Source organism: Diadema antillarum, unplaced genomic scaffold (genome assembly GCF_040938485.1).
Source record: "Diadema antillarum isolate AM-2024a unplaced genomic scaffold, OU_Dant_1.0 seq00001754_RagTag, whole genome shotgun sequence".
Classification (NCBI taxonomy): Eukaryota; Metazoa; Echinodermata; class Echinoidea; order Diadematoida; family Diadematidae; genus Diadema; species Diadema antillarum.
In genome coordinates, this window is record NW_027272436.1 from 20810 (window position 1) to 90000 (window position 69191).

At 39.2% G+C, this 69191-nt stretch overlaps 1 protein-coding gene across 1 annotated transcript; it reads left to right on the forward strand.

The window, feature by feature from the left end:
• Positions 1-54559: 54559 nt before the first annotated feature.
• Positions 54560-60422, forward strand: LOC139712078 (uncharacterized). The gene has a single exon (XM_071623913.1). The coding sequence runs from the start codon at positions 54620-54622 to the stop codon at positions 59147-59149; it is 4530 nt and encodes a 1509-aa protein (XP_071480014.1). The 5' UTR covers positions 54560-54619; the 3' UTR covers positions 59150-60422.
• Positions 60423-69191: the final 8769 nt, after the last annotated feature.

Genomic DNA, 69191 nt, shown 5'->3' on the forward strand with positions numbered 1-69191 from the left:
TGAATTCCTCTTAGAATTGTATGCGCTGGAACATTTAATAAAGTGGTTTCTATAATATGTAAGTATCTTACGGAAATTAAAAGCTGAATCCTCACCTCAACCAATACTATATCATCCCTTTAAAGGGCCCCTGAAATCCAAATGCATGTTGATTTGTGTTGATTTATGATACCCTCAACATTACTTTTGCAGTGAAACGACTATCTAGAAACATTCCATATATTTTTAACGAGTTTTTATTTTTTATTTTTCTTCAGATTACTTGGGAATGCCCACAAAAAATCCTTCCAAACCAATATTCCTCAGATGACCTCATCTGTCAATCATTGCTAAAGTACTGAAATGTTTAACAAGACGTTGGAATGCACCTTCCCCTCGACTCAGCATAACTTGCATGTTCCCTTGCTATGTCTTTTGTTAGTCACATTAGGCGTTTTCACATCAGCCCGATGTTTCGAAATAGCGTGCTATTTTCTGACTTGGGAAATTAACCCGATCACGAAATAGTGCGCTATTTGCTAATGTGAATACAAATTAGCGCGTTAATTTTATCTCTCTGATCGAGAAAATTTCTCGAGTCCAACTCGGGAAATTTCCGAAATAGCGGGATCATTTGCGAAATAGCGGGATCATTTGCGAACTAGCGCGCTATTTGATAATGTGAAATCGCCTCAAGAAATTAGCGCGATGCATCCCATCATGCCTAGCGTGTGTGATTAAGGCAACCTGCACACAAATCGCGCGTAATTCTTTGAAGGGGCACAAATCTACCAATGCTATCTGGGCATTCTCACCTATTGAATTAGCTCAAAAAAATTTGGGCTTAATTCTCTTCGGGCTGATGTGAATAGGAAATGAAATAGCATGCTAATTTACGATCGAAAAAAATATCTCGAGCTTGGATTGTTATCGGGCTGATGTGAAAACGCCTATTAATATCACAGAAACATGCAAGTTATGCTGAGTCGAGGGGAAGGTGCATTCCAATGTCTTTTGTTAAACATTTAGTACTTTAGCAATGATTGACAGATGAGGTCATCTGAGCAATATCGGTTTGGAAGGATTTTTTGTGGGCGTTCCCAAGTATTCTGGAGAAAAATAGAAGAAAAAATCGTTAAAGTAAATGGAATATTTCTAGATATTCGTTTCACTGCAAAAGTGATGTTGAGGGTATTATAAATCAACACAAATCAACATGCATGTTGGATTTCAGGGACCCTTTAAGGTTTCCAAACAACTTTCAAGGAGTTTTGGGCAATTGATAAATGAAAAGCTGTTTTGATTATAGGGTTAAAAACATGTTTCTGGAAATGCCAAAAAAGATGTGATCACAAATGCCTTTGAGCCAGAAACACGTTTCTGTAGAGTTGATAAACATAGTCGTTTTGAAATGCGTTTATAGCTCGGACCTGCCCACGCCAACCACTACCAACTTACACTGTAGTTGGTAGTGGTTGGTGTGGGACTACACATTGCTGCTCTTACTGGTTAAACTGCGCAGTGGAGCTGCGTGGTGACAAGCCCTTCCAATCGACTCACAACAGAGTTGATACACGCAGCAACTTGAGAAACACAGTCTGAAAGGCATTTGCAAACACGTTCTGATTGTGGGAATTGAAATGCGTTTCAAACATGGGAAATTTGATATACGCAGCCAAAGTCAGATTTTGGGCCTAACCTTGTTTTACCATCTGCCTAATGTTTTATGTGGTTTTACCCTTTTTTGGAGGTGCTTAATCTGAATCTGGTGTATGATGCAACTCTTGCATCCTGTATAGGATTTTGAGGTACGATATTCAAGATGGCCTTCAAGATGGCCACCAATATGGCTGCCAAAATCTGAAATTCCTATGCCTATGCTTGTATTTCTGAATTATTGTTGAAAAATTGAAAAGTAAAAACATGGTTTTAACCTGTTTCGCGGGTGCTGAATCCGAATCGGGATGATGCAACTCTTGTGTCCTTGAGGATTTTGAGATATTTACTATTCAAGATAGAAAAAAATGAAATTCCCATATATTTCCTTCAAAATGATAAAAAAAAAAAAGAGGATTTGATGGGTTTTAGCCTTTTGCGAGGGTGCTGAATCTGAATCAGAATCCAGTTGATGCTACTGTACTCTTGCACCCATTGAGTGTTTTGAGATGTCCAAAATGGCTGCCAATAATTAAAATTTCATTATAGGTATTTCCTTGTTAACTGTGAAAAATTAGAAATGAATTGATTTTTTTACCCTCTTTTGAGAGTGCTGAATCGGAATCTGGTTGAATCAACTCTTCCATCTGTGAGGGTTTTGAGATATCGAAGAAAGCCACCAAAAATTGAAATTTCAATATTTAATTATTTCCGTATAATTGGTGAATAAATTAAGAATAAATTGATAGATTTACCCTGCAATTTACATGTATTTTTGAGAATACTGAATTTTAATTTAGTTGATGTAATTCTTGCATCTTTAAGGGTTTTTAAATATATTGAAGAGTATTTAAGATCATTTTTGGTGGCCATCTTGAATAGCTCCTAAAAGAAAAACACACGCAAATCAAAATTTCAAAGATACAGCACTTGTACCACAAAAATTTGGTTCTTTTGACTGGGAAGGATCAGGCAAAGGATATGTTGCTGTTTTTCAATAAATCTCTATGTTAAGCACACATTACATGTACTTGTACATAGTGATACGGGCACATGCTTTATCAACAAGTGTGTGCTGGCTGCTTCATTAAAAATCAAAGCCCACCTCAGCACTGTCTAATGGGATATCCACTCATCCTTTACTCTGAATCACAATGCTAAGCGTGAGTATCGTGTGACACTGAATGTTGCTGGTAAAACGAAGACTGTAGCCATCTCAAAGCTGATAATCTTTAAAGAGGTAGAAACTGCAGTGTAGTGCTTCCTTTTTCTTTCAAATTTCACAGTTTCGAACACACAAAGTTTCTTTAATAAAATTGTCTAAACTTATTTACCGCATGTTTTTGTAACAAAGGATGTGGAAAAGAGAATTGTTTTTAAATTATGACCAATATTATCATTTGTAGCTGCTAAAAATGTTTATTTGCATGTTATTATTTGATCCACAACATGAAATACAGTGTAATATCACTCACAATAATATATGTTGTCCCACAAACTTGTATTGGTGTAAGTGTTTGTAGTTTGTAGAGCATCTATACACGTATGCAGCTGTATGGTGGGTCCATGAAATCCCCCACTCCATGTTTACTGCACTATCAATCACTTGAGTACATTTGGGATACTGTTTGTGCATTACCGAATGCCGTCCCAGAGGGAGTGCTTCCTGTTTATGCCTTACCTACATTGTGATGGTTTGAAGACATGTGGTAGAACCCACACATTTTGTGGCTCATCACTTTGATTAGCCAATTCACACACAAGATTTATTGCTTTTTTTGATAGCATTGCCAAAATTGATTTTTATTTGCCACTATTCACACATGCCCCCCCCCCCCCAAAAAAAAAAAAAAAATTGTTGTTGTTTTCATGTGAAGCACTTTAGATCTCTGAATTGCATATGCTTTAACAATGACTGCAACATGACCCCAGGCACCTGAGTATAAAGCGGACCTACTGTAGTGTGGCGAGATGCATCATGGGATTAAACAACAAAAGTCAAGATGGACTTTTCATCATTTCGATGGACTGAGTTTTGCAGTGGGGGGGTGGGGTGTTTTGTGTGTGTCCACACTTGAGAATGAAAGTTTTTTTTTTTTTCGCTGCATTGCAAAATTTCTAGATGAAATATGATAATTTTGGGCTTGTGTGAACAGGCCTCTTGTTTCTTTTCCTCACTTGGTTGTCAAGAGAAATGGTATTTGATGTGGAGTAAATTACACATAACATGTTGTTTGATAGAATGATATTAACATATTCTCTATTAGCTCACAGAATCTGTGCATTCTTCAGTCGCAAATGTTATCTCTAAGGCCCAGTAAAAAATCATGGTTTTAGATATCTGGTGACTTTAGTTAAAGTTTCCTAGTACACACTGTAGCTTTTACAAATATTTAACCAGGAAAAACTGCACACCAAATGTGATTTTTCAAACTTTCCCTGAAGTTTGCCATTGTGATTTGCAGTGAGAATACTGAGATACAGTACCTCACGCCAGAAAGCTTTAGATATGTGTCACCACTTGCCAGCTCCCACTCTGTGGATTAGCGGGGAAAATTGTTTTATTGGAAGTAAATGGGCCACTGAAATATAGGGTACAGTACATTCAGGTAGGGTTTTTATATATATATATTGTTTTCATGCACTATATATTGGTTTCATTGTGCGAGAAACGCTGTAATATGGGCATGGATATCACCCAAACAAGTGGCTTTGGGTGTGCTCATTAAAAAAAAAAACCAAAAAAAAAGGTTAAACTCTCAAGTTAAACTGCTTGAAGCACACATTTTATAATAGCAAACTGTCCACAGCACTTTTGGATTTACAGTGCAGCAAATTCAGTTGTGAAGGCAGCAGGATCATATGTGGTATTGATAGAAAAAAAAACTGAAAATAAAATTAGGGTCTGGGGGTTTGCATCAATACAACATTTTTTTTTTCCTTCTTCTTTGGGTAGGGAGAGCGGATTATTAGACCCCGTTTACAGTGCGGGGCTGGGCTGCACGCGGCCGAGCCCACCTTCATTTCAGTGTAAATGTGCAAAAGGCCAAATATGGGCCCAAAATTGGCCGCGCATTTGGCCATGCTCTGGAGGTGGTCTCGGCCGCGGCCAAGCCCGGCCTTTTCTCAGTGTAAACGCAAACTGGGCCAAATGCGCGGCCAATTTTAGTCTGGCTTCCAGACCCTTTGCCCGTACTATTTCGCTATTCAGGATATCAACCCCCTCAATGTCAAAAACTAGTATAGTTTAAGGTGGTTTTGTCCTGCAAAGGATTTTTATTTCGGCCAAGGCCTTTGCCCGAACCCACAGAATCCAGTTGGCAAAAGGTCTGAAAACCAGACTATACCAAATTGCGTTTGTTTACAAGCAGAGCGCCACTACGACAAAATATTGAAAGGTTTGAATTAAAAGCCTGGGCCGAGCCCGGCAGTGTAAACGGACAAAATTGCGGGGCTCGGCCGCGGCTCGGCCTAGCCCCGCACTGTAAACGGGTCTTAGAATTACATTCTGTCACATGCAAAATGTGAACTGTTAGTTTCCAGCTGGCTGGCCGGGCTATTGTTGAATGAGCACATGGTTGCATGAAGGCTGCCAAGCCAGGGGGAAAAGATTACGCAAGTTTTAACTTTGTTTTGTGTTGCAAACGTGATTAGGTGCGGTGTAACTTCACAAATTTTAATTTATGATGAGCATAGGCCTTCTAACATTGCTACATGTAGATGGTGCCTGAGGCTTGCATGAAAATTGCTTGACTTCAAGGTAGCATGCGTATTCCAAACAGCTACATTGCATGAAAGAAGTCAACAACCTGAAAAGTCAATTTCCAGGTTGGTGGGCTGCATATAGCAAAACCTTTCATGTCGTCTAAATATATTTCGTATTCTGGTACATGATAAAAATGGTTTTTTACTGTAGTTATTTTGTGACACCAGCAGTCATCTGTACTGCTCCGCCAACATCGAGACAGGTGTTGTTGTCACATAAATTGAAAAGTAACATCAGCGATGAGAACAAGAAATCCTTCCAATTGACACCAGATGGGCCGAAGGATGCTGGGAAGTGTTGCACCAGGCTCTGACCAATATTTGGACATTATTTATAACTTCCTGTTTTCCCTCCGAGCAAAGTTGTATAGGATCATGGCCTCCTAGTCTAACCTCTCAGACCCTCTCGTCGTCCAACATACCGATACAGCATATTCCATCTCAAACACTGCAGGTTCAAATTATAATAATGAAATGCCTGTTTGGTGGTAGGTCTCTGAGGCATGATATGAAATTAGGTCCTACTGCAGATGCAAGAGTGGTTAGACAATAAACATGAAGTAGGCCTACATGTATTTGATAATTCTCCCCTCCCTTTTGTAACACTATAACAGGGCTGCACAAAACTGACACATACACAAGCAAAACACAGACTGGCAGTTTGTGTTCAATATCACCCCCTCTTGGGACAGAACACCCCTTGGTGCCTGGGAGTTTTGAAAGAGAGTGGAACAGAGACATCGTGTCACACTTGAGAAGGGGAGGAGGAGAGATGGTCCCCAATACATTGTTAGTGTACATGTCCAACAATGTGCTTGCAATATTCAAACCATGCCTGCTGCCTTTGCATGGAAGTTGTAGATTTTTAAACTGTTGCACATGAAACACATGCACGACCACAGTGTATGTGTAATGATGCCTGATCCACTCCAAAGGGTGCATCATGAAGTCAGGGTGTTACATACATTGTGCAATGTAACTGTTTTTTACCCCTTTTTACCACTTGCCTGGTCGGGCAAGCAGATTTTCAAATTGTTAGAGAACACATGCCTGAACATGAATTTTACTTGCCCAAAAAGAAAGTCCAAATATTTAAGAAAGTGATGCAGAAAATTAAATATAAGTCAAGAACTTGATATACTGTACACGCCATATATTTCGCTAGTCTAAATTTTCGCGAATCGGGAATTCCAGACGATTTTGCGAGTGGTTAAATTTGCGTTCATGGTGGAGTCCTGTACTTAACGGAGAAGTGTTCACGCGTACATCACATTCACATCGGGATCAGAGTCAATATTTTCGTGTGTCTTTAATTTTGCGAATAGCACCCGACTCGCGAAATTCGTGAAAATAAAAACCTCGCAAAATATTCGGCTTTTACAGTACACTCATTCATCATTCATTTGAATAAACAGCACACATTGATTCACATATATTGGAGTAACAAACTTGGTTTGATCACGTGTTGGTGTTGCATTGCATTGGGACTTGTTTACGTTAATGTTGAAAAGTTGCTGAAATGGAATAATAGTGTGTTGCATCACTAAACAGTCAATATTTTTTTTTTTTTTTTTTTTGGTGGGGGGGTGGGCTTCTGTATGGTTGACTTTGTGGGTTTGAAAGGGGGAAAAGTGGAAAAAAAAAAGTGGCTTCAAAACTTCTTCCTTGCCCAAGTTTGGCAAGCATTTTTTCTCATTGTTCCAAAATACATGCCCAACTATGATTTGCACTTGCCCTGGGCAATCGGGCAAGTGCTTGTGTAGCACCATGGAAGTGTAGACTTTCTTCATGCATTTTTGTGCAATTGTTAGCTTGGGCAATATCTTTGAAAAACATCTACCGCTAATCCTGAAGTTTTATTCAGGCCCTGTAGCGGGCAGGTGCTATTTGGCATGACTACATCAGTTTGTGAGAGGTTCCAGTGATGTGAAAATCAAGCACTCTTAATACAGAAAAGTTAGTTTGTATATTCCTTCCAGTGACCAGTATCACAACATTATCAAACTTTGATATTACTACAAAACCATTACATACCTACAGCTGTATGTATGTATGTACACAAGTTTGTTCACAATCCCATTGTAATTGATTTTCAACACAATAGTGGAAACAAGCAGCTTGCAACAATGTTTAGACTAGTTATACAGTCTAGAAGTTGTAGACTAGGGTTCTGCAGAGGAGCATGAGTTCACACTGGAGATGAGAGGAAGGTGTCCATGTGTCTGTTGCCTGATGTGTGTGAATCCATTCATCACTGTCCCTAACTTGCCCTCCTCCCCTTCTCAAGGGGCCTTGCTAATGACCTTCGGCACTTATAACCCCTACCATCCCCACACCCCCACCCGCCCCCCCCCCTCCCCCCCCCCCCCCCCCCCCCCCCCCCCCCCCCCCCCCCCCTGTTTAGCCATATACTATCCAGATTATTTCCTCCCATTTCATATCCCCTCTTTACATTTGATATAAAATGCTCTTTAGAAGCAGCTGACCTTCTGGTATGCAGACCTACTTGTTCCTCCCGCATTACAGTTTGAAGCAGGTGCCTTAAAAACCAGTGTTTTATTTTTGTGCTGTAGATTGTGATATGCTTGCCTCATTCCCTTTGCAACGATTTACTGGTATGTTTCACAGGCCTAATACTATAGAAACCCATTACGTAGATATTTTTATAATGTGTGCTTTGTTGTATTAATGCCTCTGCCAAGGAGGCTTCAATCTGCGTATGTTTTTGTCGGTGTTGGTTTGTTTGTTTGTCTGTCCGTTAGCGAAATAACTTAAAAAGTTGTGAATGGATTTGTATGAAACTTATAGGAAAAGTTGATAAGGATGCAAATAACAGATGATTAAAGTTTGGAAGTGATCCATACAGCCATCTGGATCCAGGATACTTTTCATATTTTTTGGAAGGATTATCAGTGGCATATAGGACCAACAATTGAGGGAGTTCAAGCTGTGCATATTTGATTTGAGGTGTGCATGCACGTACTGAGTGCACGCTTGAGGCGCAGTGTGCAGCAAGCGTCTGATGAGGTACATTTAGACTCTACATCTGATCAGAGAGTACAATAGAAATACTTCTTCATTGGGAAGTAAGGGCGATTTTCAACATGTGTGCTTCATGGGTGGGAATACTGTATACGCTATAATTTTCGCGTACATAAATTTTCACGAATTCCCGCTGTCACACATTTTCGCGAGTGGTTAAATTCGCGATTGGGGGACCAGAGAAAATATGAAGTAGCAAAGAAAGTGTGAATTTTCAACTTACAGTACTAGCAAATAAGAATGATACTAGTTCCTACACTGCATGAAAAAAAACTTACCAAACTCTGCGAACTAGTAAGTTAGAATTCAACATTTTTGAAGTGGTTAAGTCCATTGCGCTAGATTTCTGACGAGTGGTCCCCTTGCGATAATGGATTGGCTCTATACAGTATTCGTAAGTAGACGTGGACGTGCTATATGTATGGAAACAAGATTAGCCAGTATGGTCTGTTCGGTAAGCCGTGACATGGTATACTAGTACTGAAACATTTGTATCATCAAGGCAAGGGATTCATTGTGGAAGGTAATACTTTTGCGTGTTGTTAATTTCGCGAATAGCTCCCGACTCGCGAAATTTGCAAAAATAAACCCCCCGCGAAATATATAGCGTATACAGTAAGCTACTACACCTTAGCAGAGGTCTGGTGCTCTCAGAGTGCTTAGCTAGTTTTTTCTTTAATATTATTTTTATTACTTTTGTTATCATCAGTGATATTTGATATCAAGAGACTTAGTATACAAATTATTTCTTGACTGTCTAGTGAATATGTTTCTCTTCCTTTACAGCATGCATTGATGTATCAGAGATAATATGCTTTGCAGTCTTACAAATTTCATATAACTCATTTACCAGGTTTCTTTCTGTCAGAATTGTTACTTTGAATATAATTTATGGTCATTTCAGTACTTGTATTAAACTGTATTGGAATAGGACTTCTGACAAGTGAAATTTATTTCTTACATGTAATTCATCTTCTGTTTTGTATGGAATGGAACAACCATGCACATACTTTGATTTGCTGAAAACTTTTTTTTTTCAGATAAGAAGTTTTATTGAATGTTTCGAATTTGCTTAAGGGTATCTTCTGTAACAGAATCATGCTCATACCACTCTCTGTTGTAGATAATTTGCTAGAAAGTGGCATGTTGGGGGGGGGGGAGACTGAGCAAGTATGCTCTGTTCATACAGTGCCATCAATAAACCATTCTATTTCTTAGCAGCAGTTACAATACAGACAGCGATCTACATAAGATATGCTTCTATTAGTGCTAGCTACATAGGGAAATGATGTAGTCAGCAAAGAATCAGGTCTATGAAAGGCAATACTAAACCTTCCTGACCAGATGCAAGTAGTAGTCAGACTTCTTGTAAGATTAGGGACTGAGAACACAGACTAATGTCTCTTGTGTTGTGATAGTGTAATTTGCTTGATCTGCAGGTGACACAGGAGAACTACAGTTGTATGTACAATGTTTATGTACATGTACCAGCAGGAGTGTGAACTTGCATCTGCTTTTACCTTTTGAATACATTTTGTATGTTAGATGCATCCCCCCTTGAAATGACTTCAAGTGCCGTAGAAAAAGCTGGTTGACAGTTGCACATAAATGTAAGTTATTAGATACAGAATTGGTCTCGAAAGGACTGGGGATTGTCTCATACACATGTATTATAGCCTACTGTAGGCCTATATGCCATGTATTTAGAGAGTCTAATGTTTCGCTAATCGGGACTTCCAACAAGTTTGTGAGTGGTAAATTTGTGATTGTCGAGAAGAGTAATGAATGGAGAAATACATGTATTTTCCTCAAGGGATATCAGGATCCAAGTTAATATTTTTGCCTGTTGTTGAATTTGTGAGCATTTATAGCATCTGACGCACAAAATTTGTGAAAATAAAAAACCTGCGAAATGTATGACATATTATATACAGGAGCAGAGGCTGCATTAAAAATTTACTGTGAATGGAGTGAGTTATTAAATGGTAAAACAAGTTGGAATGTCAAAACTTTGGAGAGGATGCATAAAATCATCAATTAGATGTATGTATGAGTAGTTATTATTCATTTTCATCATTGTAGATACCAATGATTTGATAACGTGAAGAATATTATTGTGCGCTCAGTTTCATTGCAATGTACATGCTGTTTTCTACCTTTTAGAATGGGATGGAAAGGTCCACAATGTTCTTGTACTGCTTGTTCAAATGTTGTCTACTATGGTAGTACAGTAGTTCACACCGATAAGTTCAGATAGAATCCATGCTTTTTGCATGGTTTCTATCAATGTGAATACAGTGTTTCCCTCGGGAAGAGATCATCTTGATAGGTATGTGTTCACACTGGCACTCAGTGTAAATACCACTGATTTACATCTGGGTCAGATCCAAACAGCAGCCATGCATCAACAAACAATTCCAGCTGACCTTGGTTGAGGACAAGTCTGGTCTCCATCTCCAGACACAACACTTTTACTCAAATTGTGGGACAGTGTATGGGCATATCAATCTTGTAATGTACAATATTCTCATAAATTCTTTAACACAGTAGCAACAGTTACAGGCCACTTTTTAGTTTCAGCATGTAATTCCATTCACAAAATATGAAGTAGTCTTATGATAACAAACCCACCTTGCCAAAACCCTAGATGTAAAAAAAGAAAGAAAAAAGAAATGCATACAGAATACACACGTAGACTAGGCAATGGGTGGATTTGTGAGCCTTAGCCAACAATATTTGGATTACATAATCTGATATTAGGCAGGATTTTGGGGAATTAAGGTGTCTCCTATCAATGTTTCCTTCACTCTCTGTCAAATCATGTTAGCAACCACAGAAAGCAGAAAGAGAAAGGGAAAAAAGAAAAGAAAAGAAAGAAAGGAGCAATGTCTACCTCTCTGCACAATGCTAGGGATAATAAAAACTACTGTCAGTCTGTCATGTGATTCAGCATGCCGTACACCGGGGTACCATTGTAACCCGGGGGTTCAACGTTGTGTAGCACCATTTCGTGTCCATTATCATAGAGTTGTGCAATGTTGTCATGGTGACTGTTTTCTCATCATCAGCGCCGGCATAAATCGGCCGGCATGGTTATAATGATCCAAATGCCGATATTCCTTCCATGTCAACTTTTAGACAGGGAAGATTACAACAGAGCATGTAAATGAAAAAAAAAAATACATATATATTAGCATTCATATATTGTTGCATGATCACAAACAAGAAATCATTTTTATGCAAAATAGTACAAAAATTGTTTTTTACACATTTTTGGTAACCCAGGGTACAACGCTTACAAAGAAATAAATAATTCAACAAAATAGTGAATTTTCAATTGGTACCCCAGGGTACCAAATATTGCATCATGTACTGGTTTGTGTGTGATTGCAGTTGTACATGAATGTGTGAATTTATAAGCGATTAAGGTATTTCTCTTTAATGCTGATATTTGGTGCAACATGAAGTGGAGACATAATAGATTCCTTCAAAAATAAACATTTTGAATGACTTCATCATAGATGAGCATAAGAGAGAATGGTATGACTTTCAAGTAAACATACTTGTATATAAAACTCTGGGATTCCAGAATTTTCTTATTTTGCGTCTTTTCCCATCAAGCTATACCAGTTTTGCTTGCATGATTTTGACCCCTTTATTAAGTAATTACAAGGGGTAGGCCTATTATCTCATTTCGATGAAATAGTTTAGTTCACAGTGAATACCAGTAAAGGAGTGCTATGGAGAAAAAAAAAAAAAAGGCAGGGATTCAGATTCAGATTGAGGAACCATCCGAGTAATGTTTAATGATCTGCTGGTGTTTCAGTTGATTGTAATATTGTCTTAAAGGGAAGCAGTCCTGAGATTTTCACTGTACTGATAATTAAGAAGAGTAAAAAATATAAACTTTCACCAATTTATACGCTTGGACATCAAAAATTGTCTCCGTACACGATTTTTGAAAAATAATTCCTGCAAGCGATCGTGAAAGAGCCGGCAAAAAGATGCTACGTAGTGCATGCCCTACTCACCAAGTTGACAGCCGTGCCTCTAAAAACCAATTTAAGTGTTCAAATGATTAGTTGCAATTTTATCATATAATGTGAAAGTTTGTGGTTTTATAATTTTAAACAAAATATTTCAAGCTTAGATATATATAAATTACGAAAAATTAATATTGTAAACATAAATTCATAAGTATTTTTAAACCAAATATACCATGAACTTGACATCAAATAGGCACGGTCGTTTTCTAGCTTCCGTCCGTGTTGCATACTTCTTAGCGTAGAAACCACTCTCGCGCGCAAATCCTTACCATACCAATGTATGCACACACAGTACACTCGACTCCGTCCAGTCGATTTTGGCATTCAAACCGAAGATAACCTGTGCATGAGAGAGTCGAATTCTTCAAAGAAAATATTGTTTGTATCTCAATATTTCTGTAAGTAGTCAGATAATCGCCTTTCCTCGAAAAAAAAAAATATGACGTGAGCCGGGAAGGGTAAACACAGGGGGTCGTAGGGATATGATTTCGCTCCACTTTGCCGTGCATGTCCAGTCGGCACTGGCAGCAGCTAGCTCAGTGGCACTGTACTGCAGTCCAACCCCGGCTGCAGGCCCACGGTAAATTAAACATAGCTAGCGTTAGCCACTTTCCTTACCTCTCTACGCTTTTTTCCCTCGGTTCTCTTCGAAGTCGATGCTCGAGGTGTTTCTGTTTTATAACTCATGTGAGCAAATAGTCAGGATTGCATCTGGTTTCAGGAGTTTTCTCGGTTTATAACCGAGGGCCACAGCCTGCCGGTCCACGTAAAAACATCGCTTCACAAATTGTCCACGCACAGGTAGGTCACAACACGATTTCGAGATTTTGTAGGCCCTAAGTTTCTTATGTTCGGCATCGTTGTACCGATATTTCCCAGCCATACAGCTCACCTTTCACGATACTTTTGTTGGTCTGGGACGGAAAAAAAGATTTTCCTGGGAAATTTTCTGCACGATTCGAGCAAAACTACTGATCGATGTAAGATAGCCTGACCAGACGACGCTGAATGCGGTCGCCCCTGTAGTGTACTAGCAGGCCTGTGTAGAATCGTTTCTACCTACAAATATGTACACTGTGTACGTACTATAGAACATGCATGAGCGGCGACAGGTAGGGCTGCAGCTGCGCTTGAGACTGGAAAAGTGCGAAGGGCAAACCGCGTACGGGGTGCGTACGCGTATCTACCGTAGATCTATCATCTAGTTGTACCGTCCACACGTGCGAATATAATACACAATACATACACACACACACACAACGTAGAAACAATGTCAAATACGAGTCGGAGTAGCCACCGACGTCTTCATGCATCCGGGTAAACTAGGGAGCGTACGGATAACGAGCAGAACACGGCTGGGAAGAGTTGTGCATCGACGACGTATGACTCTCCGCCAAGACTTGCTCATTAGCATATTCACCATGCAGAGTCACACTTTTTCAACCAAAATGTACGAGCTTATTTGGTGATTTTAAAGTTTGTTTTTGGTGAAAGTAGTTCATTGGAGGTACCAACAACAACATATTTTTTTAAATTTCGTGAGGACTGTGTCCCTTTAAATGTCCAGTTTTACCCAAGTAGTACTTTTCTGTAGCTTTGAACTCAGTGCAGTGAGTTAGCTCAGTCGGTAGCACGTCTGCCTCAAGATCCAAAGGACCTCGGTTCAATTCCCACATTCCACTGAGCAATGTTGTGTGTAATCAAACTGTCCCCTCTAGTATTAAGAGGCAAAAACACTCTGTCCCTTGGATAGGACGTGAAATGGAGGTCTTGTGTGTGAGATAGTCACAACTCATGCACGCAAAGGATCCTGCTTCATTTATTTATCGCAACGAGAGCAGGGTGTTTAACCTGGTGAAGTGGTCCCACCTAACATCCAACTGGACCTCATGGAAGACCAGCTATTGCAGCTGAATATGGGCTATCCAATCATCTTCTCAGATGGAAATGAAACAAACGAACAACTGGCAATTATTGTGTTTGCTAAATTCCCCTCAAAGTCTTTAAGGATGGTAACAGAGGAATTAAAAAAAGAAAAGAATAAAAGGTGGGGGAATCTCAAAATGCTCCATTTGCCCCGGAGTGGGTTTTGCAGTTCACACAAGTAGAGTGCATATTAATTCCCAGGTATTAGATTAATTGATCCTAGTCTGTACAAGAGTGACTCTTTAATACGGCTCCCACAGTTGTTGAGGTTGCCATTTCCTTCTGGGTAAAGCGTAGCAATGCATAATTCATACTCCTAAAAGGTCAAAGACATGTAAATGAAAGTGATGTGTTTTGGTTTGAAACCTTACCTCCTATTAAGTTCAGAGCCGACTGTTCTTGGCTATTGAGATTTCTTTTCACCCTGATACTTACACGCTGTGCGTCATCACGTTACCCTTATTAAGTCAGAGATCATAAAAGGAAGAGAAATGCATGAGAATCCGATTTTGGAAACATAACTTTTACAGTTTTCTGGCTTTCAGACACTTCATTTTATTGAAGTAAGGTGAGTTATATATAGCTTTATAGCTTATTATCTGAAAAAATGTTTCTTATCTGCCAAAATATCCCAAATAATCCGACATTTTATGGCTTTCATAATGATGCACCATATATAGGATGAATATTTTCAATGTTATGATCATATACAAATGATGCACAGGATAGAGTGTGTTAGTGTAGGCGTGGTGCACTCGAGGGTATTTACAATTGTGAAACATGCACGAGGCGAAGCCGAGTGCATGTTGCACTACATTGTAAATACCCGAGAGTGAGCTACGCCTCCACTAACGCCACGAAATAATCCTGTGCGTCATTTGATTTATAAAATGGGTCGAAAATTCGAAAACTAACATCATTTTTCAGCGTTTTTCATGTACCTTTGTGGGTCAAGACGTCCGAAGATGTTCGTCCCAAACATTTACGCACGTCGCACTCGCGGAAGTCCCGCACATACAGTATAAGTATAATGGGGGGTTGGGTTTCCGGACACTTAAGTTCCCTCATGAAAACTTACTTATTTTACATAGAATATGCACCCTTTACCTTAAAGACTTGATATAGACTCCTCATATAGGCCTACTAGACAACATACTCTGAAAACGGCGTGAGAACTAACCTGCTAAATTGTTGGATTTGCTCTTCAAAGTGACTCCATGTACGCGTCCGGTCCCATAACGCTTGGTCTACTGTACTGTACAAAGTGCTAGTGTACGTATAGTAGAGTATACGTACGTACGCCACACATGTTATGCACAAGGGAAGACAGGCCGGCCGGCCGGCAGCCCGAACTAGAAGTTGTTTACAGGATTGACAGCGCGTATGCATGCAATTCATCAAAGGAGCCGCCGCGCGCACAGACGATCGGCAATCTACCATAGGATTACAGGCAGTGCAATTGTACTGAAGTAAAGGAAGGAGGTGTGTCTCATTTCAGCGCTTCCTATTGGCTACATTCTCGAACCCATTTTATAACATGTTTTATTTGTTGTGGAATATCCATTAATTTTTGCATTTGAGAACTATGAAGATACTTGTATTCTAAATGTAATCATAAATTCTAATATGATTCTATTATTGTTATTTTTTTTCATTGTTGATTTTTGTAATTTGGTAGTAGTTACAGTCTGTATGCAGGTTAGAACATATTAAAGATATGTTCAGGTGCAGTGGCCCCCGCTTAAACTGGAGGGGCCAGAAGACAAACATTTCTCCCATTCAAGCTGGGCTTCTGTTTAACTCTTTATGTGCCACGTTTGTATGTCTGACTCAGTCGACGGCGTGCCAACTTCGCATATTCTGCTCAAACGCACAATCCCGCCCAAACCGATTGATAAATCGCCAAATGCCGCAGTACAATGAAAGCGTTTCTCCCGCTTTCGTTCCTCTCACATATAGCTTGCATTTATGTAGTGATTGACTAACAAGCGGTGTTTCCTACTGGATTTAGGTGTAAATTCTAAGTTTTTGTCACTGTTTTGTGTGCGATAGTCATGCCTTTGGAGTAATGTAGCTGTGCGAGTCATTTGAAAGAAAAACAATCATAGATTTGTCATGTATACACGTTACATTATACTATAGCAAAGTTGGGCATTATCTCTACAATATTACTCAATACATATGTATGTCCAGCTGAACAAAAATCTATATAAGTAACATAGATTTGAAATACAGAATGTTTTCTCAAAGCATGACATCGTTGGTGTCTCAGAATAATGTGGCATACAGGGGGTTTCCACAGTGGCACATAAAGAGTTAAGCAGTGGCTGGTATTGGACTCATGTAAATCACCCTACATGAGGCCCAGTGTGTGGGCATTACACAAAACCAAGCACAGTTATTTCACCCATTGATATCCACGGTAACAATTACACACATGCACTATGACACCCGAGACAAAACAGTCTATAAAAAATGACACAGCAGTCTCAAAGTTTGGGCAATTTCATAACTGAAATGTAGCTTATCAATATGTTCTGCAATGTTAACAATCATCCTCAGAGTTTGCAATAAATATCAAGTTACAATGCTTATGACCCTGCCAATGCCAATGAAATATATGCAGTGCTGCTATAAACTTGAACATGTTTTTGATACATTATTTGAGGGAACAAAATGTATACTAGATACAACCCAGCTTTGAACATTTTTTTTTTTCATATTCTTTTTCTGATCACTCGTCTTCCACACAAACACAGCCACACACATACAAAATGAGATGCACTGATATTGAAGTGGGTGTATGAGTAGAAGCTGACCCCAGTCCTCTTGATGTGGCCATCAGCACAATGCCACCCTACTGTGTAGTCCCACAAACTACACCCTCCAGCCCAACACCAACTGTTCAGGTTGTGCACAATAGGCAGGATTTATCTGGGATCAGTAAGCTGATAACTGTTGCCTTAAAAAATCCCTGTGATTACTTAGGTGGACTGAGTTATCATTTTTCAATATCAATGAGGGAAAATAGTTCCTAAGTGTTTTGGCTAGAATATGACACGATAAAGATGTCTATGGTTCCAATTAAGCAATGATAATGATAATACTGTATGTACAAATTTGCTACATTGAATTTTATGGCACACAAGCAGTGTTCCCACTGGAGTGTCTTCCCAATTATCTTGTGAGCACTACATTATATGGCTGAAGCACATCTACATTGTATTTGAAAAATGTTAAATGTGTAAACATCAATCAAGTGATTTCATTTAATCACTGTTGTAGCAAGCAAGCAAAAGAGAACACTGCTCAAGTTTCATGTTTATCCCATTCCGGTTCAAGCGAATAAGCAAGCACAGTGACAGTGAAAGTTTCATTTAGTACTGGATAAATAGTCTGAAAGCTGTGGACTTCTAAAATTTCATGTATTTTTCCATGAAAGAGTAATTTTGTCAACAATTACTTACACAAAAATGATCTAAGGTGATGTTGCTATTCCCTCAAAATCTTCCTCCAACCTTGAAATGAATCAAATTGGCATATGGATATAAAATGTGATACAGTTTATTCTTGAGTTGTAATGATATAGCAGAAATGACGTTCTTTTGTTGTTGTTGTTGTTTTTTTTTTTTTTTGGGGGGGGGGGTGATGTAGGCACTAAATCATTGAAAGAGAATAATTTCCATGATATTTTTATGAGGGTGAATTTTTGAAACAATGACAAAGCAATTACAAATGCATGCAACCTTACTTCCGAGTTTTGAATCGCACCTCCAGGAATAGGTAAATTGAAGACCTCTGTATAAGTTGAGAAGCTCTGTACAAAGAGGGGGGGGGGGATTACCCATGAAAATATAATTATACCAGCATATAGTTATCTTTGATAATCAGCCTATTTTGTGTTCCCCAAAATGCCCCAGCCTGTAAGGTGCATTTGATGTACTTCATGATTTCATCGGCTGAATATCAACTAAGCCTTACAGCAATCAAAGCCAATGTTGGCAAGGACATTTTATGGAGGAAACCCTTCAGAATAGCAGTTGACCTTGCATTAGTATCAATTTCCTGAACAAAAATAATCATTGAATCTAAAGCAGTACAGGTACTCAGACATATTTTTGTACTATGAAAGTCATAACACTCGCGTGAAAGGCAGTAAAGGATATCAATGCCAACAAAGAATTTTTGGAAGTAATTGAAACTCCATTGTCTGCATGAAATGACCAAAAGAAGAAAATGGGGGGAAAATAATTCTCCTTATGCACTATGTGAATGAGACAATGAGAAGTGTCACAGGATTTGAATTGACATTTCATTTTCTTCTCAAATGTACCAAAAAATTATTGTCACTCTGTCGGGCATGCAAATGCACAGTGTATTAGAGCTTTGTGTGCAGATTTCAGGAGTCCTTTATTGGTTTACTGTGGAAATGCATTTTGGCATAGATGGTGCTTCAGTTTTTTTTTTTCAATCATATCTATAATTTTAAAGTTTGATGGATGAATGTCAACTTTATGTCATGATTAAAATTGATCTAGGAATTGGTTACAAAATGAAGTGTACATTCAAGTTTGATTAACCACAGCAGTTAAAATGGACAATGAATTAAAGAATGGTAGAAGTACAGCTAGTGGGAGTTGAAACCACTGTGAAGTATATGTTCGGGCCACATTGGATACATCTTTATATCTTTTTCTTCAAACTCTGGATTCATTTGAAGCAAGAGAATCTACTGGAAATTTGTTTGATCAGAACACAGAAAGATGATATTTCTACTATTTTGACTAACAGCTTTTGTATCTTTCTTCAGCTTTTACATTCTCAAGTTACAGGTGATATAAAAATTTCAGCAAGAATTCCAAGCAAGTAGATTCTTTCAATTCACCCTTGTGATGGTTTATTTTGGATGCCTCTGTATAGAACCTAAAGCATGAAGTGATTACATCTGTGCAGCATTGCGAATGTATATAAACTTGTTAGAATGCTGCTTTGTTGTTGTTGTTGTTTTGCCATAGCATTAAAGCTTTTGCAATAGTATGCAAGTCTATAGCACAAACACCCTGGAGAGTGTCAGCATCCAGACCTAAACAAGAGTTTCATCAATCACCCCCCCCCCCCCCCCCCCCAAGAGGAGCCTGTGGTGGGAAGAAGCATGCTGTATACCTGGAAGTTGAGCAAGAAAAAAACAAACAGTTAGCCTATTATGGCTCTGTCATGCAATCGAGCACTTTCTATTTTCTTTAACACATGTTCACACATTGTCTCAATTGAAAAGTCTCAATTGAAAATCAATTAAAGCTAATATGTGGCTTATAGAATACTGTTTAATCTTCTCAATAGCATGAAAAAAACAGCGTATTTTTATGCAGATGATTTACCTGTTTGTACAGCAAGCCATACTGACCAGACTTCTTCCTTTTCATAATAGCACACTCTATGCTTCATCTGTGAAACAATTCTCACAATTGTCTCTGAAATGCAAGGAGATATATACAAGTGTAAATGCAAATACCTGTTATATACGATGGCTTGTATATATATATTTCATATTGTCTCATCACCAGAGGAGGACGCTAGATCAGGATCTAAATGGCTTGTGTATATATATTTGCTTTTTTATTTACATGTCAAACAGAAGTTGAAACTTGCAACATCACAGTCGGCAGTTTATTGTGGTATCACAGACGGAGAGCCTTAAATCCTGAGACTTACATAGTGGTTAATTGCCTCCAGCCGCTTAACTGACAATTTGACTTTTAGTGAGCACTAGTCGTACATGTAGATGAGAATTATACAGTTTGCAGGTGGTACCCCCTCAAGGTACATTGTAAATGAAATTTCCAACTCGTCAGGCAAGCATGAAATCCTCAAAGATAGACTCGTTTCAGCCATTCCACGGTGATCGGAGAAAAGAAAGGGTGCTCGTCTGGGACGAGTGGAAAATGGCAAAAGACCCCCGGAGAGCAGGATGATTTAAGGAACATTCCCCCCAAAAGTTCTAATCAATAGAAGCTGATGCATTTCAAGCAGTAGAACCAGTGTACAGAGATTTTAGTTGTCTTCCTCCTTTACCCGTAAGCATGGACTGGTTAACTGAACCAAAAAAAAAAAAGAAGGTAGAAAACGGTTCATAATCGGAAAGAAAAAAGTTAAATTTGGCATTTCTCTAGCATGAGTTGTATCCCTATGTGGCCTTCCATAAAAAAGTAAAGAAGTTCTCATTCTCGTCCTCTTTCTGAAGCCTTTGGGCAGTCTTGAGAATGACTTGTATTATATCAGAATTATAGTTTTTGAGAGAAGCATTTCCATTTTCCCCCCATGTGAAAGTGGGAGGTTGTGGTTGTGGGATGAGGATAGAAAGAAAGTATATCATCAGCAGTCAATATGGGCATTTCCACAGTAAAAGGGCACATTTCAGGGATGTTGGCTTGATCATCTGTTTCCAATATGCATTACCCTCAATTCAATACAGTCTTTTTAGAACAGTTTAATGAGAGATAACTTTACCCCAAGATTGCTTCAAAGAAGCCATGTATAAGAATTTTTGCCCAAATGAAAAATTTAGGGCAAACGTACGTAACGCTGGACAGAAAGCTGTACATGTACTGACATATGAAGGTCACATAATCAATGTTCATCGAGAATTTGTTGTTTTTTCTACTGAATGGCTTAATATTGATTACAAAAGATAATAACAGCCCTCAAAATCTGATGGACACCGTGTTTTATACCATTTCTAGACCATTTATACACTTAGTGGTAAACGTCTACTGTAACATGGACAGGCAAAACTGTCACATCTTTGTCCATGTTACCTATGACCTGAAGCTGCAGAGTTTAAAACACTATTCTTTCTAGAAGAACACCCCCCCCCCCCCCAAGAAAAACAATTTATGGATGTACAGTACCAACATATCTGCAGACCTTTTTTTACAATCTACCCCAATAGCCTATAGCTGCTGCCTCTCACGGTCAAGAAAGGAAGAACTAATGCATGGTGAGGGGACATGTACAGTGAGATATATCATGTGATATCTTTGGCAAAGACTTCAGTTCGTTAAATGATATCCATTGCACAGTAAAAGAGATTTAACACTTAAGGCCTATTCACACACAAGAGTAATCAATTTGATCACATTGCAAAAATATGTTTACATTCTCCACTGTTGTTCACACATGGCACACAAAAAAGTAATGATAATTTGTCGGGAAAAAAAGAAACAAAAAGCAACAAAACAATGCAAGATAGACTAAGTTGTGTGTGTGTGTCCAGACAGTGGATGATCTTTTCTCCCATTGTGTCACAATTTTGTTGTTGTTGAAAACCATGTATTTCGGTTGTGTGTAAACAAGACTTTTGATGCTTTCAGCAGTGAGAAACTGAACTAGCAAGTGTCACCAAATGTGTTAGTTTTCACGATGAATAAATTTATTTCATGAACAAGCAACAGTCTCTTGCCTATCTTGCTGCCTTGAGCAGAAAGAGAGCAGCATTTGAAGACTTGGCCAGTACAAAAGTAACTTTCACCATAATTATACTAATTGCTTTTAAAAAAAAAATGGCCTTACATGTAGGCCTATTTGATGTGCTTTTTATCATAATCATAAGTTTAAACAATTTGTTTTAAATACTTTCATTTTCTGCCAAGCCAAAAGTAAACACCAAAAAAAAAAAAAAAAAAAAAAAGATGGAAAGGGGGGGGGGGGGGGGGGGGGGGGGTCCCTGAATGCAGTGAATTTCAAAGAACTTGCTGTTATTTGCAGTTGTTATGTGACAAAAACTTTTCAAGGTTAGCTGTCTTGGGTGTTGACAAATTGTGTGGAGAGATGAAATGTGAAGTTGCCTTCAGAAATAATTCCAGTGCGTATCTCTCTCAGTTTAGAAATCTATATGCTTGTCAGTGTCCGGTGATTTGATGGGCTGAATAGCTATCATTGAGTGGATGTTGTGAACACAAATATGCCCAGAATTTTAGTTGACTCATTCAGATTAAGTATTTAGTTTGAATTTTACAAGATTGTGGAAAAGGAATGTGATGTGAATCTCCCTACATGAGACATGATAAGCATTATACGCTCAAAGTAACGCAAGTGGGTCTGTCGTTGGATCCCAAGGAAAACTCAACTGCAGTAATCTAGGCAGCTACAGATGACAGAATCATTTCGGAAGCAGTCTGTAATTCATTCATCGGGGGATTACATTGCCAACTTCGCTAAAGCACTGCCTAATAATATTATAAGGAATACAAATGATGAACAAGGCAGTGTACCTCATATTCTGTTCAAATCTCTAAGGGGTTCGGTGTCTTTTTGATGAGATATGCATAATGCAGCCCATGTTGAGCCCCGACAGTTTTTGAGTCGGGGGAGGGTATTTTATTCTGCGTGTATTAGTGTGGCAGTCCGTGCAGAGAGGGACCCAGTTCATTGGCCTTGCATTATATGCTGTAAGATATGCAGCAGAAGATGGATTAGGCTTCACTGCCTGTCACTGCCGCATCAATCTTGCTTGATACACGGCGTCGTCTCCCAGTCGGCAGTTCCCTGGTGAGAGAGGGGCTGTCACACAGTGACTGATAACACGCAGCTTCTGCTGGCAAGATGCTGTTTTTTTTATTATCCTCAGAGCTTTCCATGGCATCCCCACCCTCCTCCCCTCCCCCATCCCTCAGTGACTCTCACCCTCCCCACAACCCCCCAACCCCCCACCCCAAGCAAACAACAACCTCCCCACATGACAATGATTTTTACCCTGCGATTATTTCAGCTACAAAAGACTAGCTTATGAAAAGGGGGCTGTTGGAAAATTGATTGATGGTATGGACTGTTTCAGCCTCATGGAGATATTTGAAATCAAGTCCCAACCTGCTGCAATTACATCGGATAGGGTCTCTCTTCTGCTTCCTTCCACTTGTAAGAGCTGCCCCACCCCCCCCCCCCCCCCCCCCCCGATTTTAACATCCATATGGATATAAATGGTCTGCTTTGTACAACATCTAGCATAAATTTGCAGTTTCTAGTAAATTCAGATTGACCAACTGTAATCAGCCATTTGTGTTTTGGGTATAGCTGGACTTGACGTTTTGGCACTGCGAAGCACAAAATAATTGGTGTGCTCTTACCCTACTAACTCCTGCCAGCCAAGTCAGGCTGTAATTTGCCCTTCTTATCATAAATAAAGTTTTGCTTTCTAACATTATGTGTGATTCCAAAAGGTTGCCTAACCCAGGAGATATTTTTTGTTGTTGATTTCTTAATAACCTGTAAGATATGCTACAATGTATTCAGGAGAGGATATAAAGTTCTCTAAATCTGTTGCCCCCTGGCAGATAAACAAGTGGTTTGAGAATTATCATATCGCTCCAGCTCTTGGAGGTTCACGTGTGTCATGCTTGTGATCTGAAAAGAAAACTTGGGGCTGGTTTTCTTGAACCAGAAAGCATTTTTGCTATCTATAGCATATGATGACCTGTCTGAAAATGAAGGGTTAGTCTAGTTGGATTTTCAAAAGATGAATGTTAGAGGCATAGCCAGTAAAAGCTCGAGAGTGAACTCTTTAGAGTAATTCCAGATTCGAGTATGCTAAATCAGAAAAAGAAAAATTCTTAAGCAAAATTCTTAGTGCAAGACTATCTAAATTGCCTAACCCAAATTTGCTCTCATAGTATAACTTTTTAAAGTCTTTTTGCCTTTTAAGGTCTCATGAATTTTCAACAGACATGGGAAATTAACACTGATTTCACTGATTCAGTGAGGCAGAAAAGAGATTAGCATATCATGATCGCACATCATATTACAATATGATTATATGAAAATCATTTGCCAAATAAACCAAAAAGGAATTGCCTTGCAAGCAGCACGGTAGTATATCATCTACATGTGATGTAGGCCTATGTTTTCATTATTTCTGCTATAAAGGGAACAAAGTAATAATGGTGTGTTCAGCGGCACACACACACATACACACACAATTGAAGTGTTGCTTTAATCTACTTCTCAGAATGAAATTACACGTTCTATTACTAGTATTGACTGCATTGCATATAGAAATGTCTTCAAAATGCCCCTAGATTTCTTTTTTATACCCCCACCCACATATAGTGTGTAGGGGGGGGGGGGGTATATAGGAATCACTCTGAGGTCGGGTGGCCGGTCGGTCGGCCGGTCGGTCGGTCGGTCGGTCGGGCGGTCGGGCGGGCGGTCGGGCGGTCGGGCGGTCGGGCGGTCGGGCGGTCGGGCGGTCGGTCCGTTGCAAAATCTTGTGGATCGAACTCCTCTCTCATTTTTCGAGCAATTGACCCCAAATTTGGCATGTGTGACCACTATCAAAGGTAGATGTGCAAGACACCTTTTTCGTTAGTATTGCGTAATGCGTTGCCATGGCAACGGCATATTTTTATAAAAACTTGTGGATCGAACTACTCTCTCATTTTTTGATCAATTTACCCCAAATTTAGCATGTGTGACCACTATCAAAGGAAGATGTGCTAGACATCTTTTTCGTTAGTATTGCACAATGAGTTGCCGTGGCAACGGCAAATTTTTTAAAAATCTTGAAATATGTTGTGGATCGAACTCCTCTCTCATTTTTGAGCAATTGACCCCAAATTTGGCATGCATGACCTCTATCAAAGGTTGATGTGCAAGACACCTTTTTCGTTAATATCGCATAATACGTTGCCATGGCAACGGCAAATTTCATAAAAACTTGTGGATCGAACAACTTTCTAATTTTTTTGAGCAATTAACTTCAAATTTGGCATGTGTGACTGCTACCACAGGCCGATGTGCAAGACACCTTTTTCACGAGTATTTCATACTGTGTTGCCATGGCAACGGCAGATTTTCATAAAAATCTTACAAAATGTAGTGGATCGAACTACTCTCAGTTTTGTAACAATTCAGTTTGAATTTGGGATATGTGATCAATGTAATATATATAGTTGTGCCAAAACATCTTTGGTGTGTGCATTCAAAAATCTGTTACCATGGCAACGGCAGTTTTTTTTTTACCAATCATACAAAAATGTGTGGATTAATCTAACTCCTTCAGTTTTTAAGCATTTGGCTCAAAAATTGGCACATGTGACCACTATGGTACGTAGATGTGCGTACTTACTCTTTCGTCATTGTTGATCAATGCGTTGCCATGGTAACAGCATAGTTTGAATGAAAATCATGCGAAAATATTTTGGATTCAGATAACTCCCTCAGTCTTAGAGCATTTGGCTTGAAATTTGGCACATGTGACCACTATAGTATATGGATGTGTAAACTTAATCTTTCGTCAATGATACACAATGCGTTGCCATGGTAACAGTTTTTTTTTTACCAAAAAGGATACAGAAATATTGTGGATTCGGCTAACTCCCTTAGTCTGTGAGCATTTAGCTTGAAATTTGGTACACATAACCACTGTGGTACAAAGATGTGTAAACTTAATCTGTCGTCAGTGGTGATCAGTGTGTTGCCCATGGTAACGGCATATTTTGAATGAAAATCATAGAAAAATATTGTTGATTCAGTTAACTCCCTCAGTCTGTGAGCATTTGGCTTGAAATTTGGCCACATGTGACCACTATAGCGTATAGATGTGTAAACTTGATCTTTCGTCAGTGGTGAACAATGCGTTGCCATGGTAACAGCACTTTTCACTAAAATGCATACAAAAATATTGTGGATTCAGGCAACTACTCAGTCTTTGAGCATTTAGCTTGAAATTTGGCACATGTGACCACTATAGTACGTAGATGTGCATACATAATCTTTCACCATTGTTGATCTGTGTGTTGCCATGGTAACAGCATATTTTGAATGAAAATCATGCAAGAATATTGTAGATTCAATTAACTCCCTCAGTCTTTGAGCATTTGGCTTGAAATTTGGCACATGTGACCACTATAGCATATAGATGTGCAAACGTAATCCGTCATTAGTGTTGAACAATGCATTGCCATGGTTACAGCATTTTTGTCACCAAAAAGCATATCAAGATACATGTATTGTGGATTCAGCTAGCTCACTCAGAGTCTTTGAGCATTTAGCTTGAAATTTGGCACACCTGACCACTATGGTACGTAGATGTGCAAACTTAACCATTTGTTATTGTTGATCAATGAGTTTCCATGGTAACAGCATATTTTGAATGAAAATCATGCAAAAATATTGTGGATTCAGGTAACTCCCTCAGTCTTTGAGCATTTGGCTTGAAATTTGGCACATGCAACCACTATAGTACAGGAGATATGCAAACTTCATATTTCATCATTGTTGAACAATGTGTTGCCATGGTAACAGTGCATTTTGAATGAAAAATCATACAAACATTTCCATTCTCCTAACTCTCTCTGTTTTAGAGCATTTTGGCTTCAAATTTGGCACATGTTACCTCTACATTACCTAGATGTGCAAAAAAATTTTTGTCAGTGTTGAAAATGTGTTGCCATGGTAACAGTATATTTTGAATGAAAATGATACACTGATATTGTGAATTCAACTAAGGCCCTTAGCCTTTTATCATTTGGCTTGAAATTTGGCACATGTGATGGCTATTGTGCAAACTTCATTTTTTCTTAATGTGCAACATTGTGTTGCCATGATAACACAGTTTTTGATGAAAACCATACAAATTATCAGTCTATATCTTGCTCACTCAGTTTTTGAGCACTTGACTTGAGATGTTGGACATGTGACTAACAGTGAGCAATACATTTATTCACTTTTGAACAGTGCATTGCCATGGTAACTTTTTTTTTCCATTAAAAAGTAAAAAAAGAAATTAGTCCTGGTTGAGCTAATTCTCTCAGTTGTGGGAGGGGGTATATTAATCACAATGAGTGATAGTTCTAGTTTAATTCTGCCAATTTCTCATAAAGTACCATATTTGTGGTGGCGATCAGACAATGGTTTTGGTGCATTATATTGTCATACTAAAAATCAGTACATTTCTAGTTTCATATCATCAGCACAAGAAGAGACATCATTCATTTATCGAAGAAACTAAATGCAAAACTCACAAAACCTGCATCTGATTTGCATACCGGTTTTAATGTTTTTTCACCCCAAAAGATTAGATAATCAATTTTCCTCTATCTGCCTCTGATTTGCATACCCGTTTTCATGTTCTTTTACCCAAAAAGATAATCAATTTTTCTCTGTCTGTGAAAATGTTAATGAAGATTACATTGTGTGCCAAAATTGCCTGTCTGAGGCAAAACAACAACAACAATACAAAAACACTCAAAACTTGCTTGAAATTAGACTTCAAGTGCAGATGCTATATTCATGAATGTTATGAGTAGGCGTTTTCACATCAGCCCGCGAAATAGCGCGCTATTTTGTGACTTGGGAAATTAACCCGATCACGAAATAGCGCGCTATTTGATAATGTGAACACAAATTAACATGCTCATTTTATCGCTCTGATCGAGAAAATTTCTCGAGTCCAACTCGGGAAATTTCCGAAATAGCGGGATAATTTGCGAACTAGCACGCTATTTGATAATGTGAAATCACCTCAAGAAATTAGCGTGATGCATCCCATCATGCCTAGCGTGTGTGACCCGCTAAAGAGCGCACTCTACTGGTATACCCGACATTTTTTGTGCATGCTCAGCTGTCGAATTAGCTCGAAAAAATTACCGGCTAATTCTCTTCGGGCTGATGTGAATAGGAAATGAAAAAGTGCGCTAATTTGCGATCGCAAAAAATATCTCGAGCTTGGATTTTTATCGGGCTGATGTGAAAACGCCTAATGATTTAGAACCTCAGAAATGTTCTCAATCCATCAAGCTGTGAATTCCATTCCATGCATTGCAAGTTTTAAATCAATTGATAGACCGGTTCTGGAATGTATTCAGATTTTATGCATGCTTTTTTCACAAAAGTTGCCCGTAACAACCACAAACTTTGCCAGAGGCTTGCTTAATGTGGCAGCAACTAGGCAAATTCCTGCCTAGGGAATTCAACGAAAGGGAGCTGATGAACAAAATGCCTCATTACTAGGCTGTTGGAAAGAAACGTCCATAAATTGTAATAAATCACAGAAACGGTCTATTCAGCTCGATTCTGCAGATTTACTAGAAAATAGTTACATTTAGACCGCGTCCACAAAATTGTCATTTTGTTGACGAAATTGGTGTTCTTACTTGTCTATTTTAAAAAAAAACCCAATATCATCACAAATGAGACCATGCAACAATTGGCGCCCTGTACGTAACTAGGACCTTATCCTTGAAGTATTCTTGAGTATCACCGTCTGAACATCACTTATGTGTCTTTACCCATTGCCAGAGTCTTGTGACTTGGCAGCCATTTTGTATATGCATATTAGCAGGTCAAGCTCAATAGAATTTTGCTCAGTTAACAGATCTTTCGATTCAACGTATTGAAGAAGGGGGATACTCAAATTAAGCCTTGCAGCTTTTACTATTGAAAAGGAGGCTGCTAGAACCGTGGGGAAATCCTTTTTCCAGAAATCCCACTAGACTAGGAGAAGAGAGTGATGAAGATATTTTAAGTAAAACTGATATGATATGCATATTATGATAGGATATGGAACAAGGTGCACAAGTGGTTAAAAGACATTATTTACCGGATGAAACAAAAATCAAGCTTTAGTACTTTAAAATAATTGTAAAATGTGAGTTTGGGATAGAAACAACCAGTGTAAAAATGTTATTCAGTATAATCAATGTTAGGTATTGCTAAATATACAAAATGTGAATGACAGTTCAATTGTTTCTAGAGTAAACCATCTGCAGTTATGGTTTATCGAGAAAAATAGTGATATCTCCTTATATTTTAGGCTTTATTGCAAAATTTTTGTATGATAGGATATTTTGTGATACATTGGACCTTCACATATGCATGAAATGTGATAACTCATAACATTTTTTTTTTAAATCACTGCTTCCAATGGGTAACAATACCTTTAAATGAAAGTCTCCTTGTCTGCTACTATAAAACTAGAAATCTCTATATATGCACACAGTGCTTAACACACCTCTTTCCAATTGATTATTTCTCGCCTTTTTTCCATCATTGATGGATGACATACATTTGATGAATTCACCATGTAACATAATTCATGTAGCACATGCCATACGACACTGTGTCAACAGTCAATGTAGTAACTAATGCTCTTTTGACTGACAATAGATATTATGTGTGTGTGTATTCATGAATATGGTCCAATGATCTGTGAAAGTGGATTTTTCACAACATTCATTTTAAGTACACAATTTGAATAACATCGAGACCGCATGGTAATTGTGTCTCCTGGTGGCTTGAAAGATTGATTTTCCACTTTCCAACTCTTCAATCTGAGATATTCTGGAATGACAACAAATTTTACAAATTACTGTGACAATGCAAATCGAGAAATCATATTAAAGCAACACTGTGCTAATTTAGCAGGGTACTATACTAGTATGTACTCTGGAAAAAAAAAAAACAACCCTCAAACCCAATGTATGTCGTGTTCAGTATTCTCTTCATAGTTGGTTAGTGTTGGACAGAGCATTTGTGAAGCGGTGAACCTAATTTAAATATCAGAGAGCATGTTTCATTTACTTGTATGTCCAGATACATCGTACTATATACTCATAGAGGGCCTACACTTTTAGTTTTGCATGGGTTTGACTTTTGCGAATTTTGCGAATCACTGATGGACCACGAATTTAACAACACGCAAAAATGTTGCAATGCATTAGGGTGATAGTGCCCTTACAATGAGCCATGATGTCAATTCACGCAAACAATATCTTGTGAAAATGTCTGTGACCTCCTCATTCGTGAAAATATCTGTATGGGAAAATAAAAGCTTAAATACAGTACACTAATGACAGGGGCCACGGAACATTTTTGCAGGACCTGGTGGAGATTCAGGGTCAATGCCAAAATGGAACCCCCCCCCCCCCACTTTCCCGCGCAAGTTTGAAATTATCTCATTCTAGCTGTGTGCCTACTGTTGAAGATGTATTTAGTCCCCCCTTGAAATTAAGCAGTCTCCCGCCCAACTTTAGTTTTATCATGTTAACGTTAAAAAATGAGGTTAAGATAGAACCAGAATGTATTTATAACCCATAAACAACGTGTACATTTGCCAGGATCCTGGACCCCGGCCACAGTGGGCACCACGCTTTGCGCTCGTAATGTGCGTATGTGTGCAGAATATTAATGTATGCGCACTTATATGCAGTCAGATTCTCCATTTTGTTAAAGGTTCAGGCATGAGAATCTCCAGTTTAAGAGATGCGTTTGAGTGAACGTTCTATTACCTCATAGCAATTCTTCGGAATTGATACACCCATTTACACGATTTTTGTCTGGCAGCTATCACGTTCGTCTGGAAAATTTCTGCCCTTTAAACTGAAACAGCGACCCTAATTTCAATGAAATAGACTGTAAAACCAGAAATTTTTGGGTGTAGTTTAATTTCACAAGAGCCAAAATATGTGAAAATAAAATGCTCAACAAAAGTTCTTGTCAATAGTGTGCATTGAATGCCAGTGGCAATTTGCGGAAATTACATTCCGCGAAAAAGGCTGTCAGCTCCAATTCGCACAAATTTCATGCTGTAAATATTTCCGGTTTTACAGTAATGTGCAAGGAATGGTTTGTTCAGCCTGTACGACAACAAACAAAGCAAAGTGTCAAATACAATAAGTTGTACTATAAAATGAGGAATGTTCGTGTGCATTTTAAGCGAGAGCCAAGATTCAGGAAATTAAAATGCATGCAGAAGTTCTTGTCTACACTATATTCATTGAATATTAGAGGCATCTTGCGAAAATTTCATTCCAAGAAAAAGGCCGTCCCCGCCAATTCGTGAAAATTTCATGCCGCGAAAATATTGTGTTTTACAGTAATGGGATATCCTGTTACAATGTGGAGACTACTGTATATAGGCCCTATATCCATGGTATGATAGTGGTAAGTGCACACCAGCCACATGATGTTGCAAGGCTAATTACCCATTTTTCCCCTGTAAAATCAATCACATATGAATGTCATTTTACATTTTTTATGTCAAACTGGTGTGATGGTGACCTCAACCTACAAATCAAGCTTGCAAGATTTCTCAGTTAGCATTCCACCTATATCCAAATTACATGATATCTTTCCTGCTATTTACCATTCTGTTTCTGATTCTGTTTACATATTGGTGGGGATGTTGACCAGAAATGCATGGGGATTGTTTATTTGTCTGAGACCTGATATTGTTTCTTATTATGTCAGTGAATTATGACTCTTGGCATCCAGAGCTGATTTCTGTTCTGCCTCCCCCCCCCCCCCCCCCCCCTTCAAGTAATAGAACACTGCCTACGGATAGTCTTTGTACCATCTGTCGCTGGATTGGCGGTGCTGCTTTCGTTGGTTGGTTGGCCATGCCGCCATCCCCAGCTATGGATTGACCTCTCTATGCAGCCTCCTTTGCCCCACAAAGCTCTCTCTCTCTCTGCAGCCAACGACACCTGTGCCTCACTCTAGTGACAACAAACTGTCTCCCGTACATCATGACATGTGTGTATGATCTGTCTGCTGTACAGACCAAGTAAAATGCACAGATGTGTACATACACACACACATACACACACAAACAGTTTTTTCACAACAGAGGGAGGGTCTCGCAGGTGAATAGCATTTTTCTCCAATGAGATGGCAACTCCATGGTCCTGAATGCAGAAATGCATCGGCGAGACAAAGTGGGCGTTTGAGCCGTCATCCAAACGATTAGACCAGGGGCCCTACGTTTGCAATGAAGCAATGTGACTTGCTTTAGGCTCATCGGCCATTTGAACTTGAGTAACCTGTCCACGCACAGTATTATGGCATGCCTACAATATGCAAAATGGCACCTGTGGGACAGACAAAATGAAAGCGCTTGACTGTAAGATGCTGCAGCTGTTCCTCTCTATTTTTTGTTTTCTCCTAAACTACAGTGTGAATAAATGATAACTGTGTAATTTTACCTTTTGAGCTTTCTTTCGCATAACAAGTTATTTCAAATTCAGCATAGGACCTTGCAGTGGCAGCAGAATATCAATTGTGAATTTCCTCATGAAAAGTCTATAAAAGTGAGCATGGATTTATTGTAAACTGTTTGTTACTAGGTGTGTAATTGACATGTCAATGCGGTCTAGATGTTGAATGCAGTTGTTGCAGTAACCTCTGTTCTGGGCGTCCAATTTTGGTAGAAACGTTTCAGAAAGAAGGCAGGCATAATTGATTATTATCTGAAGGGAAGATCGATGAGAAACATGGAGTTGTAAAGAATGACTTCACACTGGCAACCCAGGGACCAGAAATATCCTTGTACAATATAATCCACTTTTCTTCTTGTGACCTGTTGTATGCTTCATGCATGACTTATTTATGTAGGTTGAAGCTACAGAAACCCCCTTTTTATCGCCTTCATGACTTGGTAATCAGTGGCCGTGTTTATGTTTCCCCTTTTCAGGCCAGAATCAGCGTTTTGAAACGTGATTAGTGCAAAACGCTATTGCGTTCATGCTCACTTCGATAGAAATGCTGATTCAAAACGCCGATCCAAAACGCACAAAAAGGTGCGTTTACGATCGGCGTTTCTGACTAATCACGTTTGACGGGGAAGCATAAACGCAACAGCATTTCTAAACGCGTTTAGAGTGATGTCATCTAAACACCTTTCCGGTTCACGTGAAAAAGCGCGCCCGGCCAGCCAGCTACCCTGGCCTGTGCAGTTTTCCCATGTACTGTGCATACGCATGTCTTTCCCAGCTGCTTTCCCAGGCCAGGCCACCGATCGCAGCGCGCGCCCCAATTTGACCTGCCTCTGCTGAGGTCAGCGAAGCAATTGCAAACGCTCTTTCCAAAGCTTGAAGAAAGTGAGCATAAACAGTGCTCCCGTGAACGGCGTTTTGAATCAGCGTTTTGAATCAGCGTTTCAAAATGCTGATTCTGCCCTCGCAAATTGAGCATTTATAAACACACCCAGTGTTACATGCCAATAAAATGTAAGTGGCTTCTCCAATTCCAAATTTGCCTCACACCAAGTCAAACAAAAATGTAAATGATGTACTTTTCTGCATCATCTATACACTTTGAGAATTACAGCTCCATTCTGCCTCCTTGGTGCCTACCATCAAAATGCATTTTTAAGGACCTATGCAATGCAAATCCTGTTGACTTGTGTTGGTTTATGATACCCTGATATCACTTTGTATGTGGTAAAAAGAATATACAGATACAATTCTTGGTATCGCCAATACCTAGGTGCCGTGCGCAGAGCAGCGTTTTAGATGCACTAGGTGATGGGATAGCTCACGGGACAAACTTGCCCCGATTTTGGCTGCACATGCACTCAGATCATGCTCTGTCTTTATTCAGAGGTATTTTTTGTTGAAGATTTCTTCGCTTTCCATCATGTGACCAGCACATTGAAGCCTTGCAGTAGTGAACTATGACTGTAGTGACCGCAAATCAGTAAAACTTAGAAACTTTCAACTCTTTTAAGCTGAATTATAGCCAAGAAAAAAAGGGGTAACAACGGAAAAGCAGACAAATAACTCCATTGAAATCGTATGGGAACTGCGACTCACGTGAGACAACCGGAAGCGAACAAGGGCACCGAGGAATCCCACAGTGCATCTGTGACAGAGCTCTTCAGCGTGAATTTCTGCGCATTGGCGATACCGAGAATTGTATACTATATCCGTATATTTTACAATGATTTTTTTCTACAATTTTTCTGTAGATCACCTGGATACGTCCACAAAAACAAAAACAAAACTGAAAGAACTTTCAAACCAAGATTCTGTCGATGACATCATCTGTCAATCTCTACTTCATTACTAATTTGATTAACAAAGACATTGGAGTCCACCTTCCCCTGAATTGAGCATAACATGCATGTTTCCAGACGTTGTCTTTTGTTAATCATCATAGTAATATGGAAACATGCAGGTTATTATCACTTTGGGGGGAATTACGGGCATTCCAATATCTATTGTGAATCATACTTGTAATGTAGTAGTGATTGACAGATGATGTCATCGACAGAATCTTTGTTTGAGAAGATTTTTTTTTTTCTTTGCGGGTGTTTCCAAGTACCGGTAATCTACAGAAAAATTGTAGGAAAAGATAGACATATATTGGACATATTCATATATGATGGACATATATAAGCGATGATCATGATATTATAGATGGATACAAGTCAACATGGATAATTTACATTTCATAGGTCCTTTAAGTGGAGGAGTACAAATGTTGCTTCTATTTTCTGTGAGTGTGCACATGATAGGATATGTATGCTGTGAGGTAATTGCAATGAGTCAGTGATTTGAAAATGGTTGTACTAATATTTGTACTCACAGGAGAACGCCTCATTAAAAGCACTGAAATGTTGAGGTGTATAGTGATGTGTCACACATGGACTCCAAGTCCATTTTATCCTTTGTACTCTCCTTTTGTTGTTGTTATTTTTTCTGTAGTACTTGGCAACTATCCAGGGAAATTAACCAGGAAGTGATACTTGGACAGATGTGTGAGGCATGTTGTTCATGTTCCATCAGTCTTGTGATGGACATGAGAGATAGAGAAAGAAAGAAAAAACCCGTCAGAGAGAGGGGGGGGGGGGAGGGGGGACTGAGGGAGAGAGAAAGTTAGTTGGCAGTACCACTCAATCTCACTCCTATGAGGGGTTTGATCTCCACCGCCTCTTACATGACCTCAATCCACATTTAGGCACTAGCAGCGAGAAACTCATTTGCATGTCTCTGGGTGAAAGGCTGTGCCCTGATCTGAATTGCCCTTGTTCACCGAGGATAGGATGAATGTTGCAGAGATCTTCGGTAGGAGATAAACATGGTAGTTTGACTTAAAACAAAAGTTGGAGAACTCGTTGCTGTTTCTCCGCATACGCAAGCAACAAGAAGCAAGAAAACTATCAACCGTGTTGTTTAGATGGCTGTTGTGTTCTAGTAATGCCAGAGCCTTCTGTGTGCGAGATAAAATGCCCCCTAGAGGTCCCTGGATGTTGCTGGAAGCTAATGAATTTGTACCCATCATTCTCTCATGATAGCTGTGTGGCTAAGCCACACCTCGTTGCCCCACCCAGCAGGCCCCCATCCTCCCCCCCCCCCCCAAATCTGGCAAGTACCAGCACCTGTTTCACTAACAGACACTTGCTCATGTTCATTGACAACTATAAAAGTGATACATGATACGCAACCAGACTCCATGGTACCTGTGGGCTGCTGCACAGCGCATTTCTCATAAGTCGTAGGAAACAATCATGAGCTGATTCTGTCCCAAGATTTGATATACGAGATCAAGAAGTTAAACAGACTGTAAAATACAGGATGCTCTGGGTTTTTTTGTTTTGTTTTTGTTTGCGTCGATATGTGATAGCGTGGAAACTTGCTCATTTTATGTGGACATTGCTCCCCTATTCTGCAGAGTTTGCAATAGAAGAAATGATAAGGTAGCATGAAGATTAACATGAGCCATTTGTATACAAAGAATTGTATCCATCACACACTGCAAATTTTGTAAACTTGCCTATTGATTATCAGCGTTCAGAATGAATGGGAAATTGTCTCATCAACAGTTTAGAATTAAGATATCCCTTTTGCGCTTGCATTCACATCAATCTATTTTGATGATGTTGTAGAGTATTATACATTTTGAGGCATTTATGTTTTGGGGTTACCTGTTCATCTGTTTTCTTTAACGTTATTGGACAAAAAGTGTTCGATGGATATAAATGACAGTTTGCCCAGGTGTGCTATATGAGATGAAGATGGGCTAGCCAGATTTTACTCCAGTATTTTTGTCCCATATTTTACATGTCAAAGATTCCCCAATAAGGCCCCCAAAATTAAATTTTCCATCATAACTTAAGATACAAACGTCCAGATATAATATGATTTGTCAAGAAGGATAGAAATGAATAATCCTTTGGAAGCAAGAAATACAAGAGATGAAATGTCAATGGTGAAGGTCAAAGTTCAGTGTGCTTTGGATAAGAAATGTCTATTTCCCACTATAACCATTTCTAGGAATGTGTCTATTAGTCAATTAATTAATCAGTTAGCGGGAAAAGAATTGATAGATCATCAGTTGCATGAAACAGTAGGGTGATGCAGCTAGAAATTATTTAAATTGTACAATCAACTGCTCTTGTTTTTATACTGGGTCTTACAGTACTTGAATCTTGGAAGATCCCAACCCTGGACCTCTCTCTCCAATCAAAGTACACAACAAGGTGTGGTTTGTGCTGGTATGATCTTAATGACACCTTCAGACTGTCCTAGAGAATATACCCAGACCAAAGTTTGGTCCTCTAAAGAGCCAGGATTTTACCTCTGGCTGCATCCAGGGACCACCATGCCAAGAGAGGTGCACAAGGCAGGCGCACTTCACAGACAGCTCTCATGCTGTAGTAGGTGTATATTTGCACCAGGAGTCGTCTGCTGTTTTGCTATTGGCATGAGAAAAGCCAATTCCTTCAGATTTCAATCCTCCAGCTTTCAGCAAGAAAACATTGCCAAAAACTATGTGGCATCTAAAATCTGTAGAACACGCAGGACCAATTAGACATTGTACTGTATATAGGGCCTCCACCATATATTTAGTGAGTCCTATTTTTCACAAATCAGAATTTTCCAACAATTTAGTGAGTGGTTAAATTTGCAATTGTGGAGTACAGTATTGAACAGAGAAGTGCATGCGTGCACATCACAGTCATTCTCGTGCTTTTAAATTCACAAATAGCATCCGACTCACAAAATTTGCAAAAATAAAAACCTCGTGAAATATTTCGCCATATACAAGTCATTTGCAAGGGAAGTCCCAAAAGCTTACCCCTGCAGCTAATATCAGTAGTTTCAGCCATTTGTAATTTCTTGTCATAATTGGCTGTTTACTTGATGGCCTCTCTCTGGCTAGATCATGCTTGCTATTTTTCAGGAAATCAGCAAAGTTATATTGGAATGTTCAAAAAGAAATGATCCAAGGAATTATCGAAACATGATCTACATCTGTTATTATCTCATAACATACTTCCTTATTGTCATAATTGCAACGATGTTATAATTCTAAGAAAAAAAAATGGAGTTTGAGTAGCATTTCTTTTTTTTGTGTGTGTAGATATGTTGTTTGTTGAGATAGCAGATGTATGAAACATCAAAACATTGACATGGTAAAATAATAAACCTATTTTGCAACATATTATGTATGGATATACAATGTACTTGCCCTTATTCTACACTGTATGATATGACCTAGTTTTGAATGGTGGAGTGCAAAATTTCACTTTAGTACTGTAGTCTCGAGGGCATTAGTGCCATTCAAGGTGTTTTAATACTGGATACTTTCATAGGGATGTTTCATTATACATGGTTTTTTTTTAATTCCAGTTTGAAGCATTGAAGTTCATAACAAGCAAAGTAGAACTTGATCACTATCTTGAGTCTGTTTGTTAATCGATGACATGAATGTAAAACAAAGTCCCATTGGCAGGAAATAAGCACTATTAGCACTAGCACTATTTTATGAGGAGTGCAGCCCTGTAGAAGACAGTGCAGTTTACACTTTACACATTGTACTAGTATGCTAATGATGAAAAAAAAAGTAATTGATCGCAGATATGTATGATGACATTCATGGTATATACAGTGCCATGAATGTCATCGAGGTATAGCATATTTTCCTCCATTGACATTTTGTTTGTAACATCATCAATATAGCATTGGTTTTTTTTTTTGTCACATAGCGATATGTCGACCAATCACTAAACTGGACTTCATTAATTAGGAATGTATTGAGTAATATACAATTGTACATGTGCAATTGCATTTTAGTTTTTCCTCCATTTTCAACATTTCTTTTTAGTAAGTATCATGCATCTTGGCTTCACATTTTTGTGATTATCTCTAATTTGGATATGATTGTGTAGAATATGTATATTACCTATTTTGCGCGATATGTGTATTAATACAATTGGGTCTGATCCAAAAATAGTGTTCACTTGGACTAAATTTTCATATTGACACTTGTATTTCATGTTATATATCATATTAAAGCTGAGAATCTGCAGTTTTCAGAAAAGTACATGTCTAATATATTTGATGTCAGACTTTTCCGTAAATTACCGGTAAAACAGGAAAAGCGCCCTCTTTGCGCGACGGGACGGACATTACTTTTTCAAGTAATTTGCACAAAAATTACAAAAGTAGGGGAAACATCGATTCTTTTCATAGAGTACCCTTCCTAGGAGCAATTCATATCTGGTATTCATTTTTGTCATTATAGTTAAATTTTGGGTCAAAATCTTCATTTTTTCTTGAAAAAACATGTTTTTCAGTACTTTGACACCAAATTATCATTTTTTCTGTATGATAGACTTGAGTTTGGTCAATCATATTCCACAATGTATCAATGAATTAGTGGGGCTCTATATCCATGACACTAAATCAAATAATTCTCTATTCATAAGAAAATTATCATTGTCCAACATAATGTCCGTCCCGTCGCGCGACGGGACGGACTTTACTAAATGGTAGGCGCGACGGGACGGACTGCATATGTAAACAATGGTAGGTGCGACGGGACGGACTGCACATGTTAACAATGGTAGGTGTGATGGGACAAAATTATTATACCACAATGGGCTAGAAAAAGAGTGTCCCTAACTTGAACAGAATAAAAAGACTTATCTTAGTAAAATCTTAGTACTCTACACTAAAATGTTATAAAAACTGTGTTAACCACAGGTTTGAACACATTTTGATGCAGATTAGTCAGTGTTGAAAATTTCCCATTTGTTTTGTACATTGTGCATATCATTAATTTTGTTTTGCATATCATTTATTGCGCTATGGGATGGAATTCAACACCTTTCGAGGAAATTACTGAAAAACTATAATACATTAGATCTGTATGATAGCTTTTTCATTGAAGGAATGTAGGGAATATTAGTAGAAAACAATGTCACATTGCATGGCAAGTCTGGGTCATCAACGTTGATACAATTTTTTTTTTTTATTTTGTTCAAAAAGCAGTGTGTTTTTTTAATTCCGTCCCGTCACGGCAGTAAAATTTTTGATTCCAGCCTTTGCATTGGTGATCAGATCTTGATGGAAAGATTCAATCTTTGAGCAAATGAAATGTCATTGCAACATTTTCATTCATGAGAAGTAATTTTCCCCGAGAAAGAAAATCAAGGATTACTGTACCAAAAGTATAAGAATTCTTGTAAAATGAGAGTTTTTCACCTTATGATAATATTTTTGGTCAAATTTTTCAGCATTCATTAATAGTTTGAATCTTGGTGTGCTTAATCTACATTAAGATGTAATAAAACTGTGTTTTCCAAAGTTTAAATACATTTTGATGAAAATTAGCAGATTCTCTAGAATTTCCCATTCGTTTTGTACATAGTTCACTTTTGTCCGTCCCGTCACGCGACGGGACGGACTTCAACAGCTTTGGAGAAAATTACCTAAAAAATAAAATCTATTAGATCTAGATGTTTCTCTATTTGTGCAAGTGATGTTTGGAACATTGACAAACAAACACTACACGACATGGTCTATATTGCTCATTAACTTTGAATTAATTCTCCTTTGAATCTTCTTCACAAAAACCAGTGATTTTTTCAGTCCGTCCCGTCGCGCTAATAATATATGTTGTTACCATGGAAACAAAACAGATGCCGATCTTGTCCATAGTGCAGTGTGATGTCTTCATGTAAGCTTAACACATTTGCAGTAATAAATGGCTGCTAACACTTAACCTTTTTTTGTTTTAAATAAAAAACCCATTCAAATTCCGTCCCGTCGCGCACTCTTGATTTTTGGATCAGACCCTATATTCTCTGTTGAAAGTGAGTTGAAATGACATGAAATAAATCAAAGAAAAAGGATATTAGATTTTCTTAACATGAACACCATAGAAGTATTGATGAGATACCTTACTACATGCTTGCAAAAGCAGTCTATATCTTAACAACTAGCTGCTTTTGAGAAAGAGAAGGGGGAAAAAAGAGACTACATGCACATTTTCTCTCCATTAACTGTTTGACTACAAGTACCTGAATCTATCTGCCAGTGCGTCATTACAGTTATAGTTTTTCCTGGATGCAAACGTCACCACCCAATAGTCCCGATAATTTGGTAATTTATCTGTGGAGATGATCTCTCCCCTCTCCCTCTTCTGCTGCAAGAGCGCCAGGCCTGCACTTATCGTCGGCCCACTGATCTTGAATGTCAGCTTTGGCGGTGTCATCGTGTCTTTCACAGATAAGCCGGAATGCGAGGAAAATAGATTCTGACACGGCGCGGAGTTGAACGGCAGCAAGCAATCGTCATATGCGGCCTGTCTCGTGCAGTTAGCCAGCACACCTTCGGACGGTTCAATTTCTGTGTGGGCAAAATTAGGGGAGGCGTCGGTCCAACTGTTCGATGCTAATGGTCTGTGATGGGATAGCGTTAAGTCCTCTTTATGGGAACAGTCTGTACACCCAAAGCAGCGCAACATGATCCAGTAAAAGAGCTTGATTTATGGATTGATGTGCAAATAGGAGTGTGTGTCCGTTCACTTCAATTTAAATGAAACGCAGGAATGAGAATTACATGTGGCAATGTGTGACTGTTGGCGTATTTGCCGAACATGTCATTCCAACTCATTTTCATTGAAATTGTCCTCTATGGAGTTTGCATTGGTGATTACCTTTAATAGTGTTTAGCAGAACGTGAGATAAAGCTTGGTTTCTTGGATGTCATCGTTAATGCCATGAATGAACAATGTGTATGAAGCAGCTGGTTGTCATGGCTAGTGGATAATGAAGTCCTTTCATATTTGATGAAGTCTTCTTGTCTACTTATTTATGTCTGCTGAGCCTTGTACAGAATGAGATACCTCGTCATTTCCTTCTTTCTTAGTGTTTCATGTTCTAAGTTTTTGAAAGGAATATTCTCGGAAAGTGCTTGGAAAGTTACAATTTCACAGCTCTAGAAACTCTTCTTCATGTAGCATCTTAAGATATCATAATGTTGACTATCGCTTGTCAATTACGTAAGAAGCCCCTTCCACAGTAAACCTCATACCTACACCCCTCATAAGATAGAAATATACTTCAACATCACTTGTCATCGCTTTCAGATACAACTTTTATTTTTCTATTTCCATTAAGTTTATTTTTGTATGTCCCAGACAGCATGAAAATGCCAGTATTATTCAAGTTTAATGCCAGCATTATTGTTGGCAATCATAGCTGCAGATTGGAAAAACAAATATAACCATAAAAACCAACAAGGAAGGCGATGTGACGATGTTTTGAGACAGTAATGTACTGCAGTCATCTGTACAAAGCTGCACATGACTGAAATTTATGACTTTGCATGGCTGCTTGCACACTGCCCTCTTTAGCAAACTTTCCTATATTGTCGCAGTCTGGTCTGCCTTTTTATTCAGCTTCTCTAGAACCAGTCATTGCCTATGTTTTATAAAAACATGGACCTGAATATCTGCATAAGTTCTGATTGACTTGGGGATCCCAAATGGATTTTAGAAATTGACACAAAGTTGGGTTGCAGTGGGAGTGGTGTGTGAAGCCATCGAATCCATGGTTTCAGTAAAGTACCATCATGGTACAGTGTATATTAGTGGATGAAACCAAGGAGTTTATGGAAAGACTGTCGTGGGTCTGAATCTTGCCCAGTGCCTTCATCCCTGGACAAGATGTTATTTTTGCCCACAATGTCCCTCTAGGTGTATAAGTGGGTAGCTGGCAATGCTGGGTTGATGATATTGTCACATGAGTACAACGATATAAAGAAAGAATAAAGAAAATTCAACATATTTTCACTTTTCTCGCATATCAAAAGAACACTTGACTTCTCTCTTTCAGAAGGCAGGGGAAATAATATTACCCTTAACATATGTCAGTAACAAGTCGAAGAAATGTGCACTTTATTCAAAAAGTAAAGTTTTGTGAAATTCTCTCTTTATTTTCTTTACATGGTTGTACGCATATGACATCATACACTGTAGTAGTCTTCTCATCCAGCAGTGACTACGCAGATACTTTAAAAATTCATAACTTTTGAACGGATTGTCTGATTTTCCCCAAACTTTCACTGATGTGTTCTACTAATATTGCTGCATTCACTCAATCCACATGTATATGAAGGTGGACTTGTCCTTTAAATAGTAGACTCATCATCCATATATCACCATTAGATTGATAAATAGTTCAGGTGCAGGGTTGGGCTACATACACATGTATATCCAACATTCTGTCTCAATTTGGATATCTACACGTTTCAAATAGTGCATTTTGTAATCTGTGAAACCAAAGGAGATTGAATGCAAATGAAAAAAAAAAACACACCCACCGTGCATTAGTCCAAGCATAGATACATGTAAGTAATCCATGTTGTTACCCATTTGCTGGCAAAACATATTAAGTATTCCCTGCACTGCCAGTGGCAGGCATGTTACCCGATTAACCCTTTGAGGATTACCATCTCAAAATGTCATTACCATTGCGTACGGACAGTTACGCTGTAGGTGATGGCAGTTACAGAGTTGAAGAAGAAAATATGCAGGCTCTTATTACAAGCTCACACACAGACACACACACACACGATATTTGCCCCAGGTGAGACCACCAATGTAGGTTTCCAAAACAGATTCTAACCGCATGAGCATCCATTGAAGAGTTGCCATAGTTTTTTAATGTCAAGATATTGACAATTGAAGGGTTTTTTTTGTGTGTGTGTGTGTGTGTGTGGACCAGAGATAACTATGCTTGCCCCACTGAACCAATTTTCCGATTGGCTTTTTGTATTTATTGCCCTTTGAAATTTATGTGATTTGATGACACAGTTGATAGTTCACATGATTCTGTGATATTTGAGAAGTAAAGCTGTCAAAAAAAAAATGTGTGTAGTCTCTCCAGCTCTCTCTCACTGTGTGTTTCTTATGAAAAAAAAAAACAGGCACATTTTTATTTTCTTTGCAGATAAATGTGATGAAACAGATGAAATATCTTGTTAGAAACCAAATTAAGGTGTTTGCAGTCTCTCACAACGAGTGCAAAGACCAAAGAAATGATTATAATTTCTTACGTCCCCTTTCTCTCTATCTTGCTTTTCGGGTTTTTTTTCTCCTTTAGGGGATGTAGGTGCCATCAAACTCTGTCGGGAATTTTGAGAAGGCGCATAATTTGATCCTGTCCTAACCTGAATATTCCCTGCAAAATGTGTCTAACAGTTGTTTTTATCAAACAGGTTCATCACGCTCCTGGTATTTTTTTTCTCCCATGTCCGATTCTTGCACCCATTAGAAAACCCTCGTTCCTGTGCTTTGACTTTCTTCAAAGCGACAGACACACCCCCTCGGCTGACAGGCAAGATGTAACACTAGCTGAAATAAAAACATCCTTACACTACACACGTTGAGACGGGAGTGGACTGGCAGAGAGAGAGAAGAGAGAGAGAGGAAAGGAAAGGAACAGTGAAAGACGTGTGAAGTATAAGATATGATTGATGGGAAGAAAAACAAAGTTGATGTTGGAGACATGGGATGAGGCACATAACTGTTGGGAAGGGATACTTTATGTATAAGATATGTCAGAAAAGATGATACATGGCTAGGGAAAGGCTAGTTAGTGCACACGGTCAGGTAGGCGCGAGGTGGGTGAGAAGAAAGTGGTTGGCAGAAAGTGAGAGACATACGAATGAGATATGGACGTGTGAAGAAAAAGCATACCAAACCGTGGTGGTGGGGGGGGGGGGGGGGGGGGGGTCAAGCCTATTCTGAATGTATGCATATACCAAGTATCTATGATCTATGTGCATGTGTGTGTGTGTGTGTATGTGCGTTGTGTGGTGTGTGTGTGTGTTTGTGTTTGTGTGAATGTCCATATTTATGTCGCGTGAAGATATGGAGTGAAAGAAAGAGATACTGTATACGGCGTTATTTTCGCGAGGGTTTAATTTTGATGAATTTCGCGATTTGCAGTTGGATCGCGAATTTAACAACACGCGAAATTGTCTCCATGCGCTTTGTTGATAGAGCATTAACGTAAGCGTCGGCGTCAATTCGCGAAAACAACACCTCGCGAAAATAACGGCGTATACAGTCAACTAGAGGGGGGGGGGGGGAGAAACTCTTGTGCTCTATTTCTACCCATATCACCTCTCTACCATCTTTTTTAAAAGGGAGAGGGAAAAAAGCAAGCTGCTTCTCAGCCAGCCCAGGGGACCACAGGGTGAAGAGGGATAGGAGATGAGAGGAAAATAACTGCATGGTGAAAATCAAATCACAGCAGTGACGGGGAAGAAGAAGAAGAGGCCAAGTTGAACTGCGTAACCAAGGTTGACTGAGGGGGTCTTGTTTTAGGAGTTTGCAGATCCGAGGAGGAAGGAAGCAAGGTAGATTTAGGCCATGCTGTGATGATGTAGGACAAAAGGGTGGTGTTGGTCACACTCCCCCCCCCCCCTCCTTCCCGAATCTTCCTTTTTACACTGCATCTTGTGTAATTGCCTATGCATTTATTCATCCATCATGTCAGGAGCAGTGGCCAACCCGTTCGCTTGATAGCAACATCAATGATGAATAGCCCGTCAGCGCCGAGCACTTGTCAAGGCAAGACTTGGGAAGAGTGAAGGGCCAAAGAGCTGTGGCTATGGCCAGGGGATGTGTGTTTGTGTGTTTGTGTGTGTGTATGTGTGTGTGTGTGAGAGAGGGAGAGAGTCGGTTTGTGTGTGCGTGAGTGTTTGTGTGTATGTATGTGTATGTCGGTGTGTGTGTGTGTGTGTGTGTGTTTGTGTGTGTATGTGCAAGGAGAATGAGCAGCAAGGCGAGCAAGCCACCTCGGCGAGCAGGAAGCTGTCAGAGGAGCCGTAGAGACATGGCGGCAGCGCGGTGGAGACGTGCTGGCGATGGCTCTGTCACCTCCTGTTTGTCACGGCTCTGACAGATGAGAAGCATGCCCAGATCCTCAAGGTTGCTGCCAATATCCCTCGCTTCCATCAACCCCTATCACTAAAACACATCCACAATCAAACCGACCCTCCATAATTTATATGTCTCTGCCATCAAGGGGGTAACTGCCTCGGCGTTAACCCTCCTCGTGCCAAGAAAAGCGCCCTCCCCGCACCCCTTTGCTCCGCTCACTCGCAGACCCCGCGAGGGAGTGAGCAGTGGTGCCACCGCCTGCCTCAATGTCTGTGTGTGTTAGTGATGGTGATGGTTACATTTCTCTCGTCAAGATATTGGAGAAAGATAGCGACTGTGGGATTCTGCATGATTTATTCTTTGGCCCGACTTTCTCTCTTGCACTCATCTCTTGGGGTCTCAGAGCCATATCTCTTCAGAACCCTTTTAACCCAATAGTCTTGACACATGGATTTGTTTTTGAAGCATGCTAACCAGTTCACTATGTGAATGTAAGCCGTTTCCCTTCAATCTATTGATGGCCCTTTTCCCCTCCTGCTTCATCCAAACATTGGTCTTCCTGGCAATATTTGTTTTTCTGTTTTTCAGGGACAAAATGTATGCTATCAATTCAGTGTTCTATTGGATCTAGAGGCTAAAATCTTCTTTTTAAGTAGAAATGTAAAAACTATTTAGGTTTTCCCATAAAAAGGAAAAATCTCATAAACAATGACATTATGTCGATCCCACCAATATCAACTCAGTATGCTGACATTTTTTCTTTTATAAACCATGTTTGCTTGTGATCCCTTTTTATATCTTTTGCTGATGCGTGCTGAAATTTGAATTGCAAAATGAACTGGAGTGAAGAAAAGGAGGTGAAATCCATTCCATCTTCATTATTCAAGTCTCAAAGAAAGGGAGAAATCGGGATAAGGGTTGAGTCTTGTAATTCCAGCCCATCCTCAGACTCTCTAGTCATTACATATTGAGATGGATGGGTGTTTTTAGGATTGGGAAGAGGCTAGAAATGAAAAGATGAATACTAATCAAAGTGAATTCTCGTCTGTTTTTTAAAAGAAACATCCAGATTCTCTGTAGGCTGATGCCATCACTTTTCGCAGAAAGAGAGGGGCAGAGGATGAATGCCAATGACTCTCTCACAGTGGTAGGAAGTGTGTTGAGGTGTGTACCAGATTACCAGGTGCCTGGGTATGCTTGGTGATGGAATGACTGGTTCATGAAGTGGCAGTGTATGCAGGTTGCTCTGAGACAACCTATACGGATCATTAATTGTACAATATCAACTTGTATACTGTATCAGGGCTCAACACTCAATGCTGTTTTCTGTGGTGGCCCAGTCAGGCCCCTAACATCTTTAAATCTGAAATTTTGGTGGCCCAAAAGAGAAATGTAGTGTCCTGAAATAAATGGAAACATAACAATCCATTTGGAATCTTAATTGTGAGATCGAACCACCGAAAGAGAGCCTTTTTAAAAATTTTGTGGCCCGACAAATATTCTTAGTGGCCGTGGGCCATCAGTCTTCCGCGAATGTCAAGCCCACATATTCATTCACATAGATAGATAAGGACACAAGTCACTTGCAAGTTTGTGCTTGTCATGCATCACAGATTTGTATGCCTCTGTAGCCATTAGCAGCGGTTAAGCAATCCTGCGCATCAAACTCCCACCTCCTTGCGGTGTGCCCATTTCCATTGCCAGCTGCTCTCCGCTGTCTTCACTATTTATTCATGACAATCTAATCTTTGTGATGCTGAAGACAGTTTTACCAAAACTTGCTGAGTAATCTTCATATCTTGCTGCAGGGGTAATGCCATTATCCAGCTGAAACTCTTTTCATAATTCATTTCAGCCGAATTGATGGACTGATGCAAAGTAGTGACAAGTGTAGTTTGTCTTGATCCTCTGTGGAATCTAATTATTCTCATTGGCACAAATAAATCATGCACATGTGTGTCTCTGTCAGGAAATACACAAATTAAACACTGTACATCTGGATGTTATTAAACTGGGTAAATAACCTTTAAAAAAGTTGATCATGGGCTCATCATCAAATTATCTGATATGCATAATTATATGAAATGATATATTACTGTTTGCTTTCTGAATCCTATGACTTCTTTAGTGTCCATACATTAGTGAAACTCTTAATTATCTCTATAGATGTTAGATTTTAACTTTGTGTATGAAAGTCAAATAAACATTGAGCAGAGTTTCACCTATTAGTAAGTAGTGATTACAGACCCACTGCATCAAAGCTGTAATGGCAAAGAGAATTCATCTGCTCTATTCAACTACTTCATCTTTTCATTTATTTGTTTGTTTGTTTTTTTAGCTTTTTAGCTCACCTGGGCAGAATTCCTCAAGTGAGCTAGTCTGATCGCTCACCATCCATCGTCCATCTTGCATAAACTTTTTCACTTTTTAACTTCTTCTTGAAAGTAGGGGCTGGATTTTGAACAAACTTGGCAGGAATCATCACTGTGGGGAGAAGATCATGGTTGTGTAAATGGTGGTAATGTCCCATAGGGGGCCCCTTTGGCAGGCCAAAATACCTCCCCCCCCCCCCCCCCCCTTGGCCAATTTACATAATTTGTTACATTCTCGTTGTCTTCTTGAAAATACTTTCTAAAAAAAATCGAGTGAAAATATTCACTCTTGAAGGAGTGAATACAAAAAAGAGTGAATTTAGAGTGAAATTAGAGTGATTTTGATTGAAAATGTTCATTTTCACTCGTTTTAGACTGACCTCGGGTATCACTCCAAAATCTTCGAGTGATCCCTGTGGTCACACCAAAATGAGTGAAAATGAAAATTTTCACTCAAAATTCATTCCAATTTCACTCTAAATTCACTCTTTTTTGTATTCACTCCTTCAACTGGCTTCAAGAGTTAATATTTTCACTCTATTTTTTTTTATAGAGAGTATAGTGGCTTGATTTTGACCAAACTTGCCATGAATTATCAAGTGGGATGGCGCTCATGGTCAAGACAAATAGTGGTGGTGCCCTTGGAGTAGGGGGGGGGGGGGGATAGAGTAGGACCAAAGTTCCCAAAGGTTTAAATACTATTTGCCTTCTTGGAGTGCCATGAAAGCAAAGTGCACTGCTCAGGTGAGCCCTCGACGTGCACATCTACTGTTACCCCAATAAGTGATAGTACCCGTATAAGTGATAGTACCCGTAATTGATTTCCAGATGTCAAGCTAGTATCTTTTTTAGAAAGTGAGCCAAAATAATTGGTAGAAGACAGAAATGCATTCAGTGATCTGCACAGAATAGAAAAGACCGACACTTGAGCTTTGAGTTGTTTTGTTGTGTTCTGACAACTGGCATAAAGCCTGCTATGCCCACTTCCTTTGATTGGAAACTTATAGGGACTGGAGATGAACTGCAAGTCCAGCAGTAATCTTGGACATTTGGAGATCTATGAGTTCATGTTTATTGCATTTATTTAACAGTGACAGAAACATGTAACTCTTAGGTTTGCAGTAATGCAATTTTAACCTCTCTTTATGCTATTAATGGAAGTCCTAACAGGTCATTTCACTGTTTTCATCAAAATTGGTGTCAGTAGGAAATTTGGGTGTAACTTCATTTGCATATATTTGCATAACAATAAAAACATTGAGATTTCCCTCTCTTTAGCTGTCTTGATTATTTGATTATCTTTTTTTTATGGGGGAGGGGAATGTAAGGATTTTCGCTGGGGGCATGATGAAACCCAGTGCCTTAAACTAAAAGCAACTGGCTTATGATCAATACTGATGACTTCTGTCCAAGTTTGGATAAGTCTGGAAAGCCTTAAGAATGACTATCCTTGCATTTTCTTTTGTTATGCAAATGACATGAAACTGGAAGTATAATGATTTTTTGTGTTACAGTGTAAGGTATCAAACCTATTTCTGAGTGCCACTATGAATCTATCATTTCATGAGAAATAAGTAAATTAAAAAAAAAATATTGGGGTATGAATAACTTTGCAGACATCTATATGAGTTGTTGCTATGTTGGGCAATCCACAGGCAAACTTTCTGGTTGTCAGGGACAACCACTATTGAAGGGTTATGCATGAAATTTGAATATGTTCATAAATCGGTCTACTCAGTGAAATCATGCAGATTTCTTAACTGATCTCTCTTGGAAGTGTTCCTGATGAATTCATTCCATTCTTCAATAAAGTAACAAGGAAGACAATTAAAAAAAATTGAATCTGCAGATTGCCCTTCAATTAATAACAACACAGAAGCTAGTAATACTTACATCACACAGAATATGAAGGCATTTATTTTTAGAGTAATTATCTTTTCTTTGGATAGGGCCCCATTTTTTTCTCTCTCTCTTAAAACTTTCTTTCTTTAAAACAACAAACAAAACTTTTCATTGTTGCCTGTATGGATTGCTTATTGGTTCTTCATTGCAACAATGGTTGCAAAACTACTGAAATCCTTTGTTGTTATGAGCAAGCTGACAAATTACCAATGAAGAATGGCACTATGGCTGAATGTATTAAAGTTCATGGAGTTATTGAGTGTCTGTTCTTGTATCTTCTTTTCTCCAACGATTTAGGATGAGCAGGTAGTGTGACCAGTAATAATAATGATAATAATAATAATAATAATTGCATTTATATGGCACTTTATACGGGTGTTTCTAAGTGCACTGGTGCTATTTATACAAGAAGACTAGAAAACACAATAAGATTAGGACAATGCAAAACCAAAATAACAGGAACAAAAAGAAGAAGAAAAAACAGTACAAGTGATACAGTGATACAATAATGACTGACTGCGTGTGCCTCCACAAAAAAAAGAAGAAGAATATTACAACTGATTAAACAGACAAGTTTTGAGAAGAATTATAAATGATTCAATAGATGAGACATTCTGAATATGAAGAGGGAGTTTATTCCAAAGGGTGGGGGCAATGGAAGAGAAGGCTGGGTCACCATAACGGGTTTTTGTATGTGGGCCATGAAGTAATTGGAGAGAGGAAGATGAACGGACGGATCTGGCGGAAGAGGAGGAGCGAAGAGAGACAGTACACAACACTTCTTTTCCTCTTCCTTCCCTCTCCTCTGAAAAACCTGGTCTTCCCCATAAATCAGCCACTTTTGAAGCATTTCTTTTATTCTCCCTATTTCTACTGTATCATCCATGGTCAAGATCTCTCACAAGTTCATACAAAGAATTTTCATCCTTCACATTAATTCTGGTCTGGGTCCTCCTCATCTATATTTGACCATGATACAGTTTTCTCAAAATAATGGTTTTCTTCATGTTTTGGTCACAGACATACAGTCTCACCTGTAATATCTCTGTAGTGCTCACTGTTCCAATATTTGTACACCGAGTGCCCTGCAAGACCCCTCCTGTCGAGATCTTTCTAGTAATACATAGATGCAGGAGTCCTAGAGGTGACCATTAAGACGTATGTATGTTATTAAGGAGTTTCTGATTCATTTTAAGCATAATTCAAATGTAATAAGAGAGTTTGCTTCAGCCAGTTGCTGTTATTTTCCATGTCTTTTTACAGATATATCAATACATTGAAATGTTACAATTAATAAAGCATTATAGAAAAAATATACAAAACTACTTTATAGAGAGGAAACACGAACAAAAAAAAAATGTTACAGATGGAAAAGGCAAATAATTATACAAAGAAGCACATACCGGTATATGAAAGTGAATATATATGTAAATACAACAGCAAATGATTCTCATATCTCCCATAAAGTGTCGCAACCATTCATGTGAATGAGATTTGGAAGCCTAGAACTTGTAATGATGATAACTTGATTGACCCATAGGCCAGTTAAAGCAGATTCCCCTTAACTGGTGCAATAGTCAGCAGAGAGCCTTTTCAAATAGCCAAAAGAAACTCAGTTGAATATCTTCATATTTTATACCGGTACTGTTCCAGCTTTATATGTGTGTCTTCAGCAAACTGGCATTGCATTTCTTTTCATTGCCATTCTCAAATCCTATCTGTGGAAGTAAGAGCCAGAGATGATTTCCAATTGAGTTTTTTGTTTGATTTCGTTGGAGCATTTGTCCTGAGGATGGGTTGACCTCTAAAATATGTTTCGGTAGGCAGAGCTCAGCCTGAACCTGTATTTATTTCTGCAACAAACAGTGATGCTCTTTTGACATATCATGTGTTATGTGTATGATGTGCATACAATGTACACGATGTATGCACACATTTTGTACACACTCTTCGCATGCACTCATTTTTGAGAGCTGCATGTTCGTTATACAGATCAAGAATTTGTGCCACAGCTGTTGCATGGAATGTCATTTACAGTCTGTAATCAACAATTAGTGTCTGAACTGTTCAATGATATAAACATGTTTAGAAATACATTTCACAAATGTGGTTACAAATGAGATGTTGTTGCTGTTGTTGGTTGAAAATAAGACAAAGAAATTAGGTTCAGGAACCAAATTGCTACTTGTCAAACATTTTTTTCGGTGTTGTTAATTCTATGGTTGCCAGGATTTAGTAATCGTAACTTCACATTTCACAAAATAAGCAAGAGTGAGTAGCAAGTGACAATTAAGTACTGAATGTTTTCACTAGATGATTCCCTGCACATAAACAAGGTGCGTGTTCGGCGATCCTAGTACTGTATTAACATGTTGATATGCCCCAGATATCACTACATCTTGGCCCATGCAGCATGGAAGACCTGCAGTACTGGTAGTTACTAGTTACATGTCATCAAATGCTTGCATGGCTTTTAATAATAAATTTGAGTGTTGTTGCTTTTGCACATTTTCATATTTGTGCATTGTTATATTCAAAGTTTGAAGGCAATTTGCAAAATTTATCTCACAAAATATAAAATCTGCAAAAATTTCAGCATCAGTAGACTAACTTTTTTTGCATACTAAAGACTACCAACCATTCAACTGAGGACATCCAGTAATCCTTGAAGAGTCATGACACGAAGCTGAAGGAGCTTCATTTGTACCACACAGTTAACCCGTCATAGAATTTGACGATGGAGCAGGGAGAAAAATATACAATTTCAGATTTCCTTAAGTCATCCTTCACTGAAGTGATGGCATAGTGTATATATTAGCCAGACATCTTTGAGGTAGTTGTAATGAAATGTGATGAAAAATTGGGATTATTCCTGAACGCAAGCATCGGCCGGCAATGGGAGTTTTTGTATCGCGCAAAGCGGAATCTGGATGTATTTTCGTATTTGTGCTGACTCTGATGGCAAGACCCGTCCATCCATCAACTCTTTCTGACACTGGCGGCAGTCAGATTCGTCCCGATGCTTCACTTCTTCATCTGCGTGTCCCTCTCACGTCGTAATCCCGCACTGACATTCCAATTTACCGCTTGTCTTCCAGTGCCCCCGACCCGACCACTGGGACGGAGAAGACACCTCAGAACCAGCCCACCCCACCCTAATCCCCTTGCTGAGAGATAGCCTAAAACATTAATGCACCGGCGTAATAACCACACTCATCAAGGCAGTCAAATTACATCACACAGGCATCATCTTTCGTTTTGGGAGGAGGATTTTGTTCTCTACATAACCCTCCCCCACCTCCCCTCCCCTGTCTGGCATTGCTTTGCCATGGATGACTGATTGATGTATCGGCTGATAGGAGAAAGAAAATTAATTGGCTAATGGGAGTCAAAAAAAAAAAAAACCCTGAAGAATGGATGCATGGAATATATATCAAAGCAAATGAATGAATGACAAGTTAATTACATGAGTGTGGTGTATTGATAGATCAAATTTAATGCCATTGTGGAAGCAAAACTACTGTAATGGTTCATTAATCACAAGATAATAAATGTTGGAGTATATCTAGAGACATATCCAATTGTCGATCATTATATCAAACTGAATGAGTTCGTAGATATTTGGATGGCTTTCAGCAAATGTCATAATGCAACTTATTGCTTTTATTCTAATGTTCAGTGATACCCAATAGGGCTATACTTTAATGTGAACTGTGGTCTATTGATGCAGGAAATGTATTTCTGTTCTGACCGGCAGTTATGGAAAATTAGAATTTTTTTTTCAGCTCACCTGAGCTAAAGGCCCAAGTGAGTTATATTGCGATCATTAATTGTTTGGTGTCCAAATTGGGGGCCACTTTTCATACTTCCATCTTCGTCTTGAAAAGGCATGGTCAAATTTGTCACCAAGTTTGGCAGGAATTATTGCTAGGGTACTAGAGGATATACTTGTACAAATGGGTACTGTGCCCCTCACCCCACCCCAAGGGGACCCCGAGAACCACAAATTAGAGAATCTTTACACAAAACCAAAAAGTCTTCTAGGAAATGCTGTGAGTAAATAGATTTAGTAAAAACACTTCATAGTTTGTTTATGGCATAGCCAATGGTGATGCCCTTTGGGCTTGGACCAAGCTGGGGGCTACTTTCCACATTTTGATCTTTTTGAAAATGCATGTTCATATTTTCTAAAAATTTGCTAGGTATCATCACCAGTGTGATGAATTATAAATTATACAGATAGACACCATGCCCCCCACCCCACGCATACACACCCGAGGGCCCCCTAAAGCCCGTCAAGCTTGCTATATTCTTTGTAGGTCATATTCGGCATGAATGCTTTGAAGGTGAACTTGCGATACTCAGATGAGCACTAGACTGACTGGGTCTCTTGATTATATAATGTTACAATAATTTGAATGAGTTGTATATCACAAAACTGTGAATGGGTTTTAAAGTGTTTATTAAACTCACATTTGTGATATATAATTATAGTATACACAGAAGTTTGAATTGTATGTTGAATGAGGAGAGTAATATAAATCTTTGTAGAAAATATAAGAAACTGGATAAGAAGATTGCAATGATTATGTCAGATATGTCACATATTACTCTGCTTACTTGTCATGTAATCAGTGGTAAATGTAAGAACAATGTTCATGTTTTTATGAATTGATGGTCTGCAGAGTTACCATGTCCTAACATTCTTTTTTTTATTTGCTTTCATTATTCACTCTTGCAGTGTGTCACACGAGTGGAGTTGAGAGTGGTGAATATGACAGCGACAATGACACCGATGAAGAGGAGCCAACTCCGCTGGAAGAAAGCCCGGAGAAAGAGGAGAGCTCCCCAAGTCATCCACCCTCCCTGATGCCGAGCAGTAAGCTCCTCGAATACACCACCCCTGGTGGAGAGGAACCCGACACCAGTGACGCCCAAAGTGGACCCACAGTCTCCCCCCTAGCTGGACTCGAAGCCATGCAGCCCCCAACTGGGATCGGCAAACCTGTCCTTCGTGCCACGGAGTTGGCCATGCAGAGGACGAGTATTCTCCTGTCTTCAAAGAAGGAGTCGTACAACTCCCAAAATTTCCTGATAGCAGCTTCACAACTGGATGCCTGCCGCAGACGTCTTGATCCAATCTCTGGGGACAGGGAGCATACCCTGGGAAGTAAGCTCCAGGCTAGCCTCCGGTCCAGCAGATTGGCCTCAAACCTAGCCCAAAAAGAACAGAGGGAAGTTCTCCCAGGCACTTCTATTCACCAAGAAGAGGCTTTGGACCTACGTGTTGGACAGAAAAATAGATGCCTCAAGAAACATCATAAGCAGTCCAAGGAAACAACATCAGATCTTAAGGAAAAACACTTGCATGCAAAGTCCAGTCGTACACTCTCCAGGGCTTCACATAAAGCAGTTCACTACTACAGAGATCCTCACAGTGTTGAGTCAGATTTGCTGCATGCGGAAGCAACCAGACGTTTACTGGACCACAACCAGAATTTCCCTAATCCAGAACATCGGCTGCAAACCAGACACGGGACTGGCTCTTCCAGGAAAGGCAGTCTGGATAGGAAGCTGGATCAGAAGGACAGGAGTGTGATAAGGAAATCCTCTGATGTCCACTCAACCCAACAGAAACTGAAGATCAACTCCGTTAGTTCCAAAGCAGCCATCACAAACTACAAATGTCCTACGTGCAATCATTCTTTTGAAAACTACTTACGTTACACTGTACACCTAACAACTACTGGTCATGACAAACATCTCTCAAGGGTGCGCAAACACTACACAACTGAGGCTATTGACTTTCAAGATGAGAAATCTCGCAAGTTGGTGATGAAGTGTGTTGTCTGTGAAGCACCATTTTCAAACTTGGAAGAGCTGACATTTCATATGATGCAGAGCAACCACTATAGCACAGTTCTTGGCCAGTCTGGATCAGAAGATGCGGCAAAAGTTGTGATGAGCAGAGACCTGTTTCGAAGTCAGAGCGACAATGAAGATGAGACTGTTCACAATTCATCTTCAGACGGTCCTAGTCTCAACTCTAAGCTCTCTCCAAGCGGAATGCTGTTTCCAATGTTTAATGCCAATGCGTACATGGTCCCAGGCTTTGCCTTAGACCACAAAGCAGCACTCACTTCACAGATTATTCAAAGGCTGCCTGGAGATTCCTCAGTCATCAAGCAGCATAGTTCTTCAGAAAAGGAGCTGAACCAGAAAGCTGGCACTGTCCAGTCAGTTTCAGAAGGCCACAGGAAAATGCTACATTCTGGTGACCTAAAAGTAAAGTGCCACAGGTGTGGCAAGGAGTTCAATCATTGTCGAAGCCTCGCCAAGCATCAAAAGCTTTCAAGGAATTCGTGCAAACCAAAGCATCCTGTGAATGGCACATTGAAAGGAGGCAAGAAGAAAGGAAAGCATCGGTATCATTTGCACCATCATCATCACCACCACCATCATCACCATCACCATCGCAAGCACAAAAAGCATCGTCATGAGAAGCGCAGAGACAAGGCCGAGAAACACCGTCTGCGACAGCTGAAGTTGGGAGATTCAGAACACCGCCGCCACAATGGAAAGGTGAAGAAGACTGATAAAGAGCATTTAAAACCCATGCATCATGACAAGGAAAGTTGCTCTAGTTCAGAATCGCATATTCGGGATCCCCTTGTATCAACTCCAGAGGAAGCATTACCTGCCATAGAGAGGTTGTCAAACTGGGCCAATGCAATTGGAATTCTCTCTGAACAGTACCCATCAGTAACTGATGTGGAAAGTGTTAGCCTTCCAAAAACCAGAGTGGAGTGTTCAAGCAAATACATCAATCCAGATGAACTTGATGTTGTCTTGCCAACAGGATCAAGAGTCAACACTGCTTCACTGGGAGGAAATCCATTGGGAAACTTGGCAAGCATGGTTGAGACTGCTAAAGAGCTAAATTTCAGTCCAGCTGCCTTCAGCAGTAACACCAAAAGCTGGGCCAGGCAGAAGAAAGAGAGCACTAAACCTAGGATCAAGAATATGTCTTCATTGCCATCAAAACCCGCATCAACAGTGGTGTATGTACCACCAGCATTAGCTCCACTGCCAGATCCTTGTTCCTTGATCTACAACCAACAGCAAAAGCCTTTTGATTCCCTTGTGACTCCAGCTACAGCACCAGCTACAGCTACAGCAATGTCATCCTCAACGGAACCCAACATTGAACGCGACAAATCCAGCACAGGTAGCGGGGATCATTTCAGGGAGCTGAAATTTACCATGGCAGAAGCCATTGAGAAGCTTGTGACGCGCTCTTACCTCAAGAGAGCCATTCAAGAAAAGATTTCTGGAACATCAGAGAAAGATGACAGCAGCCTGGATATCAAGAAATTGCGCCACAGTACTCGTAATGAAGAGCCTGCCCTCACAGAGAGGCTAGCTCAGACCACCTCAGCAGATTTTCCCAAAGGAGAGCATTCTGTCATACCTAAACCGCAGACTTCATCAGTAACTGATGACCAAGAGGCAGATGGAGGTGACTCAAAATGTGAAAAGCAAAGTTTTGATAATTGTGAGCTTAAAGAGTCTATGCCAAAAGAAGCAGACCCAGCCAGTGATAGCTGTGATGGCCATGGCTGTGACACAAAGAGGAACTCTGAAAAGTGTACTCCTATGTGTAGCACAAATTCTCTACAGAAAAACATCACTGCCCATGCTGACCAAGAGAAAAGAGGATCTCCTCATGCTCCTCACTGGAAGAAAAGGATTCGGGCATCTGAGCACCTAGCCTTGATTGCGAAGGAGGCGCAGTCATCTCTTTCGAGAAAGAGTGTCTCCCCACATCTCAAAGAATCACCTCAAATCATAACTCACTCAAGTGCAGACAACTCTCCTAAGGCCACACCTGTAATAAGATCCAGCAGTGATAACACCAAGGGGTCTACTTCGGAGCAGGCTCCAATTTCAGAATTTGAGATGGAACCTACTGCCAACTGCAGAAATGACTTGAAAAATGAAAAATCATGCAGTATACTGGACAAGCAGCAGAGTGGAGGAGATAGTGATTCTCAAATGACATCTCAAGGGGAGGATGATGACTGTAGTATGGACTCCTTGTCACCTGAATCTGATGAGTCAGCATCCCAATCTCCCTGTGCCGTCAGGGTGCATGAGAAACAGTCCCTAATCAGTACATCTCCCAAACCCCTAGCTACTATCAGTAGGGAACTGGAATATGGAAGAAGTTCTGTGCCACAGTTTTCTGAAAACACTGGATCATCAGAAGGAACGTCAGTGTGCAACTCGCATGAAATCCCTCTCGTCAATGGGCGTCCTCTCAAACAGGAGCAGGAGGACAACAGCTATGAGGTGGACACCTGCAAGATGATGAGCCCTTCTACTGGCACAGTGAGAAAGGACAATAGGGCTGCAGAGAGGGCATCCCCTGAGATGAGCAAGGATATCAAGGGTGCTGAACACTGCAGTGAACACAATGGTGCTAGCTTACCAGCTAAGGAATATTCTTCCTCTCATGACACGTCAAGTCAGAGTAAATCTTCCGAGACGTCAAGGAATGGAGACTCTGATAGGGCCTCTCCCAAGCAAGGTCCAAGCAATGGCAGCCAGTTTTACTCTTCTCGAATAAAGATGGAGGTGACGTCACCGGAGCCAAGCAATTCAGAAACAGAGAGCAGGCACACCCAGCCCCTGCTTTCAAACGGCAACCATGCTCCAGGAGAAGTCAGATGTAGCTCTCCTTCGCAAACTTTGCAGACCAGCCACTTGTTTGTAGATACTCAGTCAGACTTTTCCTGTTCCAATGCCCTGGCTGATCTACAGTCATTTACCAACAGAGGGATTTCAGCCTTGAAGAGCTCCCGTTCCAGCTACTTCAAATACAGGAGCGGGCAGCTTGGGGGGTTCATGCATCACAAGATAACTCCGGCTGAGAGTCCCCTACCGTGTCCCAAACAGCAGAGAGATGGGGTCATCTGTGCGCCCAGGAGATCGAGTATTCTCACCAATAGCTTTGCCGTGAGCTCTGAGCATGGCCAGATACATCGAGTCAAGACAGAAGTGGCAGACAGCAAACCAGAGGAACTAGACAGAGATGGCAGGAAGAGTAAGACTCCCACCAGTCAAACAGTGCCTGGTGCACTGAACAATGAAAGCATGACCTCACCTGAGAGGTCACCATCGGCCCCAAAGAGCAACAGGCCCAGGACCCCGGAGTCTAACCTGAGTCCAGTCAGAGCCACTTCCTACCCTATGCCATCAGTATTCCCCGCCACCTCTGCCAGTGACGGCAATCCGCTGGACGCAATCAACAGGCTGGTGAATAAGACTATGGTGAACAGCAATTCCTCTCGGCACATTCCAGTCAAAGTCAACAAGCTCTCTGTCCCCTTCAAGGCACTGTGCGCCAGGAAGCGACCCGAGCTATACACGCCTCTCCTCCCCAGCAGTGAAGCAATCCTCACCAACCCTCTTGAAGAAATGAACAAGATGGTGAATGGAACATGAGAGGTCTTATTGCTGTCTTCACTGCACATGACGCAAACACATTGGCATTTTCGGTTCCCATTTTCATATAATGATCAGATGCAGGCTGCCCTTCAATTCTCATGGCTCGCTTTGAAATTTGTGTATTATGTGGGGAACAGTGTATACGAGCATTGCAAGCATTCATTTCATGATATCTACATTGTTTTGTGTATGTGAAGATAGGGATTGTAAAATCTTTTAGTTTAAAACATGTACTGTATATCGACACTGATAAAGTGCTTTTCATGACAGAAAAAATAGAGAACTTAATCTCACTCACATACCATTCCCCTACATAAAAATAATTATTTTGGTAGCCTGCAGAGTAAACAGTTGTTTAGTGTGGTTGTGATTTTGTGAAACATGCCTCTGAAATATGATTTATCAGAGGATGATTTACATTTAATGCCAAACCAAGCTTTCAGAATGGAACAGTTTGACTAAAAACAAACATAATGAGGCATTTAGAAAGTTGATCAAACAACACAGCACATTACATCCCAGCTTTGAATCAGAGGTCACTCTGGAGGATATCATGATATTTCAGACATAAAGAAAAAGTTTAAAGATTAGCTCTTTTTAATCAGTCAGTAGCATACATCAGAGCTTCATTCATGTATTTTTTTGTTTTTTGTTTTTGTTTTTGTGGGCCCCAGGGAACAAAGGTATTGGTATTTCTTTGGTTGTTGGTTCTTTCCTCATTAATTCATTTTCCTGAGGCTTATTTCTCTTGATATGAGATATTATCACCCTGTTATGAAGCCCAAATCTGGAACCCAGAAGAAAATGTGACAAAGGATATACTCAGGAAGCTACTGACTCGCAATATTTATTTGAGCAGAATTTGAAACAAGTAAATCCCATTTTGTTTGTATAAGAAGGTATTTCCCAAGACTTAGCTTCATTCTAAATTCTTCAGACAGAAACGTAGTCATATCTGTATCGATAGCAGAGAAAAAAATAATTTGAGTTTGTTTATACCTTAAAAATCTACAATATTTTCCTTTGATTTATATAAATGTATTAAAAAAAATTAATCCTTGGATAGATATAATTGTGCTGAAGAAGAAATATTTCCTTCTCAGTCCTTGCTTAACCTTTCATTTGGCAACAAGAGATTTTACACTTTATGATATTTCAAACTTAGGCACCAATATCTCATCCCTGTATGGATTCCACTTTGACCCCACATACATAAAGTACATTAAAAATATTTGCTGTTCCTCAAGGTCAAGAGTAATGTTAATGGTACCTTTTTTTTTGAACGTGTTCACCCTGACTGAACATTCAAATAAATATGGCTTTCTGATTATCAATGAAGTCCCCAATCATGCTCTTATTGCTGTATCCCCCTTTTCTTTTCTTTTTTTTTAAAAACCAGCTTGTATTACATTGCAAGGCTTAACCTTCGTTAAAAAAACACCCAAAAACAAAGAAAAAATAGTGATTGCAGTAGTGCCTCCTGCTCATCATTATACCTGTTTGTCATAGTTAGAATTCTCTTTAAAAAGTGACATAGAAATTATGGACTACTGCATATTGTCATGTGATCATTCTTTCAGGGTCTCCCAAGGTACACATTCAGATTTCAAAAATGACCTTCACTTCCTTAATTGCCAAAGAAATCTTGACATTGACAACTTTGAGGAGGTATATATGGTCTACCAGTACATCTCGACACTGTCAATGACAAGTGGAAAATATATAAGATCGGTTTTATGACCAGCACAAGCAAGGACATGCCATATTACATTGCACTGGTATGTTCTAGTGCAATATATTATTGTACTGGTTGGAGTAGGCCAGCCAGCATGGATATAGTGTTTAAGGCTTGTTGTCGACCAGAAATAGATATTTTTTGTTGTTGTTCTTGGCGATGGTATTGTTGCTGTTGGAATAAGCAACACAGAAGCAAAAAAAAAAAAAAAAAAAATTCCAATGTAATTTACTGCAAGGAGAAAGTTACTTTGAGAAAACAATGTAGTGAAACAAGAGCAAGATATCAGTAAAAAAAAAACTGAGCAAATTCTGGTGAATATGATGACACCTTATGTGTCAATCTTGAATTTATACAGAAATACAAGCAAGAGCAAAGCAACAACAAATTATTGGAAATATTTGATTTTATCAAGCTAGATACCAACACAAACGATAGTTTTTTGTTTTCAATTACAATACAGTGTGTCTCCCGGAGTTATGATTTCTCTGATTTTTATCAAATTTCCTACAACGTAATGCTTTTGTGTCACTGCCTTCAATCAAATACTTGCTCCCTGGAGTGTATTCCTCTTTGGGAATATGCTTACCCCTATAAACTCCGTAGCTGAGGAGGAAATAAGTGCTTGAGAGTAACAGGGTTTTTTTTTCAGAATTATAAAAAAAAATGCTAACACTTATGTATTGCGCTTCATGGTCTGAAATTTGTTACACAAAGTTTGAATTGTACTGAATTGCAAGTAACGGTTAGCTGTTCTCAAACCTTACTAGGAAGCCCTTAACAGTTTAACTGTGGCACCGATAACAAAAGATGGTTACAAAGGCACATTGACGGGCTGTGACTGTTGTGCATGAGGCACCCAAGAAAGCATGGCCTATATGATCCTCCTTTATCATCCTTGTGAATGTGAAGATCCGTGGAGAATGCGTGTTACGTATGTTCTTTTTATAAAGAAGCAAAGTTCCAAACCAGGAATATGTCACTGACAGACTGGTATCTCATATCCCTCTCTGGTTCAGGATTTATATTAATTTTTGGGGACAGGGAAAAGGATTAGTATTGCAATATGTACCACGACTGCAAACCTTTGCGTAATATTTTGTGTATACAACCAGAACAAGGTCAAGCCAACTACGTCGACCCTGTCAGAAGTGAAAGGGATCACTTCTTTGCTTGATAAACATCATAAATACTAGTATTCTGACAACTAACATGTCTTCTCAACAGTGTATGTTCCAAGTTAATAAGTGCATGCTCAGTAAATGGTATGCATCATGTTTCTTGTATTTTGCTGAATGTTTTCCTTCTCGGTTGTAAAGCTGTTAATTTTGATGCAATGATGTATATATTCTTTAATATTGCATTTCTCTAGGTGCCATAGCTGTAATGGAATCTTAAATGTACAAACCTTGACTTTTTATAAGCGGCAGTAAAACTGCTCATGTATTTATTTAAAGACCAGTATTACTGGGTAAGATAATCATATCAGTATTTTTTTTTTCATAGTTGTGTCTGTGCTAAACTTCAGATTCTTTGTGTTTCCTTTTTTTCCCTGTATTTTCTATTCTAGAATCCTGAAATGTATATCAACCGCACAAAATATCATGTAGCACTCGTATTTAGTTATATTCTATTTTGTCATTGTCAGCCATTGATAGAATGCAACTATCAAAACATAACAAATGGATTATTATTATCCATGATCATAAATTCTGCACTGGAAGTGTAAGTTAAACCGATGTAGTCATGAAAGTTATACATGTTTGTGCACAACATTTCATTGAGTTGCGTTCCTGTGACCACATCAGAATTTATATTTATTTACTGTTTTTATTGTGTGGGCTTCTTTATTTGTGGGGGGCGGGGGGAGAAGTTGAATAGCTTTCTCGTAGTTCATCAGTCTATTAGGTTTTGAGGTGTTTGACTAAATTGTTTTCAAATTGACTTCACATCTCTGTAATATTCTAAAAGTTTGTAATAGTTTTCGTTTAGTTGAGCAGGCCTCAACTCTGGAAGAAAAAGAAAATGGAGCTTTTCCCCTCCCAAGTGATCGCAATTCCAGTTTTATAGCCATGTTTCATGTTTACTGTTTGATATCAGCATGTGATAAGTGGATTCTAGTAGTTACACAAATAGGTTTGTTCATTTCCCATCATGTGAACATGTCTTGTCCATGCATAATGTATGGTAATGAGTCTGATGTAACACCATACAGCATTCAACTTGCCTGTATTGTCTAGCCTTGTGTGCTAATGTGCATTCGAGTATTTTTTTTCCAGTCTTGCCATTTAGTCTATTTTTTTTCAAGGGAAAATTTGTCCATCCCTTCAGTGTTATCAAACTATCAATGCCAAATTGACCACTTGACACAAGGAGTCAGTAACCTCCCATGTAAATCCTCGGCAGGTGGCAACATGAGTAAACAAATAGGAGCAAAGCCAGTCTTGTCATGCAATGAAATGAATACTGTGGTGCACAGGTTTTGTGTTAATCTCTGGAGTGTAACTTCAAATGCCAGCAGGACTGATTTCGGTGCTGAAATGGGTGCCATTGCACCTAACAACAGATTGCCAATACTACCAATTCACATCTTTGTGCAGGTTTTTTCTTTTGCTTCCTATTGTGGTGCACTGATTAGCTACTGTCGGTAAATTCTTTTAGCAGGATCGGTGAAAATGATTCTCTTGTGTGTATGTCTCTACAAAGTGTGCCATCCACGCTATAAGGCCACAAGAAATACTTGTCAACAAGTATGGATTCTTTTTTTTTTTTTTTTTTTTTTTTGGGGGGGGGGTCACTTTTTTATGTGTGTTTCCTTGTGATAGTGGCTTAGATCTGCTGAAGTAAATGAATGTGCCATAGGAAGACCAATGGAAGATTAGAATTTGGTTACTCTAACAGGGTACTACAGCTCTCCCACTTTGAGGCCATTTCTTGCAAAATCTCTTGCTCTCCCGCTAGAATTTAAATTTAACACACTCTAGCTGTGTGTCTCCCCTTTTTAAGATGCATCATCTCCTGCTTACGATTTAACTTTCTCCTGCCAAAGTCTACTCATGTTATACATGTTCAAAAGTAAGGCTGAGATAGCACCAGAGGGCATCTTTGATCCGTCAGCTGGACCCTAGCCTTAAGGGACTCTGCGCTAAGCACACGTAATATTGTGCACATGCTTGCGCAATTGGAGTCTCCAGATTGCTAGGGGGTCCAGCCAGGAAAATCTCCCATTTCAAGAGATGCTTCGAGTGGAGTCTCTGCGTAACTGCGCTGTTTTCTGTTGGCTAGGTGGTACATCGGGTGGTTTTTGTTTCAAACTACACTGATTAGCGCAGATATTATGGAGTATCTGTCTCAGAAGATGATTAAACACAGATCATGCTAATCCTGCTAATCCCTTGTTTGGGTTAGGGTTTGTCTAACACTAGTGCGATGGTCACATTGGGAAGGGGGGGGGGGGGGGGGTAGGGGTAGGGATGATAAAAGTAATTGTTTGTGAAGTATCTTCCCCATGTATACCAAAGTGCATGACACATTAATGATGAATGGTAATAGGTGTATCGGCAAAGATTTTTTCAGCTCAACAGATTTTGCCAGAATTTGACATTTGATATAATTACACCAAGTAGTTCACACCATATGAATCACTCGGCACAATCTTTTCTTTTTTTTTTCCTGTTTTGGCAATGACAGAAGAGATCAGTTCCTGGAACTAATGTATGCAAAAATTGTGCACACTGCCTTGTGAAGGTTCTCTCTGACATGTATGTGACACACCCATGGCTTAGCAAGAATTGGCCTAACTCTGCCACTTTTATCTTTTAACTCTTTATGTGCCACATTCGCACCTCCGACTCAGTCGACGGCGTGCCAACTTCGCATATTCTGCTCAACAAACAAAGCCGCCAAGACCGATCGATAAACCGCTAATTACTGCTAATCCCGCGGCACAATGAAAGCGTTTTTTGTGCTTTTGTTCCTCTCATATACGGCTTGTATTCTATGTGGTGATCGACTACCAAGCGATGTTCCCAACTAGATTTGCTCGTACATTTTAAGTTTCTGTCACGGTTTAATGTGCAAAAGTCATGCCTGTAGGCCTATAGTAATGTAGCAACTGGTCATTAAAAGAAAAAATGAAAATAGAGCCGTCATACAATTCATATCAAAACAAAGCTTGGCATTCCTCTTTAACTTTGCGGACTATCATGCCCATCTTAACAGAAATTTGTAGAAGTTATACAAATTGGAAAAACAGAATTCTTTCTCAAAGCATGACTACCTTCGTGTCTCAGAATAACGTGGCACACAGGGGGTTTCCACCATGGCACATAAAGAGTTAAGGGTGAATTCACGTTGGTTTTGGCCATGTAATATCATCGAATTTGTATTATGCTGTAGATGTGAAAATTCAGGGAGCAATTGTATCCAGTGATTAGAGTAATAATGCAAGGCAATTGAGAAATAAATCAATTTCTAGAAATATTTCATTGCTGTTATCATCATTCAAAAAAAAAAATTGCACATCGTTACATGTAATAAAATAATTGATTCATTGTTGTCATATGTCATGTGATTAGTGGAGGTGGATTGGTTTCATGTTTTCATCGCCAATATGTATTATCAACATTGGCATAAAGTTTTGCAGGTACCGACCTTCAAAAGTCCTTGAAAGCAAATTCAGGTATTTTGCTTGTCTGACATTTGAGAAAATAGCACATGAATATCTAAAGATATGCAATATCAACAAATTTGAAAAGTAATGAGCTAGAAATTCTATTACACACTGCAGAGAAGTGGTAGTACAGCCAGCTGCACACATCCACTGGCTCCTGTACTCTAGATTGTAAAATTCTAAGAATCCTACCATTATACTTTCATTGAAGTCGCCATGACATGGGGGCCTGACCAGCTCCCCATTCCACCTGCATCAGATATGAATAGACAGATAAATGTGTATGATTGTAATGTATGTTCAGTCTTTTATGTGTCCAGTACATTGTTGCTGTGACATTTGCACTCCTTAATATTTTTTTCACTCCCACCAAGAACATCATCTCCTTGAGTAGAATGTACAAAAAGAGTTGATGCTGTCAGAAGGAATGCTTGTATTTGTCTCAACATCTCATCCATTTGACTATTGAGTTTTGATGTAAGATTTGAGGTAAATAGTACAATGTGCCACATACTTAAACACAAATTAATGCACATCCTACAGAAATAGGAAGAGAGTCACAAATTCATGATTGATATAAGTTTGTTCAGGATTCACTGATAATTTCTTTTTTGCACTTGTCCCCAAAACAAGCAACACACTGTGGTGTTAACCTGAGACATGCCGCATTGTAGATTTCCTCTCAATTTATAAAGGGTACTGGGATAGGACATTATGTGTGGTCAAAACCATTTGTGCTAAGTAGGTGAGGATGACTAAATCTGACATGAATGTATATTTGTTGTTGTATTCAGGCACAATACTGTGAAAAAGAAAATAGCATAAAGTGATGCTTTTTGTTTTTTTTTTTTTTTTTGCCTGTTCATTGGTTCTGAGGAGTTACACATTGCACTCTAAATGTTCATAATTTGCGCATGAACAGGAGCACTGCAGCAAAAAATGTGTTTCAAAAAGATAATTGCAGTTTGCATGGTTGTTGCAAAAAGTATACATGTACGTCAGGGTGAAGCTCTTTTATATTCATATGAAATCCCTTCTCCCCTAGCTCTGTTAGATTCATATTGTAGGATGAAATGTCCTCTGCGTATTACAGATCAAATTGTAGACAATTTTGCAATCATCCAAATTCGTTTTTCACTTCTCTGTTAGTGGTGGAAAAAAAAAGAATAAAAGAAATGCCTTCTGCTAAACTTCAGGCAATGAGAAATGACGAAACATGATTTTGTTTTAATTAAGGTCGAACAAGCTCATCACATAGCCCAAGGGTAAAGAAACGACTTGAATCTCAAGTGAATACCACACTTTGATTATGGATGTAGAGAAGCAATATTTTTGTCCAATAAGCCACCAGTTAAAGCTGCTTGGAGTGTACCTCTTTCATTTCAGATGCCCCAGAGTGATATGCAAATAAAGCACCGACTTCTAAAGAAGCATTACAGTGGCATTTAAAAGATGTCTTGGAAACCTCAACTACAAAAGCGTTGCCTTGTTGTTGTGATCTATAGAACCTAGTCTTACATTTCATTTTTTTAATTTTTTTTTTCTACCCAGAACGTTACAGATGACATAATTTAGGGTTGTACGTCTGTATCCTGTTCATAAAAAAAAACTTGAAATGTATTGGCATTTGTTTGTTTGATGTTTTCTGTTGAACAAGGATAAAGTGTGACTAGGCAAGTGAGCCATTAGCTTTGATAGAGGAATTGATTTCGGAATTGATTTCAAACAAGGTCAGTCAGAGGTCAAAGCCAAACTGGTATATAACTGTTCATGCAGTAGCATGAAATAGTGTTACGTTACCAGTGGGCAATGTGTGTTTAGCGTGTCAGAAAAGCTAGCTAATTTGATTCGGGGCCAAATCTAGTGCAAATCAATTAAGGTTCAACGTACATGCACACATTCTGAAATGGCACACTCATTGCAATAGATAAGAAGTTTAATGGCAACTCCTCAAACTCTGTATCTCAATGTTGTTGTGTAATGAGGCAATCCACCTATCCAATGTGGAGCATATTCTTAAACTCAAAGATCAAGGTTCCACCTCCCCGGTTAGACTTTAGAATGGTCTTCAAAACGTGATGGAAATGTGTCAGTAACATCAAGAGTTTGCTGCATGGATGCTCTCTCACTAACTTTAGAAGACTCTTCTTGTTTCTGATTAGCTGGTCAGTTAAGGTCAAGGTCAAGTAACCATATATCTTTCTGATTAAAAATCACACTGACAAGCAAGAGGCAATCCATTGTTTGCTGGGTTGTTGTTGTTTTTTAATTCTTTTGTAGCATTGTTTTCCAATGTAGATGGTTTTCCCACTTATATGTGTGCATGGTCATGGTATTGAGGCATAGAACCAAAAAGGAAAAGACTTCTTTGTCTGATTCTATGGTCTTATCAGGTGTACATGATGTAAATATTTTGTGAATCATTGTATTCCATGATATTGTTGCCAGCAGTTAGCATATTTATATACAGGACAAATATGGATATATATCAAGGGATTTGTTACCAGTGGACACAGGCCAGAACTGAATGTTAAAAAGTCGTGAAATAAGACAGTACATGCATGACGCTTAAAACTTTGAAGATCATGATATTTAAAACTGTGGAAATTTCTGTAAAATATTTTTACATCAGATCAGAGTCTAAGATAATGACTGTATGTTTTATTTGCTTGTTTTATTGTTTTGTTCTTGTTACTGTGAATTCAAATATATGTGATGACATTGTACATTGAAATGTGTTCATGTTAAAATTGTATAAATTAATCTAGCCATTAAAATATGATTAAGTGTCAAACCACAAACACTATCTCAGCATGTCATTGTTAAAATCTGTTACATTTTCTGCTGTTTTTTAAGATGAATGGTACCTCAGTGCAAATTATGGTGACACATGTTACAAGTGTAACATTTTTTAAGTGCTTGATTTCACAGAGCTTTGAAATTCCACTTTAAAAGCAAGCTTGAACACGTGTTACATGGACTTTTGTGTAGTTGTATGTTTCATGTATTTATCAATACGTAAATTGCAGTTAAAGTGAAAATAGACACATTGCAAACCCAAATATAAGTAGGTATCAACTTAAACAATAAGGTTATGACTGTCAGACTCATATCTAACACGGGGTAATGAAATCAATGCAAGCAATGTAACACCATGACATCAACATCTTGAAAACATCTGGAAAACTTTACAGGAAAAGACAATAATGGTGAATGAAAGTAAAATTTTAAAAAAAGAAGAAAAAGATAATGGCAGAAAACTTTTTCTCCCCAGACATAAACTGATGTCATCAATACATGCAGTTGGAGTGTTCACGATTTCAACAGAAGTCTTCTGTTCATGTTTCAAAGCCTACCCGGCCCCTCCCCCCTTCCATCTAAAATCCACAAAATCCTCCAACTCCCTGGCGCGATCTAGCATGTCATTTTCTATTGTTCTCATCCATCGATGGAACCATAGGCTATAAAGCGCCAAGTGTCGCATTCTAAGTCCTAGTTTTCTTCTTGGACTGCATGGTTGCTGGAATATTCATGAGGATGAAGACGAATTGGTTTCCACTTCGGAGGGGAGAGACGGGAGTTCAATCTTTAGGCTCGGGTGTGGAGTTAGATGAATGACCACAGGACTCGGT

Bases quoted from the DNA above. Each gene is read 5' to 3' on its own strand.
- LOC139712078 (XM_071623913.1), top strand. From the start codon at position 54,620: ATGCAGCCCCCAACTGGGATCGGCAAACCTGTCCTTCGTGCCACGGAG.